The following is a 72,089-nucleotide window of genomic DNA, read 5'->3' as shown; positions in this document are numbered from 1 at the left end:
TTGGGAACATTCAAAATCCACTCTTCTAGCTTTTGAAAATATACAGTAAATTATTATTAATGATAATCATTCTACAGTGCCATAGAAACTAGGATTTATTCCTCTTATTTAGCTCTAACTTAGTATCTGCTAATCAACTTCTGGCTAGCTCCCTACCCTGTCCCACTCAACACACACACCTTTCCCAGCCTCTAGGAGCCATTATTCCACTCTCTACTTCTATAAGATCAATGTTTTTGCCTTCCATATATGAGTGAGAACAGGCAGTATTTGTCTTTCTATGCCTGGATTATTTCACTTAACATAATGTCCTCCAAGGTTCTCATTTTAACCAAACAGCATGTCTTGGTATAGAATGTGAATTTAGATTTAGCAGGTCAACTTTTATTTGAACACCATGAAGTTTGGAAAGCACCCTAGAAGCCAACAAGAAACCAAATCTTTTAAGAAGCCTGGGGCAAGTGCATATAAGTCCATTTTCCCATCTATCACCAGGGCACCAGGCAAGGCCTCACAGGCTCTGTCCTGCACACCTTCAGGGAACATGCAAGGAGGCAGCCTGTCTATAACATGACGAAGGATGGACAAATTAACTGATCTTCAAAGTCCCTTTGAACTGAAATTTAATCACTCAGACAATGGAAACTTCAGTATTTCTCTAATTTTCTTCACATTTTCTTTTCAAAATGTCATTTTTTTAAAACAGATAGTGTTTTACTAACTGTTCTGGATTAAATTTGGTTTAGAAATAGTTTTCATTTTGTTTGCTACTATATGTAATAAAATGAAATAGTAAATATTTAAAATGTTAATGAGTTTTAAAACATTATACACCCTGTGAAAATCAAAATCTAGTAACAACCATAGGTACAGTGATTTAAATTGAGATCGCTAATATATTTAAATTTATTATTAGATGTCAAATACAGTTACTTTCCACTGATTCAAATTGAATATGCGTAGGGCTTAAACATCACCATAGACACTGTTTGCTCTAGAGTGAACCTCCTTATAAGAATTACTGGTCTTGGAACCCAACCAAGGGAACTTAGTTACTGAATTGTTAACAGGAGACTCAGGGTAAAGTGATTCTCCCTGTTAAGTGGCTCTAACAGTGGTTGAATCCAGCTCTTTTGTTTTAGGCAGTAGTGTATTTATGCCAAATCACTATACTTCATATCCAAAAATGATACAGGGAAGCTTCAAAGTTGACTAATGCCGTCATGACTGACATTGAATAGATTTTCTTTTCTTTGTAATTTCCAGCTCAATAATATCTTACAGTACAATGTGCCAGGAAGTCTGCAGACTTGAAGCTAAGCCTTTCCTGCTATAAATTAAACCTGTTTCCTCCTTGGTACACACCAAATGCTTAATTATCTCTCTCCTCTTTCACAATCCCTTCACAGAGGCCAAGACTCTTTGATCTTTCTATGTTTTCCACTTCCAGAAATGGACATTATTTTAAACCTTGCACCAGTTTTATGGTTCATCTGGAGTCTACAGCAACTTAAAAATTGGGCAGAGTATTCACTGTGATGTCTGAATGCTTACTATGTGCCAGGATTAATGTTCAAAACTTCGTGTGACTCATATATTATTACCTCAGGAGTCCTCCTGCAACCTTAAGAGGTAGTTCTGTTATCCTCATTTTATAGGTGAGGAACTTGAGGCAGAGAGAGGCTAGGTAAGTTGTGCCCATGGTCATGTTGTGCAAATTCCCCAAAGCAGAACGTGTGCTCATAGCCATTGCTCTGCACTCCTTGTCCATACATTAAGCTTGCTTGTTTGGTTGCCCAATTCCTAAACGCTGATGATATATATAAACCAAAATGTCTTCAGAACATTCTTCTGGTAAGTAGTATTATTGCAAGTCTAAAAGTAGGCTTGCCAATGAAACACATTCAAGTAATCTAAGAAGTAATGCTCTAGGCCTGGCACAGCAGCTCACGCCTGTAATCCCAACAATTTGGGAGGCTGAGGCGGGAAGATCACTTGTACGTAAGAGTTTGGGACCATCTGGGAAATACAGCAACACCTCATGTCTATCAGAAAAAAAAAGAAAAGAAAAAGCCAGGCATGGTGGTGTGCACCTGTAGTCCCAGTCACTTGGCAGGCTGAGGTGGTAGGACTGCTTGAGCCCGGCAGGTCGAGGCTGCAGTGAGCCATAATTGTGCCACTGCACTCCAAACTGGGCAACAGAGCAAGCAGAGACTCTGTCAAAAAAAGAAAAGAAGTTATGCTCTAATCATGTCCCATCCAGCACAATCTCCTCCCAGACCACTCCCACCTAGTTTTGTAAGTTTAATTTTTTTTTCAAATGATGCATTTGAGATTCAGCTCCTTTTACATGTTAAAAACATGGCATATATACACCATGGAATACTATGTCTCCATAAAAAGAAGGAGATCATATCCTTTGCAGGGACATGGATGGAGCCAACAGCCATTATTCATAGCAAACTAATGCAGGAACAGAAACCAAATACAGCATATTCTTACTTGTAAGTGGGAGCTAAGTGATGTGATTACATAGAAGGGAACAACACACATTGGGACCTTGCAAAGGGTGGAGAGTGGGAGGAGGGAGAGGATCAGGAAAAGTAACTAATGGGTACTAGGCTTTACCTATATAACAAACCTGCACTTGTATCCTGAAGTTAAAAGTTTAAAAAGAAAAATGAAAAAAAAAGAGAAAACACTGAATTTTACTTTAACTACCAGATACTGTCTGTGCAGCATTTAAAAATGTACTAAAGCAGTAAAGTCAAGTGGGAGATGAAAATAATAATAATAATAAAAGTTAAAAAATTAATATACTAAAAACATGGAGATTATATAGAAAACAGTAGAAAATTTAGACTAGCATTGGTAGTTGAAAAGTAAAATAACAATCAATAAAATGAGAAGTATAAAAATAATATTTTTATAATATTTTATAATAATAATATCATTATTCTGAATCATTCATAAGATAGATGAGAAAGACTTCCTTAGGAACAATTTTCTATACATTATACTCACCTCAGCCACTGCATGGCATAAATGTGCATTTTCAGATAATTGGGGCCAACCTAATAATTTGGGGATAAAAGAAATCAAATCAAACTGCAACACTAGTTTGAAGGCAAGAATATAATTTCAATAAGTCTAAATTTAGTCTTAATCCACTAAAGAGTGTCCTTGGCAGTGAAATTGAGATACAGTACACACCAGCGACCTCTTCGTGTCACTGGTGAGCTTTCCTTGGCTCCCTTCTACCTATCTCTTCAACGGGTTCCCACTCCAGTGCTATTGTTATTCTTGCAAAGGCAAGAGCTACAGAGAACAAATTTTTTGTTTGTTTGTTTGTGTTATTTTTTTTTTCAAAAATTACAGCTAATCTTTTCCCAAGACAAACAGTGTTCAGTGTGAAAAGAAAGCTCCTGGTTAATTTATATCGCTTAGAAAACTGAAAAAGATAAAGCAATCTCCTTTAAATATCACCACCAGACTGTAATATAATCAGGAACTGGGTAATTTCAACAATAGAAGGAAGTCAAATAGGCTGACCTTTCCCAAGTTGTTTTAAAGCTGACATGTGAGTGGAAGTTACTAGTGTGGTTTTGTTGCTGCTTCTTGTTTTCCTAAGGAATTTGGAATCTGAGCAGGGAAGTCGCCTGTTCTTTAAACTATGAGTAGAACAAGAAAGAATACACCCATCCTTCTGGGGGACAAAAAAAATTTATTCTAGCTGGGATGTACCTCCCCAAAAGGACAGATAAAATCACCAACCAATAATTTAAACAAGAAGTATTATTTATCTCTTACTAACGGTCCGTACTGTCCTAAATATTGGATAGTGATGAAGTGGACAAGTGTGCAGAAGGAGTATTGAAACATATGGTGTTCATAAATGGTCTCTTCTCTCAAGAAATTTACAGTCTAACTCAAAATTGTTGTATTTTAACCATGTTTGGAAGTATTTAATGTTTTGCATTGTTGTTATTTGTCATCCTGAAAGTTACTGCTATAATGTCTACATAAATTGTGATTCCTGGGTTTTCTGACAGAACTAATACATTGTTATATGTTACATAGTCTTTTGTCTTTTCATATAAAGGCATTAACAAATTACCAAAATGTCAGCTATTGCTAAGCCATATGCTTTAATTTGGGCTTATAAAATATGATCACTAGACCCATGCCTCAAGTTTATAGGGGGCTCATCCAATTTACACTTTTCAGTCAAAAAGTAATGTCCCCAAATAAAACAGCATCAATAGGTTTCTCATAGCCAATACTAGAAGCAGAACTCCATGGTCAGGCATTCCTTAGGTTGTATTTTCACCTAGAATTACTTTATGTTTGAAATTTTCAACTTCAATAATCAAATTGTCTTCTATTCATCTGACTTCACTGACTTCTCTCCCATTACCATCCTCTGAGTCTGCATGGGTGGTGCCAAGTTTCCATGGTCTCCTGTTTCTTCTGGATTCCTATGTGGTCAATGGCTTTTAACATCTCTCATATCAGTGTCCTTTCACACTCCTTCATCCTCCTCCACACCTGTGCTGTTCATCCTCAACCCTGTGTCAGTTCATTATCTGTTTTCTCTGTACCTGAGTAGGCAGAAAAAAAATCTCATCACTGTGCTAACAACAGTAGGGCAAACTCATGTATTTTTTGACCTGGCTATTCTACTTGTTCTTACTATTTTTACTCATTTCCTATGGAAATGCTATTAGCCTTTTTCATTATCTTCAAGTCTTTCTCTTTATTCTCAGTCGTATTCAAGAGAATAACCTTGCTTCTTCTTTCACATAAAAAAAAAAATAGAGACTGGGTTCAATGGCTCATGCTTGTAATTCTAGCACTTTGGGAGGCCGAAGTAGGTGGATTACTTGAGGTTAGGAGTTCAAGACCAGCCTGGCCAACATGGTAAAACTCCATCTCTACTAAAAATACAAAAATTAGCCAGGTGTGTTGGTGCATGCCTGCAGTGTCAGTTACTCAGGAGTCAGGGGCGGGAGAATCACTTGAACTCAGGAGACGGAGGTTGCAGTGAGCTGAGATCATGCCACTGTACTTCAACCTAGGCAACAGAGCGAGACTCTGTCCCAAAAGGAAAGAAAAGAAACAGCCAGGCGCGGTGGCTCACGCCTGTAATCCCAGCACTTTGGTAGGCTGAGGTGGCTGGATCACAAGGTCAAAAGATCGAGACCATCCTGGTCAACATGGTGAAACCCCGTCTCTACTAAAAATACAAAAAATTAGCTGGGCATGGTGGCGCCTGCCTGTAATCCCAGCTACTCAGGAAGCTGAGGCAGGAGAATTGCCTGAACCTGGGAGGCGGAGGTTGTGGTGAGCCGAGATCACGCCATTGCACTCCAGCCAGGGTAACAAGAGCGGAAATCCGTCTCAAAAAAACAAAAAAAGAAAAGAAAGAAGAAAAGGGGAGGAAGGGGGAGGAAAGGGGAGGGGAGGGGAGGGGAGGGAAGGGGAGGAGAGGGGAGGGGAAGGAAGGAGAGGAGAGGGGAGGGGAGGGAAGGAGAGAAGAGAGAAGAGAAAATAAATGGAAAGAAAAGAAAACCATCAGGCTTGATCCTTCTCAGTCTGCTTAGTGTAACTTGCCAATATTTATAGATCATCATTTTACTTTTCGATACCTAGCTCAAAAGCCATCCCTTTGTTGTAGCCACCCTGGATCATTCTCTCCCAGTTCAGGTTGTCAGTCTCCTGTCAGTCACATTATGAGTATAATCACTATCAAAATGACAGATATTTTAGGAATATGTTTCAAATTTCCTGCTCATTACTGAATATTTCTTAATTTTTAGTTTAGGAACCGTAGCCTATACTACTTAAGTTATAATTTTAGATTTAAACTTTTTAAATAAGGTAATATATTCATATTATTCAAACATTAACAGGCACAAAGATAAATTAGTGAGCATTTTTCCACTCTTGTGCCTAACTACACAGTTTCGTTTGTATTCTCTAAAGATATTCATGTAATATGTGAGTAATTATGCCTCTTCCCCATACCCATTCCTTTTGCATGCATACATACATACATAGCACATTATACTATGTATATGTCATTATACTGTACTTATGTATGCCCATCACTTAACAATAGATATCAGAAACTACTCCAAATCAGTACATAAAGTGTTATCTCTTTCTATATTATAGATGCATAGTATAGATTAGAGATTGTCACAAATTCCTGACCACTTCTCTAATTAAGAGGTAGAGTCTACTTTTCTCCCCTTGTATCTGGGTTGGCTCTGTAAGTTATTTTTCTCTATGGAATGAAGTATTAGTGATGTTTTTAATTTCTGAGATCTACAGCTTTTTAGATCTTAAGAGATCTACAGCTTTATGTCCTGAGAAAACCCCCTCTTGGAAGCTAGCCACCATGCTGGAAGAAGCCCAAGCCATGAAGAGAGGCCACACGGAAGAAAGCTAATGCTAATATCCTCCAGTCAACCATCCATGTTGATTTCCCGTCTAGCAGCCAGCACCAACTAACATTCATGTGAGGCAGCCGTCTTGGATATTCCAGCTTATTTGAGTCTCCAGATGACCATGTGATGACCCTAGTGGACATCACACAGAACAGAACTTCTCAACTTAGCCTAGTCACCCATGGAATTGTGAGAGAAAGTAAACAATTGTTATTGTTTTAAGCCACTATGTTTTGGTGGTTTGTGACTACCAATAGATAACCAAAACACATAGTAATCCATCATGTGGGTGTACCCTGTTTTATTTAACCCAGTCTCTACTGATAGACTTTCAGGTTGTTTCTCCTCTTTTGCTATTACTATAAACAATGTTGCAATTAGTAATAATGTAAATGTGTCACTTTTCATGTGTGACTGTATCTGTGGGATGAGTTCCTAAAAGTAGAATTTTTGGATATAAGAGAATATCACTTGCAGTTTTGATAGATATTACAAAATTGTTATCTGGAAGATTTCAATAACCTACACTTCCACCAATAATATATGAAGTCATTATTCTCCTACACCTTGACTAATACTATATTATTAAACTTTCTGATTTTTGCTAATCTAATTGGTAGAAAATGGTGTAACTTCAATTTATATTTGTACTTTAAAATGACACTGATCATATTTTAATATATTTAAGAGCCATTTGTATTTCCTTTTTTTCTAAATGATGCATGTTCTTTGCTCAGGTTCTGCTGGGATGTTGGTTTTTTAAAAAATTGATTTATAAAAACTCTTTAGGGAATTTAATCATTTATTATGAGTGACAAACGTTTTTCTCAGTTTGTCATTTTTCCTTTGGCCTTACTTACGGTAATTTTTGCCATGCATAACTTTTTACTTTGATGTTGTCAAATTTATCAAAATTTTAACTACTCTGATAGTTAGAAATTTGGCCAGGTGTGGTGGCTCATGCCTGTAATCCAAGCACTTGGGAGGCCAAGGTGGGTGGATCACATGTTGGTCAGGAGTTCAAGACCAGCCTGACCAACATGGTGAAACCCCGTCTTGTTAAACAAAAAAAAGGAAAAAAAAAAAAAAAAAGAAATTCTGCCTTGGATTTTTCTAACACTTTCTTTTCCACATTTAAATTTTATTTTATTTTTTAACATTTAATTATTCTCTGAGATATGAGATACTTTTTTAGGTCATTTTCTGTTACATTTAATTACGTTCCAAATCTTGCCTATTGCCTGTGTGCTTCCCAAGGGCAGGAAATCTGTCTTTTTCATGGCTGTATGCTGAAAGCATAGCACAATGGATCACACATAAAACACTCTCAGTAAGTATTGATGCCATATGAAAGAAACTTTAGGCCTGCACTGGGTTCCAAAGATAAAGCCACTCTGACATCATATGGGAGGAATTTCTTGACCATGAACAAGGAAGCTACATGTTGAACAAGCATGTTTGAAACTCTAGAAACTAGGGCTCAGCAATATAGAAATATTTTTGAGTCTCTTTTTTCTCCAGTTATATTTACTGTCTACAATGTGTGACTTCTCTTTCTTCTGATGCTAATTAATTAACTTAATACCCCACATGCCAACCCCTCATTTACCACCCCCCAACACAGACCTCTATTAGAAGTCTGGAATGTTGATGGTTAGGTAGGTATTTTAACCTAGCTTAACCTCTATCACAATAATGAATTTTAATTGCTTTTCACCGTGGCTACATGATCCCCCCCAAGTCCATGGAAATCATATAACTTTGTAAAAAAGAAAAAACCTTGACATGAGCTTCTTAAAAATACAGATGTGAGATTTGATTGAGCATTCCATAACCAAAGATATAAGATATTTAAAACAAAGGATATGTTCACTGCTTGTTTTTAGTGCTGCCACTGCTCTCTCAAGGACTGTCGCAGTCTTAAACTCTGTTCCTTGGCAGATACTTCCTGCCCCTGTAAATCACCTTCAGATATACCAAATGATCAAAATCTTTACCTTCTGGCCTCTCCTCTAGCTCTAGTATTCCAAATGACTTACATTTTTAATGGTTCTTTGTAATCTTCTGATATAGAAATACATGTATGCAAGCACATGTGCACTCAAAAATAGTCCATCTTCCTTCTATGCATTCCTTTGTACTTTAGCCAGAAGAGATGTTTTAGGGTGGTGGTCCAGTGAGAAATTCATGAAACAAGGACCACTGGGCCACTGAGATGGCTATTCAGGATAAGCTGTGGCTAAGCGGAATCCAAAAGGAAGATATGGGGTATCTCTTTCTTTCCGAGTAGTAGCCACTGCCATTGAACAAATATTTAAATAATACAAACAACTGTTGCATTTAAATAATACAAAACAATATTTAAATAATACAAACAACAGCTAAATAATTTTATTCAGCTCCTCTTTAAGGAGCCAGGTACTCCCGTTCCATGTAAAAAAAAATGTATAAAAACTGCATGTATACTTAGTCTTTCCCTTGTGTTTCTCAAAACATCACAATAAAAACATTCTCTTGAAAAGTTTACTTAGTTTATTTCACTGACTTAGAAATTTTTTTTTACTGCATTTTATAGTAGATTCACACATTTCACATGGTGGTTGAACATATAAGGAAAGATATATTTTTACCATGGCTTGATGACATTTCTTCAATATGCTATCCTCACAGCAGATTATATTTATTCAGAAAATTTGAAGCTGTCAATTTGAAATTACCTCGAGTAGTTTGCTAAAATATAACAGATCCATTTATATAGACTTTTAAAAGTTGGAATTTTTATAAAGGTACGGTTTTTTTTGTTGTTGCTGTTCTTTTTTTGAGACGGAGTCTCACTCTGTCAGCAGGCTGGAATGCGGTGGCACCACCTCAGCTCACTGCAATCTCTGCCCCTTGGGTTCAAGCCATTCTCCTGCCTGAGCCCTGAGGCTCTTGAGTAGCTGGGATTACAGGCACATGACACCACATCCAGAGAATTTGTGTATTTTTAGTAGAGACAGAGTTTCACCATGTTGGCCAGGATGGTCTTGATCTCCTGACCTTGTGATCTGCCTGCCTCGACCTTCCAATGTGCTGGGATTAGAGGCATGAGCCACTGCAACTGGCCAAAGGTATGGTAATTCTATGTCAATTATACAATAGTTTCCCAATAGGGTAAGACCCTAGGGGAATAACATTGCTAGAATCTGCTGTGTCCATCTAAAATAGATTTTTTACTGCATTGATTATGTCTCAATAAAGTTTTGGGATCTTGATAAAAACTTACATGGCTAAAATATACCATTAACATGACAATATTCTATAATAAATAAACAATGGTATTTACCATATTATCTTTACCGTGTGTATTTGTATCCAAATCTCACTCAATTATACCATATCAGGGTATAGCAACTCCAGCTTGTTTGAAGAACATTACTTGATATACAGCCATGAAGACAGAAGACTTGATGAAAATTCTGATATTACTACCACCTCCTTCTCCTACTACTGCCCTTGTAAAACACAGAAACTATTTGTTCATGTGCCCAAACTGAAGTCTTCTTTCAATCAGGAATATAGAGTATCCAACATGTATTGCGGTGCTTTAAAGATGGTCAAAATTCTTTGACATAGTCTCATCAACAAGCGGTGTCAACGTCCTTTTTTCCCAAAATCTGGGTGGGCTCAGTGACTGCTTTGACCAATAAATCATAGTAGAAGTGAAGCTGTGCCAGTCTCAGACTCAGGCTGTAAGCGACTGGCAGCTTTCACTTCTTGTCTCTTGAAACTGTCTTGAAACTTCAGACCTGGGGGAAGCCAGCTGCCAAATGAGAAGTCTGACTATTCTGAGATCGCCGTGAGTATAGAGAATTCCTGCTAGGTCTCCTGTGTTTTAGCCCAGGAGACACCCAGACACCAAGACACCAAGCCTAGACACTAAGACAAATTATCAAAGGACTATCTTGGATCATTTTATCCCAGCAAACATCTAATGGAGAAGAATGAAGACCTCAGAGACATGATCCCACTCTAGCCATCCCAGCAGCTCCCAGCTATCCAAACAACTACAACTGCGGCCACAAACGTTGTGTATCTCCCTACTATGGCTGCTCTAATCCGTGACTTATAGAATTATGAACTTTGTGGATATGGTCATGATCTTGATTTTGGCGATGGTTTCACACCAACACCAAAACATATAAACACACATATGTTCACAGGTGTGTACACGTGTGTGTTTATGAAACTGTGTACTTTAAAATGTGCAGTTTATTATATGTCAATTATATATAAAGCTGTTCAAAAATTTTTTTAAAAATTGTGGTTTCGTGCCACTGAGTTTTCAAGTTGTTTGTGATAAGACGATAGATAACCTGAACATGTACTTCCTATGTTTTATTTTTATTTCCTCCTGATATTCATTAAAATAAAAATGTTAGTAAAATACAAACTTGGCATATGAAATTTTACCAGATATATTAAGTACTTTTTAAAACAATATTTAATTTGTTTTTATTAAATGTCTTACTCTAGACTATAGGACAATTAAATGAGTTGGCTTTAAAAAAATCACATTATGGATTATTATTGAAAATATTGATATTGTTTTTTACTCAAATGAATTTCCTACCAGAACAGATTCTAGGCATGTGTACATTCACTCTCAAGTTTCTAGACCTAAGCCCATTCCCTAGACCATATTAGATATTCAATTAGCATTTGCTAAAAATAGAAATAAAATATGGAATAGAATCGCAAACTTTTCTTTTGTTTTCATATGTTTATCTAGTATATCTTAGTTTAAATGTATTGCAAATGATTTCAGGGCACCAGTATCTATCTCAGCTAGACTGCTCTCAAGTTTTAGCTTAATATTCAACCAAAAATGCACATTATAGAAGGTATAGAATAAATGATAATAGAAAACATTCACTGAGTACTTTCTACTAGATTAGGTCAATTTATCTCTAGTAATAGATATTCCTATAGTTTCCAATTTTATACATGATTAAACTGAGACTCAGATAGATAAAGCAATGTACCTTATATTACAAAAAGTTTGCATGTGACGGAGCCAGGTCCCTTTGAGTCCAGCACCTGATTGCCTAATCACCACTTCATTCTCGTAACCCCATCAGGAAATAACATGACCATATGTCTAACTGACAGAAATGAGACCTACAGAAGAATAAAAACAGATGAAAAGTTAATAGTCTTTATTTTGTCCATTTTATTATTTATTATAGGTCGGATATACATGATGGTTACTACTATAACTACATGTTGTGAAAGGCTAATGGAAAAAAGCAAATTAAAGACACACAAAAAACTTTAGATAATCAAGTAAAGGAGGTCAAAAAAAGTTCACCTTTAGACAACCCTACAACCTCATTCAACCATTATTCTCTATACTCTTAGAAAGCATTCAGAAGACGTAATATTTTTCAAGGATTTCAAGCAGCAAATGGTGGAAGTGACAAAAATTGAAAATGGAAAATTTTGTTTTAAATAATTCTAATTTTAATAATAGGAAGTATGCATTCATATTTATGCCTAATTCATATATATATGAAATATATATATCTGTTTCTTGTAAATGTACTTTTGCTAACAAAACAGTAATTCAGGACAGTAAAAAGGTCAAGAGGAAGCATGCTTTACAAACAATTGGTCTTAATGATAATATTTTCAATCTAAACAATAAACAATAAAAAATCAAAACTCTGCCATTTTCTCAATACATATGTTTTTCTTTGTGTTTTAAGTCTCCAGAAGTTATGGTACAAATGCTTCACAGGAAATATTTTTCAAGCTGAGCATGGTGGTTCATGCATGTAATCCCAGCATTTTGGGAGACTGAGGTGGGCAGATCACTTGAGGTCAGGAGTTCAAGACCAACCTGGCCAACATGGTGAAACCCTGTCTCTACTAAAAACACACACACACACACACACACACACACACACACACACACACAAAATAGCCCAGTCTGGTGCCTGCATCTGTAATCCCAGCTACTTGGGAGGCTGAGGCATGAGAATCGCTTAAACCCAGTAGGTAGAGGTTGCAGTGAGCTTAGACAGCACCACTGCACTACAGCCCAGGTGATGGAGCAAGCAAGACTCTGTATACGTATATATATATATTTCATATGATAATCCTACAGCATTAATTGCTTTAATTTTCCAGAAAAAAAGATGATACTACACAACAAGAAAGCTAGAATTATTTTTTACTGATTGTAATATTAAATCCTTTTCTGTTCACTAGGCATTACTAAGCATAAAAAAAGCCTTTATGCTGTGTAAGAATGCTAAAAAACGTATAATTTCTCAAGAGATATAAATCACACTTTTCACTATAGTTTGGAAAAGAAGCTAGTATTGGTATATTTTTGTTTGTTTGAAATAAAATCATCACTAGAGTTCTAATAAATTTTGCTTCTAGACCATATGAAAATTTTAAATTAGAAGCTCTACAGCAACAAATTTTTAAATTAATATAAAAATTCTTATTTTAAATGTTTCAAAAACCTTTAAATATATGGTTACTATAATTTAATACATTCCTCTGTCTTTCACTGTCATTTAATACATTTCTCTATCTTTTCTGTATCCCTTGTATTTTCTGGCAGTAACTCATGCTTTCAAAAGATCAGGAAGTAGATGAGAAAAGAAAAATAAGACATTCATTGTATGTTGTAACGCAAATCATGAACTAGCTAGATAGTGCCTCGGAGACTGGAGGAAAATGACATTCTTAACATAATTGATTTTTCCAGTTAATAATTAATATTGTATAAGCTGACCTATATCTATAGTCTTCTTTTTTGTTACAATCTCACCAGAAGTCTTTCATTCTATTAAAATGTTACCTATTTTAGATTATCTATTGCCTCATCAAATGCTTCCGAGTTTCTCAAATACACTAAAAGAAGTAACTTTCGTTGTTGGTTTACTTAGAAAGAAATGTTATCCTGTGGTCACTTAAATCCAACACCCTTAAAAGTTCTTTTATATAAAGCTGTGAAGTAATCCTGCCATAAGACACTCTGGGCTCTGCAGTATCATTTTTCCTTAAAAATTGCCAATTTGTAGGCCAGGTGCAATGGCTCATGCCTGTCATCCCAGCACTTTGGAAGGCCAAGGTGGGTGGATCACCTGAGGTCAGAAGTTCGAGATCAGCCTGGCCAACATGGTGAAACTCTGCCTCTGCTAAGAATACAACAATTAGCGAGGCATGGTGGCACATGCCTGTAATTCCAGCTAGTTAGGAGGCTGAGGCAGGAGAATCACTTGAACCCAGGAGGCGGAGGTTTCAGTGAGTAGAGATCATGCCATTGCACTTCAGCCTGGGTGATAAGAGTGAAACGGTCTCAAAAAAAAAAAAAAAAAAAAAAAGAAAGAAAAAAAATTGCCAATTTCTTTGAACTGCATTTTATGTTAAAAGTTTTAATATTTTGCTATGTTAATTAGTATTGACTATTGACCAACATGTTCTATTTAGTGTACTGCTTCACCAAGTGCCAACACATGTGTCTCCAGTGACTGATGATGGCTGAGTCTCCTCATGTTAGTAAATTTCTAAACATTTTTCTTAGTACATGGAGTAATGTGTTATGTTGATAAATGTTTGATGGCACTTAAATGTAACTACATTGCAGTAATTAGAAGGTAAGAAAAAAGTTGACATGACTCTCATTTCTTTAAAATTGTGTACAGTGAAAGGCTCCTCAGTATGATAACCCAACTAAAATGTAGGGGTGTGACAGGACATATAAGTAAATCCACTTCTGAGTAAATATTGAGTTTCATTTACCTTTTAGCAAATTCCCAAGTAGCATCTCAATAAATTTAAACTGATTTTACTTATTGAGTTCTATTATTAACTTTAAAAGACAATCTACCTTGGGTCATTTTGAGTATCACTTATATTGCTTACATAAAAATTTAAATCTAAGTACATAATGATATTAAGTAAACAAATGCAATTGTTGGTGACTGTATTGTCTGTTTTCATGTTGCTGATAAAGACACACCCAAGACTGGGCAATTTACAAAAGAAAGGTTTAATTGGAGTTACAGTTCCATATGCTGGGGAAGCCTCATAATCATGGTGGAAGGTGAAAGGCACAACTTACATGGCAGCAGACGAGAAAAGAGCTTGTGCAAGAGAAATCCTTTTTTAAAACCATCAGATCTCGTGGGATTTATCCACTACCACGAGAACAGCAGGGGAAAGACCTTCCCCCATGATTCAATTACCTCCCACCGGTCCTTCACATAGCACATGGGAATTCAAGATGAGATCTGGGTGAGGACACAGCAAAACCTTATCAGTCACTTTGGAGAATACTAGAGAATTAATTCATTATTCTGGAAAGTAGTAAATAAAGGGAAAGAAGCAAACATTTTTTTCTGTCTTTCCATAAATAAACGTACTTTGAATAACATGATAATGAAGGAAAGTTTCTCTTTATAAATGTAACTGAAGAGGCCAGGTGCAGTGGCTCATGCCTGTAATCCCGGCACTTTGGGAGGCTGAGGCAGGTGGATCACTTGAGCCCAGAAGATTGAGACCAGCCTGTGCAACATAGCTAGACCCTGTCTTTAAAAAGACAGGAAAATTTAAAAAGTAACTGAGCATCAGCTATTGTGGGCACACTGCCTAAGGGTAACCCTGCTCTGCAAGGAGCAGTTAAAAAATAAAAAGTAACTGAGTTGATAAATGAGAAAGGAATGGTAATTACAATAACAAGGTGTGGCAATCCCGATTTAATTAATGAATCTAAGCAAAAAGCAATGGCTTTGAAAAGAACCCAGAAAAGAAACAACTAAACATTATGTGCCTCCTGGTAGAAATATACACCATTTTCTACAATTCCATTTTTTGAACCTGAATCTGATCAAGCCTTTAAATCTATTCATCAATTTACAGAAACCACAAGGGATATAAAAAAGACAAAGGAATGTACTAAAGTGCGGCATGAGATACAATCAGCAAAATTCATGCCATGGAAACTATAGAACAAACAATTTAGTTTTTTGCACAAATAAATTGCAAGGGAAAAATAAAGACATGGATAGAGACACTTTAGAGATATGCTTACCAGATGCAATTGATGGCTATGTGTTAGGGTTCCCCAGAGAAATAGAACCAAGAGGATATGTATGAATATATAAGAGGAAATTTTTGATGAGAGTCAATTCATGTGATTATGGAAGGTGAGAAGTTCCATAACACCCCATCTGCAAGCTGGAGAACCAAAAAAGCCAATGTTGTAATGCAGTCTGAGTCTGAAGGCCAGAGAAACTGGGACTACTGGTGTAGTCTTGGACTCTGAAAACTCAAGAACTTGATGCTCTGATTTCAGAGGGCAGGAGAAGATGAATGTCCCAGCTCAAAGGGGGAGAGAATTTGCCCTTCTCTCTTTTTCTTCTATTTGAACCGTTAACAGATTGGATGATGTCTGTCCATATTGATAAGGGTGGTTCTTCTCTACTCAGTTTACTGCTTCAAATGCTAGTCTCTTCTAAAATTTCTCTCACAGACCCACCCGGAAATGTTTTTACCAGCTATCTGGCTATCCCTTAACCCAGTTAAGTTGACACATAAAATTATCACAGAATATTATTTGGATTCAGATTTAAATCAATGAAATATGGGGAAAAAATAAGATTATTGGAGAAATTTGTGCATTGGCTGGATATTAATGACAACAAGAAATTTTTCATTTTTGCAGGTGTGGTAATGGTACTATGGGTTTTGTTGAATCTTTATCTTCTAAAAATACATCCTAAAATAGTTACAGGAAAAAAAGATTTATAATCTGAAATCTGCTTCAAAATTATCCAAGAGTTTGTTTTTAAAACAATTTTAAGGCACTGAAATAGGAAAAAAATTGTTTTTGGAGAGTCATGTTTTTATCTAGACTTCTTGTAATTAGATCTCTTTTCCACATCCGTAATTTCGATTGTCTCCTGTAAAATTATCTTTATCAAGTAAAGTCAACATAGAATCTCAGAATAATGATTTTTATAGCTGAAGTATCCTTCCAAACATTTCTTCAAGCAGACTTTTGTAGCATTTTGGGGTGACTGGATTTTCTGTTTGGAGGACTGAGCTGGAGGAAGGAGGGGAGAAGGAGAATACCGTTACAGAGAAAGCAAAATACTGTAGAAGTGGATTGCTGAGTATCTTGTTCCTTGAATGCATTTCAACACTGCACATTAGTAAGCATTATAAAGAATCAATGCAAACATTAATTTAGCTTTCTCAACATTATAATCTTTAAATGAAATCCTTTAGATTTAAATTTGTTTAATATAAAATGTTATTTTACTTTTTTTTCCCTTCTTGTATTTCTAAGGGCATACTATTCCATTTACCTGTGTATTTAACTTCATTTAGACTCTATCAAAGACCTGAAAAAAATGCTTATAAATAATGTATTTTGTCAGGGTGTGGTGGCTTATACCTCTAATTCTAGAATTTTGGGAGGCTGAGGTAGGTGGATTGCTTGAAGCCAGGAGTTCAAGACCAGCCTGGCCAAAATAGCGAAACGACAAAAATTAGCTGGGCGTGGTGGTGCCACCTATAATCCCAGCTATTTGGGAGGCTGAGGCACAAGAATGTTTGAACCCAGGAGGTGATAGTGAACCAAAATTGGGCCACTGAACTCCAGCCTGGACAATCAGAATGAGACACCATCTCAAAACAAAAACAAAAACAACAACAACAAAAAAACAAAAACGTGGAGTTAGAGCCCATAATTACCCCAGAATTCTATAAAGAGTTACACAATTTATTTTTGAATATTTAGATTTCAATTCCAATAAACAAGAATTTAAAAGAAAGTTTCATTCACATTTTCATCACAAACCTGTAAAGAGTTGTGAGTTTTTTTTCTTTCTTAATAATGAAACACAACTTATATACCTAAATATGGGGTTTCCCTTACATTGGTGTTGAAAGGTTTATTCATTAATTTAGTTGATGCTTTTAAGATTCAAAGTATTTTTAGAATTTAACAAAAAATGCCTATTATCCAGAAGACAGTTTTTCTAAATGATGCCAAATCCTCATCTTTTGAGAAAAGGTATGGCTTACAGTAAGTTATTATCACTCAAAGTATTAGGCAGGAGATCAAACTATCATTTATCTTAATTATGAGTCATAACTCTAAACGGTACATGCATTTCCATATATGTCTCTGAAAGAGGAATTTCAAAAAATCTTTTGGGTTGAATAAATTCCAGACCAAAAAAATTTATCTTAATTTTACCTACTTACAACTTAAAGGAAAAACATATGTAAATAAGTAACACTGAAAAGATTGCTTTTTATAATTCATTAGTGATTGGCATATTATTAGAATAAAGGTAAAATAGAAAAAAGATAATCTCATCAGTTTTAGTCAACTACACCTATCTATTGAATACTTTTAAAATATTGAAAATACATAGAAAATCCTAAAGTTATTGAAATTCATACCTAACCTTTTTAAAAGTATTTGTTTTCCATTTTCAGAAGAGCACGCTTGAGTATAGTTTAAAAAGAGTGCTGTAAATTGAATTCCCAACCGGGACTGGAACATTTACAGATTAAAAGCATTTTAAAATTCCTTTATGGCACACTCTACTTTCATAGGATGTGGAGAGGGAAAAAATGCTCAATTTGCAGTGGATGATTAAAGAGAAGTTAAAAGCTAATACACTTCTAAAATACTTTTAAAAAATTTTCAGGCTTGACTTAGGCTACATTAAACTATACTCCCCTACCAACTACCAGTCAAGGAGCTATCTAAAAACTATGGCTGCATGTCCAGTGATACATGGTGGCTGACGCCCGTAATCCTAGAACTTTGGGAGGCCTAGGCAGGAGGATTATTTAAGCCCAGAGTTCAAGACCAGACTGGGCAACATAGTAAGACCCCCATCTCTAAATAAATAATAAATATATATATATATGGCTGCAAAAAGTACCCCAAATCCTTTTCAATTGCAAAGTTATATTAAGTTTATATTTATATATTCCATTGTTTCTCAAACATATTATCAAGTTCTATCATTGAAATTTTTAATTGGCTTAGGGGCATACAACTCATCTTCAATGGATATAATTTTATATGTTAAGTATAATGCCAAGTATATCATTTAAATCTTTTAAATTGAATGCTCACCTTTAACACCTAAGATTTCAAAACTTTCTCTAAAAATACTTGCATTTTAAAACAAAATTTGTGAAAAAAAATCCTATTTTAGCAGGCTTGATTATATCAACTGGTAAAACTTTATTTTACAAGCAATAGGAATTGAATCAAATGATTATTATAACCCAGAAGTATTTTGTAACCACAGCAAATGCCATTATACATACTGCCAATACAGATTTAATAGACAATACTGAACTGTACAAGAGTTATTTATTTTTCCTTAATCTCAAAGCTATGTTTAGTAATACAAAAAAGCCATATTAACATTTTTTTTCTGTTAGAAAACATGATGTACAAAACTTTGGATGAAAAGATACGTCAAATTTCATTTAATCACTTGGAGGAAAACCCACCAACTCCATCAATACCACCCAAAGTGTTTTAGGCAGTGAAGAAAATCAAAATAATGCATCTTAATAAATTCCATCTGTTAAAAGAACAAACTCAGCAATATATAATAGTTTGCTACACAGGATTTTTGACTATTCACTTTGGGAGTTATTTTTAAAAATCCACTTTTTTACTGAGTCCTACTACATACCAGGCACTGTAGTTGGCCATCTAGGTAACTAAGAAAAAGTTGGTTAAGATAGAAAAGACCCATAAATCAGTCCTTTGGTTACCAAATTCAGTGTTTAACTTTCAAACATCCTCCAAGATCAAGAAACCCTAACTAAAAATGCACACCCTTCTAAGTGTTATTTGATTTTATTAGTAGCAAGGGTGTTTGGTAAGGTCATGAACCACTATTTTTGATCTATTATTCCAATTAAGAGTGTTTGTCAAAAGCTAATTTGTTATTTTTCTAATGAGTTTAGATTTGGCACTCAGTTGTTACATATGTGGTTCAAGGATTTATCATGAACCCTAACTGCACACTGCTCAACAAGAGCAAAAGAGATGTGCATTCAATGAAGTAATGATCTTTGATACATATCTTAAAATTCAAGTCAGTTTAGGATCCCGTGAAGAAAAAGATATCCAGTTATCGGGTGGTAAAGAGCAGAGGAGGTAAAATAGTAAAGATTATTAATATGCAGTGACGTATTATTGTCTGTCTTATCCTTTGAGTAACAAGATGCTAACACGCTTCCAAAAAAAAAAGTGCTTGAAACTATGCTAAAGGCCCATGAACTGACATCATCCATCCAACGCTATTACTTTTTTACATAAACCTGTTTTCTTAAAATATAACATATTAAGCAATAAATTGGAAATTAGCCAAGCACTAAGCAATTACAATAGCAGGTAATACACCATCAATTTTTGAAATACATTTGGCCACATTTCATGACCCATCTGCAATATGGATTCCATAGACTCTTACTCAGTTTAAAATTTGTTTCTGGACCTGAATGACAAGAAAATGGCTTCATGAAATTTTTTATAAGACATTTAAATAGTCTTAGGTTCACACCCCTTTTGTTCTAAATGATTTAATCTGACATGCTATATAACTACAATAAAAATTATGTTCAATTCTTAAATGAAAACTAAAAGCCAATAAAGGGTAACAGATTTGACATGGAATGTTGTAAGATCTCCCTGAACGTAATTTGACACTGCGGATTATGAATTTCAGAGCTTGAAAATTTCAGATTAAGAACCACAAGAAAATTTACTCTTGATGGCATGCAGGATCTTCCTAAAAATTAACCTAAGACCTAGAAGTCTCAGCATTATTAGAACATAAAGAAACACAACAAATTTGTACATTTTATTCACATTTATTTTTCGCTTTTAGTGTGCTCACAGAAAATTAGAACACCTTAAGCAGGAATTTAATAGCAATTTTTGTAAGCAAAGTTACATTCCATCTCTAAGTCAAATTGGTCAAAGCTTCTCCAGTATTTACAAAACATGATAGACAAGATGCTACACAAAACCATTGCATCTGAAGATTTTTTTTCCTTTATTCTCAAAGACGACTGGAAAAGAAAGCATTATCTGCTGTAATCAAAAACATACCACAGTATAAACAGTAACCATTCCACTTATCACAGCTTTGTTGAGTTTAAAATTTGTGTTTAAAAGGTCCAAGATGACTGCAGTTTTACAAAAATGGGCAGGGTGGAAAGTTGCAAACTTCATGTGCTTCTGGATATCAAGATTTGTTTTTATACAATAGTCACAGTTAAAAACACCCTGCTGGTAATACATAATTACACTTTATTAAGGTCATAAACCAGCAATAAACAATAAAGCCTATACAACTTGTAGTTCTACTTAATCACTGACTGGTACAGCTAACATGAGATAAGTGAAAAGTTCCTATGGTTTAAATGAACTCCTAAGACTATGATCTTTTTTTTTTAAAATCTGGGTATTGGTGTTTTTTTTTTTTCCTTTTTCCTTCTTAGTCAAGACTTGTAGTGTTGTAAACCTGCCTCACAAAATACATGGTAATAACTTTTCTTTTTTTAAAAAAAGACAGCCTTTACACCATTTCTAGTGGCACATTATTTTGGCAATGTTATGCACCACTCCGATTTCCCCATTGTGACCCCTATCACTTCATTTGATATCCCTTTTTGACCCACCCATCTCCTTCATATATGGGCATGTCCATAGATTGACAAAGAAAGTTTACATTTTTGAAGAAAGATGCAAAGTATGCAAAAACATTAATACTGATGCAAAAAAATAAAAAATAAAAGAGAAACAAGGCAGAGGAAGAAGGTGTTAGCTCTCCTCGACCTGTTGGAATGGTGGTTAACAGAATGATTTGAGATGGGATCTGTGGCGAGGGGAGAAAAAAACCAAAATTTGGTGCTTAAAAAAAAGTAAAATAAAAAAAGACATCTTTAAAATCAATCCCTGGTTGTAGACAAGTTCTCCAAAACCAGTACCTGGCACCACTCCAACAAACAAACGGGGGAGAAAAGTTCTTCGATTATCTCACAAAAGCTTGCTCTTTTACTCTGCCGCCTCCGCTGGGGGGGCTTCTGGACTGCACTCGGGCTGGGCCTCCTGTGAGGGGGCTGCGCATGCTGACGAGGCGGCTGCGCCCACGGGTTCTTCCGCGGGGGCGGCCTCCTGCTCCGGGGGCGCGCCGGGCCCGGCGGCGGAGGGGGCCTCACAGGCGGCGGCGCTGGCCCCGGCCTCCTCGGCCTTCTTCTCCTCCGCCTTGCTGGGCTCCTCCGCAGCTCTGGTCTCCTCGCTGGCGGGCGGCTTCTCTGGCGCGACGGCGGCCTCTTCGGGCTTGGCCTCCTGCGGGTCGCCACCCGCTGCCCCCTCCTCGCCCGCGGCCGCCTCCTCGCCCGGCGCCGCTGCCTGCTCCCCGGAGGCCGCGCCCGCCTCGGCGGCGGCCGCTGTGGCGCCCCCGGCGGCCTCGTCCTTGACGCCTTCGGCAGCGGGCGCCTCAGCCTCACCGCCGTCTCCAGCCTCCTTCTTGTTTTTCTTGAAGGAGAAGCCGCTCAGCTTGAAAGACTTTTTGAAGGAAAAGCGCTTCTTTTTTTTTTTCGGGGTCTCGTTGCTGGGCGAGGGCGTGGCCCCGTCCTCGGCCTTGGGCGAAGACGTGGAGGAGGCGGCCGACGCTGCCTCCCCCTCTGCGGCCGAGGGCGAGCCCGGCTCGGCAGCCTCGCCCTCCGCTGGGGCCTCCTTCTCTACCGGGCTGGCCCCGGCCTCAGGGGCAGCGGCGGCCGGCTCATCTTTCTCCGCCGCGACAGGCGACGCCGCCCCGCTCCCCGCGGCCGCGGGCTCCTCCTTGTCGGCGGCCGGGGCGCTACCGTTGGCCTGGAGCTCCTCCTTGGCGCCCGACTCGGCGGCCGCGGGCGAAGCGTCGCCGTTTACCTTCACGTGGCCATTCTCCTAAGGGGCAGAGAAAGCGGGAGCGTCACTTAAGTGGCGGAGGCTGCCGCCATTCCCGCCCCGAGCCCTGGACCGGGGGTGCCCGCAAGCCCCTAAGGCCCCTGTGGCCACCGAGACCCCACCCCCGCTGTTACGGGGAGGTGCGGGTGGAGGCCCCGACGAGAGCCCCACGAACGAGGAAATAGGCACCGCTGTCCGGAGACCCCGAAAAACACGACTGTAGCCCCCAAATACGGCAGTGGTCCCAGGCATTCAGCAAGTGCACCCTAAAGACGAAGTCTGAAACGTACCAAGCAAAGGCTAACCTGCCAGCCCTCGCCTTATGGGGGGCTTAGGGGAAAAAAGGTGCCAAAGAATACTGGACACAGCAAACGCCCTTTGGAAGAAGTCACAGAGCCAGAGCTGGTGGTCCGCGCTTACGTTACACATCCCTCTTTCGCTCTAAATACATAAAGGCCTCTTCAAAAATACCAGAAATTCCCAGGGGGACCACAGCACTCGAGCCAGAAGCGCCCGCGCTGGGCGCTCGGAGGCCCTGCGCCCGCCCACGGCCTTGGGACCGGCAGGGGGCGCTGTGCCTCCACCGCGCCGCTCTGGGTGCAGGCGGGCGGGGAGGGGCGGAGTCGCCGGGCCACCCCGCCCTGCCCAGGCAGGCCCTGCCCGCAGGCCGAGGCGCCCCCGAGCCCGGAACGCGCAGCCCAGCAGTCCGCAAACAAAGCTCAGGTGGCTTCCTGGCCTCCCGGTCGGGCTGAAACCGACCAGCCAGGGGGAAACCCATTATTTCTGAGGTCTCGCCTCTACTTCCACGCCCACCTTCTCCTGGGCTCTACTAAGCTCGTGATTCTGCGAAGCCTGGGCTCGCCTTGGCGGTTCATTTTGCATTTTTAACGGGTTTAAAGCCTTGGCAGACCTCGCTTTCCCCAGTAGTTTAGAGCAGACGAAGCGACACGATCTCTTCTCTAGGAAAAGAGGCGTGGTGGGTGCCCAGTGTTTGCGAAGCAGCCACCCATGGCCGACCTCTCGCGTCCACCCAACTGTAGCGATCTGCCTGGGTCTGGGCAGCGCTGGGCGGCCCCCGCGGGTGGTCGAGGCGCCACGCACACGAACAATCCCGACCGAAACGCACGAACCGCCTCTTTTTGACCATCTGGAAAGGTTCTTAAAGGACCCACCGAGTGTTCCCACCCTACAGATTCCATTTTAAAATAAAATAGGTGTGTGATTCCACAGACAGCTACGAATAAAGATTCAGGACAGTGGGAAAGCCCCATCTAAAAGTACCGAAGCCCTCTGTTCAGCCCCAGCCAGTCACCTTTCCAAGAACTCAGGGCAAGCCGCTGCGGCATACAATAAGACAGCACTTCCCTCCTCGCCTTTCTCCACCACCATCCCTGTTGCGCCCCCCCTCCGGACTCCCCCCCCCCACACAATCACACCACCAGTTCAGAAATCTCGAAGACGACCCAGCCTCGACAACAAACGAGAGCTACTCAAACACCATTGTGCCCCCAAACACAAATGCAACCTGGCTGGGGTGGTGGGGAGGGCACCTAGCTAGTCACGTTCTGCCAATTTCCAAACCACGCCATTTTAGACGATTTATCACTCCTTTCCTCCCGTCTACTCAAGAATTCTCCAGGATTCTAAGGAACCACTCCTTTAGTGTGGGGGAGACCCCTGCTATGAAAAATCCAAAATTTAGGCTATCCATTTCTATTCAACTTTCAGACTAGAATCCGGCTATACTCCTGTCCACGAATGCGCCTTGGGAGCCACCAGGAGGGAAGGAGAAGCATAGAGACTAGAGAAAGACACCAAAGAAATGACAGAACCACAGGTAGAATTTACCTGCCCGTTCGCTTTGGAAGGCGACGAGGCCACAGCCGCCTCCCCGGGCCTCTCCGCGGCGGCTTCTCCCTTCGCTGCGGTCTTGGAGAACTGGGCACCCATGCTTGCTTCTTCAACAAAGAAACTCAACAGATCCAAGAGGGGAAACAAAGAGCCTCCGGTTGGTGTAACGACGGGGCGAGCAGCAGCACCAGCAGCGGCGGCGGCAACAGCGGCAGCGGCACACACACCGGAGGGAGGGGGGTGGGGGTGGTGGAGAGGACAGAACAGACCGATTAAATACACTCCGGTTAAAAAATTTTTAGTCGAAGAGATCAAAAAGCAGCAGCACAGGAGGGAGGGAAACAGGGTGGAAAAGTCGAGCACAAAAAAAGGAGCCCAAGTGTAGTTCGAAAAAAAAAGAAGTAATAAAAAAAATCCCAGATTTGTAGCCGCACTGTAGACAAGAGGAAAATGGAGAAATCTCCCTGGTTGCTAATAAGATGCGGGGTCCAACGCCCAAGTGCACAGATGAATGGGCTCGCGGGCGCTGACGCGGCCCCCGCGCCCGTCGGCCAATCCGCGCGCCGCACACAAAGCAGGGGGCGGGGCCTGCGCGCCGGGCGAACAATGGAGCCGCGCTTTGCAAACGGTTTGAAAATCAGCCTCAGACCGAGAATTAATGTCCTCCAAATAAATAAATTAATTTAAAAATACATGCCACTTGCCTCCCTCTGCTTGAAAATAATAATGCATTTCTTGATTGGCTTGCTTTGTTTGGAATTAATTAACCGCGGGAGGGGGGGTACTTGTGCAACGGGGTGGAGAAAGCGTTAACTTGACTCTCATTGACTCTCGTCGGTCTGTATCTGTGTGTCTCTCTCTTTTCACTCGCTCCCCTCCCCCATCTTTCCCGATTGTTTATGTGTATGTGTGTGTATGTGAGTGTAAAAGACAATGGTTGCGATTTGTGTGTTTGCAGCATATTTTTTTCTTTTTTCATATTAGTTTCACAGATAATGCGCAGGGTTTGTTTTTTCAACTGCTGCAATGGTTAAATCGTCCCAAATTGAAAGGTATTTAAATACGAAGATCGAATTTCATCAAGCAAGATTGCAAGTTAGAATTAGGTCTGTAGGCCAGATGTGGAAAATGCAAAAGCGGCAAACAGCGAAGCCACACTCCCTTCCCTCTACCACACTGGCATGAAATAAAATATTTTGAGATTGGCCTTGGGCGCTCACCAAATTCCCCCTTCTCTGGCTATTCCCAATTAGTGATTTTTTTTCCCCCGCAATTCAAAGTGAGAGCCATTTACAGAAGATCGAAGCTCTTCGCGTTTTATCACTGTTCGAAATGACATAATTTTCCTCTATGGTGAAATGAGACACAGCCTCAAGTAGACGAATCCATATTTACAGTTGGGATGTTATTCGCGTCATTATGAATCGTTTTGAGCCTACTGCCAGAATCGGATGGACTCTTTTTGAACGTGTGAGTGTGTGAGTGAGCACGCAGGCGAATGTGCTCCTGGAAGGAAGGGAGGCAGCAACGATGACATTCTAAACCGGATTACAGTTCTAAGGAGAAATGTTCTTCATGTTGAGAGATAGCAAGATCCCTGAGCGCTCCAAGTCTAACTTGGGTTAGAGGAAAAGCTTCTATAATGGTACACAGGATACCTCCATCTGTCACTGCACTCCTTGCCACCGAAGTACCAGACGCTATTTGTGCGTGAGAGACAAGGCACTGACTTAAAAGTATGGGAGGTGAGGGGGACCAAGGAAACAGCTTAATAAGCATTCCACTAACACCCACATTTTTCTTCCCAAAGTTTTCACTCGTGGCAAAATCAAACCACCTTTTCTCTTTTACATTTGGTGATCCTGCAAGGAATAATCTTTCGCTTGTGAAGGTGAGAAGCAGTCGAGGGAATAGTTCATTTCTCCTGGTGCTGGCTCTGAATTCTCAGTTTTATTTTCTGCTCATTGCAGGGAAATAGGTCACACTGTGAGTGACAAAGACGGTTGGTTCAAGCCAGTAACTCTTTGTTCAAGTGTTGCTTTGAAAATCACCAAGCCGAACATCGGTACGTGAAGCTTCGTCTTCTCACTGCCCAGTTCCTTGAGATGCATTATTCGACCACGGTCGTATTCCCCAGAGCTGATGTAAAGACGTTTCCGTAGAAGTGCATCTTGCCAACAAACGTGCTATTAGCCTTAAGGGAGCCCGCTGGCCTGGCCCAAGACCCCAGCAGCCAGGATGGACGCGAATCCCTTGTATTAGCAGTTCCAACTTGAAAAGCCAACTGGGCTGATCCGATACCACCATCCAGACGATTCCCAAAAGCCTGTTTAAGGCTCTTGATTTTCCCCCACCCCCAACGCGAATCATACTCCTTCCTCTGCATCCCCCTTCTATTTTAAATTGGGGTGACTGCTAGCTCGCTTTCGGGTTTTCTCCCAGACGCGTCCTTAGCCCTCCATTTGGGGGCTGCTTTTATTGCTCCTTTGTTACCAGGCTGCCTTGTAGCTTCCCCCCTTTTCTTTCTCGTACGCCTATTTGCCTAGTATCGGCTGATCTCCCTGGCAACGGCCGGGGAAGATTCGGAGCCTGGGGCCAGGGGAGGGGGAAGAGGCGGAGCCGGCGCTGGGGGGGTGGCGGTGAGGGAGACCGGGGCTGTGAGTGGCGGAGGGGAGAGGGGCCGAGTGAGAGACTAGGAGACAGACTGCGAAGCAGATGGCCGCGCGAGGGGGCGGGGTACGGGCGGGGCGAGGGGACAGCCCCAGCGTCAGGGGCGCTAGGGAGCCAATCAATTCCCGCAGCAGCTCCAGGGCAAAAAAAAAAAAAAAAAAAAAAAAAGTGTAAACACGTAGATTTCCTCCCCAAAAGCGGTCTCGGCCTCTAGTTTACGGTAGAAAAGATGACTTCTTTTTGATACGCAAGCGCATTTCTAGGGTAGCTGGAAAGCTGACGGTCCCCAGCAAGTGGTAGGCAGGGGCTCCTTTGAGGGTGCTGCGGGCGGCGGCTGAGGGCTGGGCCACCCTTTCCCCAACCTCCCCCGGCCACTAGCGTCGTCCGAGCAAGGGATTTCTTCAGCTTCTGGGGAAGGGGGTGCAGGCGGAGGATGGGTGAGGAAGAAAGGGCTGGGAAATGGGAAACGGTTGTTGTTCTTCTTGCAAAACTACGTAATGACAGGCAAAGAAGGCCAAGAACGTGGAACTGGTAGAGAAGCAGCACGGCGCAAGTGTGGCTTCACAGGAGTTTGGTGTGCTCACACGCAGAGTTAAAGATTTCAAATAAAGCGCCGAAAGTGTTTCTATAAATATGACTGAAGAACCCAAGAGGTCACAGTGAAAATGTAAAACCGGTGTCTGTAACCAACTCCCCAGGAAGAGACGGCCATTTATTCTTTATGTGTACCTTCCTTTCACCCTGCCCTAACATATTTGCAAGATAATAATCTGTGTATACGTTTCTTTAGAAAAAAGAGCAATTTATTTAAGAGACCTGTTATTTTTCTGCAAAATGTTAGCGTTGGAAAGAATTTTAGAGTTCATTCCACAAAATCTTGAGGGCCCAGTTTGCCAAACACAATAATCTAGAACTTGTTTTCGTATCACGGAACAAGACAAACTCAGTCTCTGACCTCGGGAGCTTCCATTTTAAGGATCACCTAGTGAAGTTGAACCGGAGCACCTGGCTTCCCCCTCTCAATAGATGAAGAAGTAGGCACAGGAGAATTGCCAAATTTCTCAGATGGTAGATCCAGGAATAGAGCTCAGTCCCCTTGATGATTCTGAGTCCTGGCTTTTTCCACCCCTGCTGGTGCTGCCATCTTCCCTTAATGGCACAGATTCACTCAGGAGGTCAGTCATTCATTCCTAAAGTATTTATTAAGGTCCTCCTAAGTGCGAGGAAGAAGACTTTAGACATCAGCTCACACCAGGGACAAATATGGACATGGTCTTTCCTCTCATACAGCTTACATTTGTATTATTATTTCTTAAAACTTCTTAACATGTGAAGAAAGAAAGCAAAAGCAAGATTAACTGTGTGCTTAAAAAACAATACAGAAGATGACGGCCACTTTGTAGATTCCAAATTAAAAATGCCTTTATCATCTGGAAGCATTCATGCATTCACAACATACGCGATCCCACTGTGCTGGCGGTGTTCTGCTCCATCCTTCATCTTAGATTTTATGCTACCTGAAATTTAATTCCACAGAAATTGATTAGCTTGCAGTGTGGTGGGGAGCAAAACAGACACAGCCCTTCAATTCACTGGGCAAGTATTTATTGAACTCCTATCATGTAGTAGGCATTTGGGATATATCAATGAACAAAACAGACAAGAAATCTTTATAAAGCATACATTCTTGGGTAGGGAGAAGAGCACAAGTTAAAAAACATAAATCAGCAAACTATATGAAATGTTAAAAGTCTATGAGTTTTGTGGGAGGGGCAGAGTGGTGGGGAAAACCAAAGTAAGATAAGGGAGATGGGAGTTCAGGGGAGAGTTGAGTTTAATTCCATATAGGCCAGGCAAGGCCTCACTGAAAAGATAAACGTTGAGCAGATTTGAAGAGATGAGGGAATTAATAATGCAGAAGGCCCACTCAGATGCTTCTAGTGGGGAGAAGCCAGCATTTAACAAGATCACAAATTAAAGTACAACTTTAAATGGTCATGATCACATGTACTCTGAAAGAAAATAGGGAGTACATGTGACCATTTAAAGTTCCATTTTGTGCCATAAGATAGTATAATTTGGTTAGGAGGGTTAAAGAATACCTTTTTGAAATAAGTGACATTTAAGTGGACACCTAAGAGATGAGTAGGCATTAGCCAGGTAAAGAGGTGAAGAGCTGTGTTCAGATGGAAGAACTAGCAAAGCCCAAGAGGAGGAAGAGTTCAGCATGGATTTGGGAGGAAGGTAGAGAGATCAGTTAGAACATATTTTCAGGGGCCTATAAAACATCCTAGTAGAAGAGTAAAGTTCACAGATATGAGTCTGGAGTTCGAACTATGGCTTTGAATGTAAATATAGATTTGTGATCATTCCACATGAAAATATTTTCAGAAGCCAAGTCACAGGAAAATGCAAAAGATAAGAGATTACAGAATGATTCCCTGAGTAATTTCTGCTGAAAAGGAGCCAAGATGGCAAAGAAGACAGAGAAGAAACTCTCAAAGAACAGACAGAAAGCCAGGAGAATGTGATGTTGGGAAAATCAACAAAGACAGTGTTTCAAGGAGGAGTGGTGAGTGCTGTCAAATGCTGTTGAGTGGTCAAATGAAATACTGAAGAGTTTCCATTGCATGTGGCAGAACAGAAATTACTGGTTACAGGCTCCAGAGCAGTTTTTGTAGTATGTTGAGAGTGAAAGCTGGATTTAGTGTGTTGAGGACAAAATGGAAGATGATGGCATAGGACCTAACCTCTTTATGAAGCTGGACTTGGTAAAGGTTTAGGGAGACAAGGCAGTAACTAGAGAGGGCTAGTACAGGTTGAGCATCCCTGATGAGAAAATCTGAAATCCAAAATGTACCGAAATCTGAAACTTTTTGAATGCCAATATGACACCATAAGTGGAAAATTCCACACCTGTCCTCGTGTGAGGGGTCACGGTAAAAGCACACATGTACGACACCCAGTTTATTCAGTGTCTCCAGAAAGAAAAACATCTTCCCAGTCCCTGCCTGCTGAGATATATGTTTTCTTTGCATGGTCAGATTCCTCCATGCAAGCACACCACAAAAGGTAATAAAATAGTTTAATGTACACAAATTTTGTTTCATGCACAAAATTATTAAAAATATTGTACAAAATTATATTCAGGCTATGTGCATAAGGTATATTTGAAATATAAATAGATTTAGTGTTTAGACTTGGGTTCCCATCCCCAAGATATCTCATTATCTACCTGAAAACATTCCAAGATTCAAAAATATCTGAAATCTGAAACACTTCTGGTCCCAAGCATTTCAGATAAGGAATGTTCAACCTAGCTAATGTTTTTTGGCTTGTGTTATGCTGTCCTGGATGGAAGGCATCAGAGCACGTTTGACCGATCTGGAAACTAATACAGTGGAAATGAAAATGAAGATAAAGGAGGAAAAGAAGTAAAAAGGGGAAAATGATTTCTGAGAAGGCATGAAGGGATGGGGATATAGGTCACATGCTGAGAAACTGGGTTTTCAAAGATATTCTGCTTTTAAAAAAAATTCTGTAATAAGAAAAGAGGATGGCTATAGATTTGCTGGTGGGAAGATGAGAAAGATTCCCTCTGATGGTTTCTATTCAGCTAAGAGGAAAGTTTGATTACCTTATAGAAGTTGTGGAATAATAACTAGGAGGTATAGGATTGAGACTTTGAGTCATGGTAAGACTTTAGAGCAGTAATAAGGGCCCATTTGAGGTTGATAAATCTCAAGGATGCTTAATCAATATATCAAATATATCTTTCTGATATACATTTTTACCTGAATACTAGTATCCATTATAATCCTCTTTAAGATTACCAGCCATTCACTCTCTCAGCCTATGCCCAATTTGTCTTATATCTATACATATTTTTATTCACACAAAAATAAAATATAGATTAAAATGGCAGTGATATTAGAAGCACAATGTCTGTTAATCTTATATGATTTCATGCAGTTATGTATAAAGAGAAGGAGGAGGAAGGGAAGAGAACTTACTGTGTACCAGACACCACACTGTGTGAGTCTGTGAGGCTTGTGTTTCACCCTTACAAAAGAATTGAACTTGTATCATTTTCCCATCTTACAGATTTGGAAATTGACATTCATCAAGATATGGAAAATAAAGTTCAATAGTGTGTTAGTCATTGTTCATTCAAGGCTATCTGGCTTCTAGGAATCGAATAAGCATTCAAATGCTTGTAATAAGCACAGAACTTACATGTAGTTAAAGTTTTTTTTTTAAATTAAAAAATAGAGACGGGTCTCACTATGTTGCCCAGACTGGTTTCAAACTCCTGGGATCAAGTGATCCGCCCATCTTAGCCTCCCAAAATGCTTGGATTACAGGCATGAGCCCCTGTGCCCCGCCTGCAGTAGGAGCTTTATTAGTTTTAAAAATTAATACTAAAACTGCAACCTTCTTTACTTTTAGACTTTGCTTTAGTATTCTTTATTAACTATCCAGTAGTACTCAAATAGAAAGATTCTTTCATAATTAGGAAACATCAGAGTCACTGTTTATCTGTCTGAAGAATCAAGAACTAACACACCTACAGCAGGAGTGAAGTTTCTGGCATGTTAGATCTCCACATGGTGGGAATAAGTGATCACTACAAAACCACTGTAAACAAGAATATATTTTTTGGCCACTGCTGTTCAGGCACACCAACTGAATTAACAAGTTTTTTTTTTTTTTTTTTTTTTTTTTGAGACTGGGTCTCACTCTTGCTGTCCAGGCTGATCTAACTCCTGGGCTAAAACAATCCTCCCACCCTCACCCCAGCCTTCCAAGTAGCTGGAACTACAGGCACATATCATCATGCCTGGCTAATTTTTGTATTTTTTGTAGAAACAGGATCTCCCTATGTTGCCCAGACTGGTCTCGAACTCCTGGGCTCAAGCAATTCTTCTACCTCAGCTTCCCAAAGTGCTGGGATAACAGGTGTAAGCCATTATGTCTGGCCAAAATTTTTTAATATTTGAAAGGATCAAAGAGTAGAACATAGTATTAGAGACAAATAAATAAAAAGCAGGAAAAGTTTTAAAGAAAAAGTTTTCTCTAGAAATTTTGAATCAAAGCTAGCGTTTCTCAAAATTTGCAATGTTTATCCTTCAGGGACAGGCTGAAAACTTTCTCTATCAGCTTTTGAAAGAACAGAATGAAGGTGGGGGATTGGGGAGGGCACAGGCATTATTCCCTTTCCAACTTTGTTCTGAGACATAAGAGGCAAGTAAATAAAGAAAAGCAATCAAAGTTAAAAGGATCAGGCAATCAGGTTCCTGGTATTACAGAGTTACCTAGTCAATTTTCTCATTGTTCTTAACTGGTGGACCAGAAGTGTGGGTAAAATATTCACATAGAAAAAAGCTGAATCTTCAGCATGATAAGTAAAGGAGCCATACAAAGGGTAATTTTTCACTGCTTTTTTAGTCATAAATACTTTTTGATATTAGAAAGGAGATTAAAACAGTGACTGAAATGCGCTATTTGAGCTAATCTATGGTTTTAGAAATGAAAGCATAAAATCAAACACCTTTATTCCAAATGATAATGCAGTTTTTAAAAAAGATGTATTAACTCTTAGAAATAACTTGTTGCAATCAATAAATATAAAGATTTTATAACGTTACTGCTAAACTAGACTTTAGTAAGTCCCCCACCAGTTTGCTGGATATTTCAGTGCCTTCAACACTGTATTAGGTTTTGTGATGAGATGACTAGAAAGGACACAGACATTTATTTCCTCAGCGGATATTTATTAAGTACTTACTTTATACCAGGCACTGATGTACCATGACTTGCTTCCATTGTGTATTTGAATCATATAGAATAGAAATCATTATTCCCATTTTCTTTGTAAATCAGATCTCTGGGCATAACATAACATGCTCAAGTTTATGTTGCTCTTAAGTGGTCCGGACTGGGTTCTCAATCCAGCTCTTGATGATTCCAAAGCTGTGACACTATTTCCTTTACTACACCACGCTGCCTTAGATAAAGCTAAGAATTTTATGGGATGTTTCCAGTTTTTGTGAAGGTAACAAAAATGCCCAAGATACACAAAAAATTGTTCAAAATATATTAAATATTAAACTTTATTCATGTGCTGTAAGAGAAGAATTTAGGGCTACATCTACATCTGCAAAATGGGAATTAGCATTCAGAGAAATACGCACACACACACGCGCGCGCACACACACACACACACAATCTGACAGGTCAGATTCTTGAATCTGGAAACATCCTTAGTAACTTTATCCAGACTATCATCATCATCACAAAACATATTTTTGCATAACCAAATGAAAACATAAATGGTTAAGCCGTGCCAAAATCTTACCTCTACCTTTCCTGGGGGCAAAAGTGTGAGTGTTGCTTAGAGCAGAGTGAAGCTTTTTGGGTAGGTAAAATAGTGCACAGAGAAAGGGAGGGGATGTTACAGTTGGGAAGACAATCCAGATGTGAGATGCGGCTGAGAGGTGAGATCAGAGATAATAAGGTAGAGCCCTTCACAGTGTCACTGTGAGGAGACTGTAAAGATTCCTGGGATGGAGGGGATTCACGGCAGAGAATGTAGGGGGTGATGAAAATGTGACATTCTTTCATTAAGGTTATGGTTGGAATTTGATTTACATTTTGATTATAGCTGTAAATACTTGACAGTTTTAAAATTTTAATCACTGTTACATATATTATTTTATTTAATACCCACGGTAAATTCAGAGATCAATTAGGTGAGTTCCCTGTTATAAGGGTGTTAAATAATTTGCTTAAAATCCCAACTATAGCTACCCAGACCAGCCAGTATCTTGTGAGCTGCTGAGACAGACGGGGACTTTGTCGCTGCCCTAACCTGCTGTCTCTGTATCTTCTACATATCTTCCACTCCTCTTCCTCTCAAATGTGTGTGCGTGTGTGTGTGTGTGTGTGTGTGTGTGTATTTTTAGGTGGGATTTTGCTATGTTGCCCAGCTGGAGTGCAGTGGCTATTCACAGGCCTAATCATAGCTCACTGCAGCCTCAAACTCCGGGCTCAAGCTACTCATCTTCCCAAGTAGCTGGGTGGACAGGCATGTACTGTCACACCTGGCTCCACTCCAATATTGAGGAAAAGATACCTAAGGGAAGTTTCTAATTGACTTTGGATTTTATTCTCATTGCTTTAAATACTGCTTTCATGCCAATGACACAACAATCAGAATTTCCTATCCTAATGGCTAACTGAAATTCCAGCTCTGTATTTTAAGCTGTCTCCTTACTAATCTAGTAATTGCTGCTTGTGTATTTCTCACCACTTTCTCAAAACCAGGGGATTGTTTTCCCATTTAAACCAGCTCATCTTTTGAGTGATCTGGTGTACCATGTCCTCTACTTTTCACTCAAGATATTCTATAATGAGTTCCAAAATGTCTCCAGGAAAACTGATGATTTCCTTCTCTTCCTTTCCTTCCCTTCCTTCTCTTCCTTTCTTCCCTGATGATTTCATCAGCTTTCTTGGAGACATTTTATGTTTATTTCTCTCCCTCATTTTTCAGGCTAAGGCCTCCTTAGGTTTCAGTATGGTTAAATGCTCCACTACCAATTAGAATTAAAAACTAAAACAAAGAATAAAGTAAAACAAACCCTGAATGTTTTGCCCATTTGATCAGTTTATAAACCTCTTTTCACCTCCATCATCTTTCATATCTCAGGCACATATTACCCTAGGCTGCTTTTTCCTCTAAAATTCCTATTGATTAGACTTTACTAAATATAACAATAATTGAGTACCAAGTAGAAGACTGGAATTCTCACTGTATAATTTGTTATCAGCTCAGAACACCCATGGCTTATCCTTGTCAAGTTGTGTTGATTGATTTTCCTTTCAAACAAACATCTCTGGAATTTTCTCCTTTCCCAGGACTAAAACTCAAGCCAAAGTTCTTGATATTTTTTGCCTGAATTATCTCCTAGGTCATTGTTCCCCTCTCCAGGGCATTCTGTGCCACAAACATCTCTCCTGTCACACCTCTGATCAGAAATTGGCTTCTAGTTGCCTGGGATCTAACTCTCCCTGCCTGACTTCTAAGGCTGTTTATAATCTGTCACCATAATCTCTAAACAGAGGACCAGTTTGGATCACTGAATGATGATTTATTAAACTCTTCCTTATGATTGTTTTAATTTGCCTCCCGATAAAGAACCAGTAGTTAAAAGTTTTTAATATAGACCCAATAGATATACTTTGTAGAGAAAAGATTGAAGCACTCCAAGATATTTTATAATTTAAAATAATATAGGAAGACAGTTTTTCACAAGCATCTCTTCTTCTCTCCTTTCTTCCATAAAAAATACGCATATATCAAGGAGGTTGTGAACTGATTTCCCTTTTTACTGAGAAGAGAGCCTTATCTTTGAACTTCTCAGGGTCATTTCACAGTCTTTTATGTTTGTCTGACTCAACCATAGCAACAGTTGCATCAGTAGGGGCAAAATGTCCTCCTAAGAAGCAAAAGAGAGAAAATGACAATTAATAAATAATAGACATTTCCTTCTGATTATGTTGACCAGACCAGTTTCCCTTCTTGATCAGAATATTTTTTCATGTCCTTAACATTTTATTTTCTAACACTAACTCTTAATTTCCTTATCTCCTGCTTTTTCCTACTATGGCTTTTTTTTTTTTTTTTTTTTTTTTTTTTTTTTTTTTTTTTTGGCAGAGTCTCCTCTCTGTCACCCAGGCTGGAGTGCAGCTGCACAATCTTGGCTCACTGCAACCTCTACCTGCCGGGTTCAAGCAATTCTCCTGTTTCAGCCTCCTGAGTAGCTGGGATTACAGGCACGTGCCACCACACCTGGCTAATTTTTGTATTTTTACTAGAGACAGGGTTTTACCATGTTGGCCAGGCTTGTCTCAAACTCCTGACCTCAGATGATCCTCCTGTCTCAGCCTCCCAAAGTGCTAGGATTACAGCCATGAGCCACTGTGCCCAGCCTCTACTGAATACTTAAACTACAGAGTGGCCATTAATTGAATAAAATGTGTAGCAATTTTCCCATCTAGTTTTATATTCTTTTCACCAAATGGTCAAAAAATTATTTTTTTTACAACTTTTCATTTCCAAAATCCGTATTATAATTGTGGTGTTTTGAGACTAAGTCCAAGAACAAGCAGGATAAAGAATTATTATATTCTAGGCATCATCGCTACTTTTTGAAAATAATTTGATTTTCACTCTAACTTCTTTTTACTAATACAATCAAAAGATTCATTCAATTTAGTGGGGGAGAACTGTAAAAAATATTATTGGACACCAAACAGGCAAATATCTAGTTATATTGTTTGGTCCATATCTTTTTATTTAATGCTTTGTTAAAAACTTATTCAATTCTCAATGTGTCCTTCAGGACTATTTTATGAAACATTAAAATGCAGCTTATGTCATTTTATACATATATACATATATATAATTATTCATCATAGTGTGTGTAAATATATATGTGCATGAACATAGCAAGAATATGAAGTTGAGAATGTTGATTCTCATTGTCATTGTATCAGAACTCATGGGAACAAGGAACTATCCTTTGTAATTATCACTTTATGTGAACACCTATCAGATCCATGTCAATCTTCAAATTGATTTTGGGGGGTATTTCTCTTAGGGACTGGCCCCAGAAGCCATATAAGAAACTGTTTCAATGCTTTATGATTGTATTTTATGATCATTTTTATTACTGGAAACTGCGTTACCCACTTTGATCACTCTTTAATAATACTAACATCTCCCAGATGCATTAAACATTTCCGTGTTTAACCAGCTTTCAAAATGTAATTTTATTCACTGTGCTTTTAGCTGTCACTAATAAGATAGTAGTTGTCGTTGGGAAATTTGCTACCCTGGGGTGAAGGAGCTATAGCGTAGTAGGACTACTCTATTTGAGGACATGGGTTCAATTTCAGGTTCAAACATTGGTGGCTATGTTGTGAACTGATGCAGCTGACTTAGGTTCTCTAAGGCCAAGTTTCTTTGTAAAATGTGGATAAAAGATTCTACCTTAAAGAAAGAGTTCTTAAGATTTAATAGAGATATCTAAAGATAAGGTTTGGTAATGGTGTTGTTTTAGGTGTCCTTTTTTAAAAAGTTTATTTATTTATTTATGAGACAGATACTTGCTCTGTCACCCAGGCTGGAGTGCAGTGGGGAGATCTTGCTGCAACCTTTGCTTCCCAGATTCAAGTGATTCTCTTGCCTCAGCCTCACAGTAGCTGGGATTACAGGTGTGCACCATCACACCTGGCTAATTTCATATTATTTTTTAGTAGAGACAGGTTTTCACCATGTTGGCCAGGCTGGTCTCAAACTCTGGGCCTCAAGTGATCTGCCAGCTTTGGCCTCCCAATGTGCTGGGATTACAGGCATGAGCCACCGCTTTAAGTGTTCTTTGTAAGGGGTTTTCTGTTGTGATTTGGATGAAAATAGGCAGAAGCTGTAATGAAGATTTTGAGATTTAGTAACCCCAAGCCCCATCATTTAGCAGGTCCTCAATAAAAGCTGATTTTCCTTTCTATCTTATCATCTTGAAATAAGGTGGGTTTGTTGAAACCCTCTGACTAGATTTGGAAGTGAAAGGAAGATAAGAAAAACATGTAACAGCAAAGCTGCAATAAAGTACTCATTTGTAACGTAAGCATTTGCAATGAACCCATTTTTTGACTTTGCCCTTGGGAAGAATGCTCAAAGGAATCCTGAGACGCTGACTAGGTATTACTGAAGGCTCTAGACTGTGTGTAGGAGAATTGGTGATTCTAAATTGTCCTTTCCTTCCAATAAGCCAACCTTTCTCTTGAGGGAGGTGGGATTATAGTTCTTAATTAATGTCAATTTTAATTAACATTTAGACTTTTATGTGATTAAGTAATGCTTTATCCCCAAATTTTGCATTTATTATAGACTCTTTTCTTAGTCTATGCTTTTCCTCAAATATTTTACGAGCCAGAACTGTTTAAGGTAATTGGACATTTCATTTGCACTTCGCTAGGAGAGCCAGCCTTGCTGTTTATCAGGTGGTAAGCAGCACTTTGAAAAAATTTACATTAGTTAAAAAAAAATCTCACCCAGCCTGGTGTGGTGGCTCATGCCTATAATCCCAGTACTTTGGGAGGTCAAGGCGGGTGGATCACTTAAGCTCATGAATTTAAGACTAGCCTGACCAACATGGCAAAGATCTGTCACTACTAAAAATGCAAAAATTAGCCAGGCATGGAGGTGCATGCCTGGAATCCCAGCTACTTGGGGGCTGTGGTACGAGAATGCTTGCAGAGGTTGCAGTGAGCCAAAATTGCGTCACTGCACTCCAGCCTGGGCAACGGAGTCAGATTCTGTTTCAAAACAACAACAACAACAACAACAACAACAACAACAATAACAACAGAACAAAAAAAAACCCTCATCCTTTTCACAGAAAATCTAGATAGATAAACAAGCTTTCTTCAGGTTCTCTTCTTCCCTCTCTCTTTTTTCCTAAGTGCTAATTACCAATCTTGTTAGCAGCAGTTTATTAATAATTTATTTAATCTCAATTTCTGTGGGCAATATTTTGTTAATACCTATGCAAATTTTATTTTTGCAGGCTTGCTTTTCTCTCAATTTTGAAAAAAAATTGTTGGAAAGAGATAATTTATAGCAATTATAATTCTCATAATGATTATTATCCTCATCAGTATTAAAAGATATGAAACATAAATATACTGGGAGGCAGTGCTTTGTTAGAAGCAGCAGTTAAAATAATTTTGGAATCAAATAAACAGCTTTGAATCTAGGCTTGACTATTTTCCAGCTTTGTGACTTGGGGCTAAGTACCTAATCTTCTTTCTCATCTGAGAAATGGGAGTAATAGGAGCGTTACCTTCCAGAATGCTTTTGAGATTTTTCCTAAGGACCTGCATATAGGAAGTTCTCATTAAATGATAGCAAATCTGACTCCAGACCATAGAGGGGAAAGGGTGGGGATAGGAGTATCAAATCGATTTGCGGAAGATCATCTGTTCGTATATTGGTAAAAAAAATGTCTTACAGCAACTTCATAATATCTAAAACATTTTTGGATACACTGTTTTGCTTAATCTTTATAATAAATGGGAGGTAAAAAATAGAATCATTTGAATGATGAAGTAGATACCAAGGCCTGGAAAGGTGAAGTGATTTTTCTCTAGATTATACTATAATTAAGATGCAGAAAGTGATTCTAGATGCCTGGTAACTGTGTTTAAAAGACCCTCAAGAATCTTAGAATTTCATAGATCAGCCTTCAAATTTGAATGAAGGTCTCATTATGCGGTCACCAGTATCAAGTAGTTCAAGGTTGATGTCCAGCCCAGTGCATGACTGCACCAAGTCATTTTGACATGGCATCTTTTCACAGTGGTAGGTCCTCTGGAGCCATTGAGTCCTCTGGGAACTATTATGAACTTTTAGATCACGCTTACATTAAAAGCCAGCTTTAAGGCCGGGCGCGGTGGCTCAAGCCTGTAATCCCAGCACTTTGGGAGGCCGAGGCGGGTGGATCACGAGGTCAACAGATCGAGACCATCCTGGTCAACATGGTGAAACCCCGTCTCTACTAAAAATTACAAAAAATTAGCTGGGCATGGTGGCGCGTGCCTGTAATCCCAGCTACTCAGGAGGCTGAGGCAGGAGAATTGCCTGAACCCAGGGGGCGGAGGTTGAGGTGAGCCGAGACTGCGCCATTGCACTCCAGCCTGGGTAACAAGAGCGAAACTCCGTCTCAAAAAAAAAAAAAAAAAAAAAAAAGCCAGCTTTAAAAGTTGACTTTGTGTATATTTAAGAGGTACAGAAGAAAACTCCAATAACATTTTTAGTACCTTTGTATTAGCTGATCTTTAATAAAAGCTATAGTTATTTACCTAAATACAAAAATTAAGGAAGCAAAATGAACATGTAACAAGAAAAAGCTCTGGACTTTGTAATTCTGTTGTTTTTTATATTACCAAGTAGTTCTGCATAAGGCAGGAACAACATTAATACTACAGTTTGTTAACTCCTAATTTTTTCCATTAAAAATTTTGATGAGAAAATGATACGTTCATGTAACTTTTTCAAATAGGACAGGCGTATATAAAGTAACTAATGTAAATTCCCTTTTATTATTCCTTTTTAAGAATTCTACCTCCTGTTAACAAGTTGTGGTATGTCTTTTCAGGCTTTTTACTATTCCCATGCTTGCTCATGCACAGATAAATACATGAGTTTTTACAAATGGGATGAATAACATTACTCTATACCATCTATCTAGATTGCTTTCTGACTTCTTTTTTGAACTTTATATCTTCAAGAATTTCCCTAGGAGTATATATAAAACAACCCAATTCTTTTAAATAGCCATATAGTGTTTCATTGTTCATATGGAAATATTAAAACTTAGTCATTTCTTTCATTGATGAATGGTTAGGTTGTTTAAAATTTTTCTCTATTATTATTTAAAATATTTCTCTATTATACATGTGGACAAATATACAAATGAATATTAATGATAGATTAATATTCATTTGTATATTTGTCCACATATATAAGTCTTTTTGTAGGATGGACTGTTGGAAGTAATATTGTTCCATCAAAGGGCATAATCTTTAACATATTGATGAATGTTGCCAAACTGACCCACAGAAATGCTATGGTTGTTTATAATTAGATGCATAGTGACAAAAATGCCCTTTTTCTTATGCCCTTATCAAAACTACATGCTATCAATTATTCAATTTTCTCTAATCTGATAAGAGATCACTAAAAAATGATTAATCTTTGTATTCATTGATCACTTTTTTCTTTTTATTTTATTCTTTTTTATGATTTTACCTTATTATATTGAATTGTCTTTTCATTATTGAATTGAAGGAACTCTTCAGTTTTTACCTATTATTGCAGTTAATCTCTTTATGTTATATGTTACACCTATCTCCTTTCAATCTGTTTCGTCTTTTATTAAACATGATTTGTGTGATTTTTTTTCTGGGCTGAAAAGTTTAAAGCATCATGTAGTTATATCTGTCAGTTGATTTCTTGTTTTCCTTGTGGCTTCTAAGTTTTCAATTTTTTTCCCTCCTCAAGTTCAGGTCAGATGGGTAATGTTCCGACATTGTGGCACATTTCACACATACATGTAAACATCCAATCATCATCGTTTCTTATGAGTTACAGAAGGCTCAGTCTTCTAAGTTTTCTATCTTGTTTAGGAATAATATTTCCTGGGTTGGGCAAGGTGGCTCAAGCCTGTAGTCCCAGAACTTTGGGGGGCCAAGGCAGGAAGATCACTTGAGGCCAGGAGTTCAAGACCAGCTTGGCCAACATGGTAGCTGTAATCCCAGCTTCTCGGAAAATGGAGGTGGGAGGATTGCTTGAAGGCAGAGGTTGCAGTGAGCAGAGATTGCACCTGGACAACAGAACAAGACTCTGTCTCAAAAAAAAAAAAAAAGGTCCATACATTTTTCCCATATTTAAAAAAATTTTTAATGTTATGATTATTAATTCAATTGGAATTTATGACGGGGTGTGGTGGCTCACACCTGTAATCCCAAAACTTTGGAAGGCAGAGGTTCATGGATCATCTGAGGTCAGTAGTTTGAGACCAGCCTTGGCAACATGGTGACACTACATCTCTAATAAAAGGATAAAAATTAGCTGGGCATGATGGCACATACCTGTAGTCCCAGGTACTCGAGGGGCTAAGACAGGAGAACTGCTTGAACCCAGGAGGCGGAGGTTGCCGTGAGCCAAGATTTCACTACTGTACTCTAGCCTGGGTAATAGAGCAAGACTCGATCTCAAAAAAAAAAAAAAAAAAAAAAAATTGGAACTTATTTTGAAGTATAGTGTGAGGTAGGAATCTCATCTGATTATTTTTCCCTTATGTTCTACCACAATTGATTTGAAATTCTTTCATTAGTATGCACTATAGTTCCCATAAAAACATGGGTCTATTGCTGGATTCTCTCTTCTGTTTACTGAACTATCTTTTTAGTCCTATGCCAATACATTTTTGTTTAATTACTATAATTTTGTAATGTATTTTGATACAAAATATATTTTGTAATGTATTTTCCTGGCATGGAAAATCATCTTTTTTTTTTTTTTTGCTTTAAAAGTCACCATTCTTCCTTATTTACTCCTGCAGATAAAATTAGAATCAGCCTTTTAATTCTAAAAATATTTTTTCTCCGAATATTTGATGGGGTTATACTGAATTGATAAATCAGCATAAAATTAATATCTTTATAATGTATTTTTTAAAAAAGTTCTGGCAAGTTTTATTAAAGGAAAATTTTGCATAGTTTGCCTTCCACAAGTCTGTTCTGGCATGCTTCTAATGATATCAGAATCACCTGGATCAATTCGTGCCAATGTGCATACTCTGTAGTATTTTCCGCATGCTGTGCCCAGTTCAATATTATTGCCACTGTAGTGATGGACACCAGTTTTGGTCAACATTGCATAGCACCCTATTTTGGATTTCCTTAAAGCTGGGCAGTTGTGAGTAAGGATGACCAATTTTGCTTTGCCTTGTCTGATCACCTTCGGAATCTGCTTGTACCCCAGCATGTACGTTCCACCTTTCATAATGAGTTGGAGCCTAGAATCAATTGACTCCAGTGACATTTTTGTGCCCTTTGATTGGAATGGTCCCAACCAAGAGCAGCTGCCAAGATGGCCAGGGAGTGAGAAAAGTGTTATCTGTATAACATTATATATACAATAAAGATATATATATATAGTCTTGGTATTCAGGTCTCCTTTTCTTTTTTTCCCCCCTTTCAATTCATTTAATTTCAAAAATCTGTCAAAAACAGCCAATAAAAAAATACTGAATTACATTCTGTTGGGTTTTTTAAAGGCTCTAGACTATAAAAACATCTTCTGTGTCTCCCACCCTGACCACCCTGCTACTTTTCCATATACCACAGGCCACCCATAGACACAAAGCCGGGGGGCAAGCAGACATGGTATACTTGGAGCCAGTAGACAGGAGGGCAATGAGTCCTGATGAAGCACTTATGGACAAAATGTAGTTCACTGTGGGGTTGAAGTTCTTCAATATGAAGAAGGAAGCAACAATGACCAAGACCAGGAACAGAGTGTTGTTGTAGAAGATGGAAAATGTTGTAGCTTCATAATCAGAAACTTCATTCTTCTTCCACAGGATTCTTTCATCTTTCTCCTTCCAAGACATCTTTCTATTATCAGCTGCAGAAAGTTTTCAAGTCACTTCTTTGAAAACAGCATCCTCCCTCTTCTGTGCTACTTTGTGCTTGAGAACAGATTTCACATTCTTGTATGCAGAGGCTACCAAATGTGTGCTTACTAGGGTCATCACATTATACAGAACAGCAGACTGAATAAGATTCATATGCCATATTCTCCAGTATAACCAGATGGGGATGGCAGGCATGATGAACAGGTTCCCGAAGAACAGCAGGGAGGACTTGGCCGAGAGGTTGCGGCTGAAACCTGCAGGAGCAGGTCCTCCTCTGACTGCTGTTTGGAACTGCCTTTGGGAGCCATGGCGGAGCGGGAGACTAGGATAGGGAAGGTAGAGCCGGTCCTCAGGTCTCCTTTTCATCTTTACATATAGGTTTAAAGTTGTCTTCATTATGTGTTATGCAAATTATTTCTAGATAATCTATAATTTTATCTTTTTCCTTTTGTTTTTAAATGAGTTACCTACATATGTGCCACAAGCAGGAGGAGATGGCAGAAATAGTAAGTGATTTGCCTAAGTGCAACTAGTTAATAACGGAATTTAGATTCTTTTACTATTGTCCTATTCTTGTTGCTCTCTTTTTCTCTCTCTTTTATTTTTTATATTTTATTTTGAGATAGGGTCTCACTCTGTCGCCCAGGCTGGAGTGCAAGGGGACCATCTACGCTCATTGTAACCTCCGTCCCCTTGGTTCAAGCAATTCTCCTGTCTCAGCCTCCTGAGTAGCTGGGATTACAGGCACATGCCACCATGCCTGACTAATTTATGTATTTTTAGTAGAGACAGGGTTTCACCATGTTGGCCAGGCTGGTCTTGACCTACTGACTTCAAGTGATCTGCCTGTCTCAGCCTCCCAAAGTGCTGGGATTATAGGCATGAGTCACTGAGCTTGTCCTCTTTCTCTTTTTTCCTTGAGATAGGGTCTCACCCTGTCACCTAGGCTGGAGGTTAGTGGTGTGATCTTAGCTCACTGCAACCTCCACCTCCCAGGTTCAAGCGATCCTCCTGCTTCAGCCTCCCTAGTAGCTGGGATTACAGGCACTAACCACCACATCCAGCTGTTTTTTGTATTTTTAGTAGAGACAGGGTTTCACCATGTTGGCCAGGCTGGTCTTGACCTACTGACTTCAAGTGATCTGCCTGTCTCAGCCTCCCAAAGTGCTGGGATTATAGGCATGAGTCACTGAGCTTGTCCTCTTTCTCTTTTTTCCTTGAGATAGGGTCTCACCCTGTCACCTAGGCTGGAGGTTAGTGGTGTGATCTTAGCTCACTGCAACCTCCACCTCCCAGGTTCAAGCGATCCTCCTGCTTCAGCCTCCCTAGTAGCTGGGATTACAGGCACTAACCACCACATCCAGCTGTTTTTTGTATTTTTAGTAGAGACAGGGTTTCACCATGTTGGCCAGGCTGGTCTTGAACTCCTGACCTCAAATAATCCACCTGCCTCGGCCTCCCAAAGTATTGGAATTACAGGCTTGAGCAACTGTGCCCAGCCTTTCTCTCTCTCTCTCTCTCTCTCTCTCTCTCTTTTAAAGTAGCTTCAGGTTGAATAATGAATCTGAGTCAAGAAAATATAGCCTAATCCCATAAATCTTAGAATGATAAGAAATTGGAATAAATGTGTAAGGTTCCTTTCTCAAATTCCATTCATGTTCAAAATAAATAATATTTCTGTTGATGGAATTTAATAAGTCTATTTTTAACCTAATGTTTCTTTAAAGGCTTAACACAATGGACTTCCCAGCCTCCAGAACTATGAAAAAATCATTAACAAAATAAAATAAAAGCTTCACAGAAGTGAAACATAAGCAAAATTTCTTTAATAGCAATCTCAAATTTCATCTATAAAATAAACCTCTAAAAGATCATCTTATTCATAAATTTTATATCTCATTAAAGATTGAAAATCCACAATCTCATTATAATCAAACTTTGCATTTGTCTTTTATTTAGCACAGTTGTAAAACAGAATTGTTTAATCACTGTCAGCACTTGAAAACGTAATGGTAATTTCAGCAACCATGGTACATGGTACATTGTGAGTCTATCATCAAGTATTTTAATGCCAGTGTAAATCAGTGATTTCAAGAAACAAATTTTGAAATAAATAAAACCAGAATGTCTTAACAAAATTTAGACTAAAGGTGCAAAATGTATAGATGCAGGCTTAATGGTGCACCCCAACATCCATTTCTGCAGGTGGCTTCTCAGGAAGCTTAATGCATTCTGTCTCTTTCATAGGCAAAGGTCTCCAGCCACTTTCTAAAGTTAGTAGGTGTGCAGACTAATTCCATTTCACAAGAAGAACCCTGAAAGATTTCACAAACTCTGCATCTTTCCCCCCATTCTTAAGCACAGTGCCTCACACACTATGCTAGTTATGCCTGTGGGATCAGATCAAATATAACAGTGAGAAATTGAAATTCATAGTCCACTTAAATGATCATTCAGTCAAAAACAGATTTGGTAAATTATAAAAAACATGGCTTGTACTAAATACAAAAACTTGAGAAAAGGAACTGACTGAGAGATTTAAAGATGAGTGGAGCCAGGTTGCATGGTATGGGGGCCAGTTGAACACGTAAAGAACACAAAATAAAATAAAGACAGTTTTTTTCTTGATTCACTTTGTATCTGAATTTTCTGCACTTGTGGGGAAAGTCATCAAGTGCTTGGAAAGATCTAGGTGTCTTGGTTGATGCAGTTTAGAAGCTGAGAATTCTGACACTCTTGTTTTCATGGTAGGCTCCTAACTTGATAATGGGCGAATTGGATATGAACCTCATTGACATCCATTGGTATGCAGACGCCAGCTGTGGAGTTTCCCCTCAAGTGGAGAGTAGGACTTGAGTTGGTCTTACATGTTAGTAAAATCTTTATGCTACTGTTTACAGGGGTCTCACAGAATATCTTTGCCTTTCACTTTTAGCATTTGTGGCTCTCTTCTGGTGAAGAGTCCTGGGAAGACATGTGCTGATGGTGATCCAATATATTAAATACCAGTACTATTCTTTATTTTGTTTTCCTCCATCCAGGTCCTCTTAACAGAAAATTTATTATTTTTTAAAATAAAATGTTTTCATTTTAACAATGAAAATATTTACATCATTACACATAAACTTCAACATCTTTACTATTTGTTTGTTGTTCTCATTGCTGCCCAGGTGAAACCCGCAAGTTCCATCAGGCAGGCCTCTTGTCTTCTTTCTCGCATGAGGCAACCACACCTGGAATGAGAGCCACTGGGATCTGGTGCTCAGCCACTGGGCATGGAAGTAGCTGTGTTAGGAAGATGGTGCTTCTGCTTTTCACCAAGTCATTGAGGCTTCTTTGGCTGACTCAAATCTGCTCTACTGAAAAACCTTTGGAAAGGAGCTTTGCATACTGTAACTTGTCTGGTTGGCAATCTTGTTTCTTTCTTAGCCAAGAAGAAGCAAGGGGCTCATCAAACCAAATTTCAACTTTCAGCTTCACTTGAAAAATCATGGTGGTTGATGTAGGGATTAGCAAAGTCTTTGAAGTTCTTTGGCATGCAAGGCAAATTATAATTTGGTTCATAAGGGAAATGCTTTTCCTTTTGTGCTGTTTGGTATCCTGGGCACAGAGCTCCTTCCCAGATTTCTATAACCAGCATCCTGGGTATTTTTATATTAAAATTATACCTTATGTTTTATCCTTCTCTTACTGGATATGTTTCATCCTTTTTATGTGAATAATTAGGCCAAGAGAATACAAATCTAGTCTTGAGTCAAATAAATGTATATTAAGTGGTTATTGAGAAAGGAGCATTTCATTTTCTTCATTTGTGTTTTTATTTCTAGTAGAGCACCAGCAATAAAGACTCTTACAATCAAATATGATGGTAATTCAGGGCCGGGAGAGGTGGCTCACGCCTTTAATCCCAACACTTTGGGAGGCCAAGGTGGGCAGATCATTTGAGGTCAGGAGTTCAAGATATGACAAGACTCCATCTCTACTAAAAATACAAAAATTAGCTGGGTGTGGTGGTGCGCACCTGTAATCCCAGTTACTCTGGGGGCTGTGGCATGAGAATTGCTTGAACATGGAGGTGGAGGTTGCAGTGAGCCGAGATGGTGCCATGCCACTGCACTCCAGTGTGAGAGACAGAGGGAGACTTTGTCTCTCAAAGAAAAAAAAATACACACACACACACACACACACACACACATATGTGCATGCTTTGGAGAATTTCTATTTTATGTATAAATATATATTTTTTATTTTATTTATCATATGTGTAACAAATTCAACAAAAATCTAAATCTTCTTTAAATCTTACCAATTAATAGAAATAAATGTTTAATTAATCAATCAGCATGTATATTTGAGTCCCTCTGAGTTTAAAGATATTTAAAGTACTGCTGTTAGACTATAGTGATAACAGTGCTTCCTGGAACCTGGAAAGAGGTGGCATTCTTATTGCATCAGTTTTGGGTTTAGTTATCTTGGATCATTCTTTACTGAGAGTCAGCTAATTCCTCCTCAGTCCCCTCTTTATCACTGGCCTCGAATACACTGACTATCTGTTGCACTTATGGAAAATAGATCAGTGGGGTACTCCTGAACTTCTTTTTTAAGTTGAAGTGCTATTGGTGAAATTCATGCAATACAACATAATAAAGTGTGATCAACGCTAAAATAGGTGTTCTATATTTTTTATTTCTATAAGGTTAAGAAAAACCATAAGGCTTTTTGTTGTTTTGTTTTGTTTTAGAGACAGATTCTTGCTCTATCACCCAAGCTGGAGTCCAGGGGCATGATCACAGCTCACTACGGCCTTGATCCACCTGGGCTCAAGCAATCCTCCCACCTCAGCCTCCTGAGTAGCTGGATTTACAGGACTATGCCATTAAGCCTGGCTAGTATATATACATTATAGACAAGGTTTCACTATATTCCCCAGTGATCCTCCCATCTTGGCCTCCCAAAGTGCTGGGATTACAGGAGTAAGCCACCACCCCTGACTTAGAAAAACTGTAACTTAAATGAGAGCATGTGTGGTAAGGATTGTCCTTTCCTATAATTCCCCTATAGTCTCTTAATGCTTTTATAACTTACCAGGCCCAGCATTGCCCTCATTTGGTTGGCCTAGGGTAACTTACTCTGTGTGAGTTTTCTTCCAGAATGCAATTCTCTATACCAGGGGTCAGCAACATTTTTGGGTAAAGTGTCAGATATTTTAGACTTGGAAATGAATTAGTTTTCTAGGCTGATGTAACAAAATACTACAAACTAGGTAGCTTCAAATAACAGAAATGTATACTGTCTCAGTTCTGGAGGCTCTGAGAGAGAATATATTTCATGTCTTTTTTTTTTTGAAACAGAGTCTCACACTGTCACCCAGGCTGGAGTACAGTGGCATGATTATGGCTCATTGCAAGGCCCGACTTCCTGAGCCCAAGTGATCCTCAGGCCTTAGCCTCTTAAGTAGTTAGTACTGTATGTGTGTACCACCATGCCTGGTTAATTTTTGTTTTATTTTTTGTAGAGACAGGGTCTTGCTAAGTTACCCAGGCTGGCCATGTCTCTTTCCTGCTTCTGCTGGTTGCTGGCAATCCTTGGCTAGTAGATGCCTCACTCCAATTTCAGCCTCATTATAGCATGGCTTTCTTCCCACTGTATACCTGTCCTCTCCTTTTATAAGGACACCAGTGACTGGATTTAGGACCCACTCTAATCCAGTACGGTTTCATCTTAATTACATCTGCAAATGCCCTATTTCCCAATAAGGTCACATTCTGAGGTTCTGGGTGGACTTGGGTGACATTATGACTACTATTCCTGCAGGAAGTCATGCAGTCTCTGTTGTAACTACTAAACTCTAATGTAGCAGCAAGGCAGCCATGGGCAACACATAAATGAGTAGGCTGTGTTCCCATTAACATTTTATTTATGAACATTGAAATTTGAATTTTTAGATAATTTTTACATGTCTTTAGATATTAGTTTTTCATTTGATCTTTATGTAACAATTTAAAAGATAATTCTTAGTTTGTGGGTTTTACCAAAATAGGGATGGGGTGCAGGGGGAATTTCAACCCAAAGCCTGTAGTTTGTTAGCAAGTATGATATAGCAAAGTATGGTGGGGAGGTATAGGTAACTTTAGGGTCATTTTTCTTCTTTCTGCTCATAAACAAAAGAACCACATTCTGAGAAAACCTGTTCGTAATTTGCATCAAGAAACTTTTGATGGTTTCATGTTTTAACAGAGAGGAAACCAGACTGATCAGTAATGATGCCTGTTTGGCAGTATCATTCCTGGTGTGCTTGCCAAAACTTGGTGAGGATTTTGCTGTCAAGATTAAGAAGTGATGCAGGCTTAAATGAAGAACGTGACCTAGAGTCCTTGTGTTGAAGGATTAGGACATTTTCCTCATGGAATCATAGCATTCTCTGTGTCAAAGGTTTGAGTATACTTTTGAGGTGATTTTAGGTTAAAGGCATTTTATGACTCAATACTACATGGCATTCTGGTAAGATGTCAGTCCCTAGGTACTCATTCAAGGCTAGATGTTAGATAATATTCTGCATATCTGAATAGATTTCATCTTCTAATGCTAAGAGTTGCTATGTTATATCAAGGCAAAATAAATCTAAACTTTTTGATTTATCATGCATATGCTTCTACTGATATTTATGTAATGTAAAATGTGAAATTATCATTAAAGATTGTGATTTTTTTTCTAATTACAAAACAAAAAATTTCTCATTGTAAAAATTTAAATAATGTCAAAAACAAATAATATTAAAATATGAATATTTCCCATAATCTCAATTCTCAGAGATAATTTCTGAGATTTTGGTATGTATTTTTTCTTTTTTTTTGAGATGGAGTCTCCTTCTGTCACCCAGGCTGGTGTGCAGTGGTGCAATCTCTACTCAATGCAGCTTATGCCTCCCAGGTTCCAGCGATTCTCTTGCCTCAGCCTCCTGGGTAGCTGGGATTACAGGCATGAAACACCATGCCCAGCTAATCTTTGAATTTTTGGTAGAGACAGGATTTCACCATATTGGCCAGGCTGGTCTTGAACTCCTGACTTCAGGTGATCTGCCTGCCTCGACCTCCCAGAGTGCTGGGATTACAGGTGTGAGCCATTGTGTATGTATTTTTTCAAACATCCCCCCTACCAAGTAATTATAAAAGCAAGTGCAAAAGTACACACTGAACAGAGACATTTTTCATGTTTTAAAGAGATTTTATGACAAAAATATATGAGCAAAGAATTATTAGGTATTATACCTAATTATGCATTAGACTCATAGCATGCTAATAACAAAATATGAAATAGTTGTACCTCCTAATGTTAAGTGATATGTCTTTGTTTTGTCATCAACCAAGCAGAGCCTGACCTAGTAGAAACAATAACATTCATATACATATATAAGAAAGTCCTGTTATTTAGAAACTCACTAAGCTGTGGGTTCAACAATGAGTCTTTTCTCCTTACTAGAGAGACTTGAAACAGGTATCTACCTTCTTCAGTAATAACATCAATAATTTAATAGGGTTTACCATCCACAGCATCTTATTAGTAGAGGCTTTATCTGCCTGAGAATTGAGAAAATTCTGGGAGCCTGTTTCATTTAGGGAGGAGTTCACTGTCAAGATCTCAAGTGAATATCATAATGACTGCTGTGGTTTATGCCCTTAGCAGCCCAGAACAGAATAGCTGAATTACTACCCTCTTGAGACAACATGGAAATCTTGTATATGAAAGTGGATAATCCTCCACTTGTAAACAAAAGTGGCTAGATAATCTCAACACTTGGGTTATGCCTATAAGATGTCAACAAACTTTAGTGTTTTGAGAGGTAATATGGGCTTTGGAAACACACAGACCTGGGCATGAATCTTACCTCTGTTTCTATCACCCATAGGGTCTTAAACAAGTTACTTAAACTGCATTTTGGTTTTCTGATCTGCAAAATGGAAATAAATAGTAACACTTTGCAGGAGTGTTAAGGATCAGTGTTGATATGTGTGTAAAGCACTGAACCAGTATCTCATATTTAGGAGGAGCTCAAAAATATCATTTTTTATTGTTATTACTTGAGAGGGTTTTTTTTTGTCTTTTTTTGTTTCCTTTTTGTGGAGAACAGGGTCTCACTATATTGCCCAGGCAGGTCTCGAACCGCTGGGCTCAAGCTCTTCTGCCTCTGCCTCCCTAAGAGCTGGGATTACAGGCATGAGCCATTGTGTCTGGTTACAGAGAGATCTTTAGATGACCCAATCTGACTCTCCTATAAAATGAAAGAAAATTGGGTTCAGAAGGCTTACTGCTCTTAGGTTATCCAGGTAGTTGGTGGTAGACCAGGAAGGACAATTTTGACACTCTGTTTCTTACTCCAATCTTCCTTCCATCATTCACTCTTGCTTTTTTTATTTTTCTTTTCTTCCTCTTCCTCTTCCTCCTCTTCCTCCTCCTCCTCCTCCTCTACTTCCTCTTCTTCCTTCTCCTTCTCCTTCTCCTTCTCTTCTCCTTCTCCTTCTCCTTCTCCTTCTCCTTCTCCTTCTCCTTCTCCTTCTCCTTCTCCTTCTCCTTCTCCTTCTCCTTCTCCTTCTCCTTCTTCTTCTTCTTCTTCTTCTTCTTCTTCTTTTCTTTTTTTTGAGATGAAATGTCTCTCTTGTTGCCCAGGCTGAAGTGCAATGGCACAATCTTGGCTCACCACAACCTTCACCTCCAGCGATTCTCCTGCCTCAGCTTCCTGAGTAGCTGGGATTAAAGGCATGCATCATCACACCTGGCTAATTTTTTGCCTTTTTAGTAGAGATGGGGTTTCTTCATGTTGGTCAGGCTGATCACGAACTCCCACCTCAGGTGATCCGCCTACTTCAGCCTCCTAAAGTGCTGGGATTACAGGTGTGAGCCACCGCGTCCAGCCCATCATTCATTCTTTCTTTTAAAATTTTTATTTAATAGTCCCAGACACTAATAAATTCATTCATGTCTGTAATTTGTTTACCCATGCTTATCACACACCAAGCTCTCATTCAATAAAAAGTGAAGATCTATACATTGCTTTTAAAGAAAAATGTCTATATAAATAATGCCCTCATTAAAGACTCTGAATTCTCTTTTTTCTGTCTGTCTTCCATTTCTGGTGTTTGCTAAGACCAGTTGTTTCCACATTATACTTATAGGTTTACTGAATTTCATAACACTAGCTCAATTTCACAAATTTGTCTGGACTCTAAATATTAGCAACTGCTGTGTTCATTGTTACTGAAAGAAATGCTTTTATATTTCACATAATGTCAGTATACTATATATGCATATATGCATCCATGTGTACATATATGTATGTGTATATGAGACCTTATATGTTTTATTTTACACTGCACAAGCACGATTCCCTAACAGAACATGTAGATTTTTCTAGCACCCTTGCATTAAGTTGACACATAGGTTCCCAAAGACTTCTTTAACAGGAGATCAATAGTCCTTAAGCTTGTACTTTTTACACAATAATTGGAGAATAATGGTACTTTCTTATCTTGTTTTCACTGAGATCTTCTCATATATGGACTGATGAGATGTGCAATCTTGGGTGCAGCCAGCAGCTAATGTTCCTTGGCATAATAGCTCACCTTGCCAGAATGACCCAAAGAAGCTCTGACTGAATTCCCCTGAGCCATATGGGCTGTTGGTTGACCTTGGACTGGCTGCTTACATTTTCTTAGCTTCATTAACTTCCCTTACACACTTGGGAAAGGTTAGAATGAGGTAGTCCAGGTAAAAACGATTTGTAAACTACTAAAAGCTACAGTAACATGAGCTGTTAATATAAACATGCTCTAACAATGTACCAATAGGAGAAACCAACATAGTTATTTAAAATTTTTAATCATTAGGTTCATAAAAATTCAAGGATTTTGGAATCACTCTCTGTACCTTTTCTGTATCTTTAGGTTTAGCAATACTCAAGAAATATCCCAAGTCTGGGAAAAATCACAAATACTATTGACTGCACAAAGCCTAGTGGTGAAAAATCACAAATACTATTGACTGCACAAAGAATTCAGTCTAGTGGTGAAATTCTTATGTCCCCACCTTTGGTCCCCACTTCACCGCAAAAGAGAATGGAGAGGGTATGTGGAATCACTATGGGAGTCTATTCAAGAGGAAGTAATATTCCTACTTGTCCATTCTCTGCTGCTTCTCCACACTGCACAGTACTTAGACTCCTCCTCATCCTTGGTTTGGATTCTTTTAGTGATTGTAATTATATTCATGACCTTGGCTTTTGGGCTAAGGTAACCTTTATGGCCTATTTGTGGGCTATTTTCAAAGAAATTTCCTAGTGTTTTACAGGGACTTTATTTACTTTCATAAGACCTCATCCATGTATTCATTATAAAGAACCATTTTGGTTTGCTTTCCTACTCTTTCCTGCTCTGCCACCTCTACAGGAAATTACATTGCAGGCAGAGGTATCACGCAGAGAAAAGATGCCTCCTTATTCAGTGGAAGCAATTTCTGTCTTATGTATTACTTCAACTGTCATAACATTCTCAGGCATGAACTTCACTCTCTTGATTAATATTTATAACTGCCTCTTTAGACACCTGTAATGTCAGTGTCTGTTGGGGTGAGAAGCTCAGTGCATGGCAGGCAGGATAGTTGATACAGTCTGTTAATACTTAAAGAGACCAGGGTTGTCTAAAGGTCCCATTGTCAAAGGAAGCCCGGGGATGAATTTTGGCTACAAACCAGGAAGGGGCATTTCTATCCAGCCTTGAACTAGTCCTAATTGGAAGTGGCATGACCCATTGGACTCAGGGCAGGAGTATCTACTTGCTGCTGGCTTGTTCTGTGAGTTGGGTTAATTCCCTGATGTCTGATATCTTTATTTCCCCAACTGTAACATGGACTAACTGAGTGATTGCCTACCTGGGCTTGTTATAAATAGGACAAATGGCATGTCTGTGCAGCTGCTTTCATTCTCCTGTTCTCCGAATGGTTAAAACCAGAGTATTTAATTTCCCTTGCAAAGAAAGGTTTTCAGGAGCAGCTTAGAGTTACAGGCATTGAAAAGGGAGAATCAGTGCCCATCACTCTATTGGCCCTCAGACACCGCCCACCTCTAGAACAACACAACAATATCACACACCTCTGTTAGATCACAATACAGGATCTGAGAAGACTTGAAAAGCAAAAGAAATATTAAAACTGGGATGTCTATTTGAATTGAAAATGGGTCATGGGGCATCCTAAGCTCCAGTCCTGAACATTTAACAAAGTGCTTTGTGTCTGCATCCTCTGCACCCAAACATTCAATTGTATTTTCAACTTGAAAATGCTTAATATGGAATGCATTATTATAAGGTTTTTTAATCGTTGCCATTAAATGGCAACGATTAGTGAATGATTTTTGATAAATCACATTGTTCTTTGTGTTCAATTTTATCATTAATTTATTTATTGTGTTTTATCCAATCAATTTATATTCCTGGGGAATCTAATATGTCTAAGACATAGAGTGTTATCCAAACATGAGGGTGCACATACTGCCTTTTCCACATTTTTTTTCCTCTGGTACTCATTTGCAGGCAGTCTTTCTTTCCTTGGCTTCAATACTTTTGAACTTTCTTATAATACTTATGTGCTGATACTTATAATGTTATTTGTGTACATGTTTTATTTCCCATACCATAAGTTTTATTATCTTAAAATCTTTTAACTGTCGACATCATCCCCTTGTACGTTACAGACAATAAATATATGATGGAAGACATATACAAAAATAACAATAATATAAGACAATATACAATGTCATATAGGCATAAGGGTGGTAGACATTTATGAATTGATCAGGGAAAAGCACTTGGAAGTAGGGTGGTTGATATGGTTTGGCTCTGTGTCTCCACCCAAATCTCACCTCAAATTATAATCCCTATAATCCCCACATGTTGAGGAATGGACGAGGTGGGAGGTGATTTGATCACTGGGGCATTTTCCCCCATGCTGTTCTCATGATAGTGAGTGAATTCTCACAAGATCTGATGGTTTTATAAGGCAGTTTTTCCTGCTCTTGCTCACTCTCTCACCTTGCCATGTAAGACATGTCTCTTCTGCTTCCTTCATGACTGTAAGTTTCCTGAAGCCTCCCTAGCCATGGGAAACTGCGAGTCGATTAAAGCTTTTTCCTTTATAAATTCCCTAATCTTGAGTATTTCTTTATAGCAGCAAGAGAATGGACTAATCCAATGGTCATGAGAGAGGTCAGGTGAAGTCATTCCAGGTGGAGAAAAAGCATTAGCAACTGGTGCCCATAAGAAAGGATATATCTTTGGGAAACCAGGAGTGATGATAATGGACAGTAAATAGTCATTAGAGGATGGGTCGTTGCAAACACCAAGTTAAGATGACTAGGCTTTTCTGGAAGCAAAGATTAGATACAAAATATTTTTGAGCAGTTGAGTGTCAAGATCAAAGAGACATTTTCAAAAGATTTCTCAGGTAATGGCATGCGAGTTGGTGAGACAGTTTGAAGGCAGAAAAAAATTAGAAGAATTAATTAGTCACTGGTGAAAGAGCGTGTCAACATCTTGGCAGCACAGGTATAAAGGCATAAGGCAGAGAAACTGGAGCGGGAGAGTGGAATCCTTAGATCATAAGGAAATGATCAATAGGACGTTGCAATTGAGTTTGAGGATAAGGGAAGGGGTAAATAAAAACTCATTTCTAGGTCTTGTGTTTAAATTACTTTAAAAATAGAGACACCTAGTTGGGCAGGGTGGCTCACACCTGTAATCCCATCACTTTGGGAGGTGGAGGTGCGCGCATCACAAGGTCAGGAGTTTGAGACCAATCTGCCAATATGGTGAAACCCCATCTCTACTAAAAATACAAAAAAATTAGCTGGGTGTGGTGGCACATGTCTGTAATCCCAGCTACTCAGGAGGCTGAAGTAGGAGAATTATTTGTACCTGAAAGGGAGAGGTTGCAGTGAGCCAAGATTGGGCCATTGCACTCCAGCCCGGGCAACAGAGTGAGACACTGTCTCAAAAAAAAAAAAAAAAAAAAAATTAGTGACACCATTGATTGATAAAGGTTGGAAAATCAATTTTGGAGGAAAAATAATGCATTCAGTTTTAGGCATTTTCAGGTTGAAAATGCAATGGAATGTTTGGATGCAGCGGAGGCAGGTGCTAACCAGCTTGTTAAATGTTCAAGACTGAAGCTTAGAAGGGAGATGGATCAGAGGTTAGAAAGTAAATACAAGGCCTGCACAGTAGCTCACACTTTCAATACCAGCATTTTGAGGGGCCAAGGCAGGAGGATCACTTGAGGCCAGAAGTTTGACACCAGCCTGGGCAACATAGTAAAGGGCTATCTCTACAAAAATAAAATAAAATAAATTAGCCAGGTAGGTGGTGTTAACCAGTAGCTCTAGTTACTCAGGAAGCTGCGGCAGGGGAACGGCTTGAGCCCAAGAGTTTGAGGCTGATGACAGGGTGAGACTTTCTCTCTAAATAAATAAAAAGGAAAGTAAATCTTTTCATTATTGTAGATGAAATGGTGAAAAAGAGTTGTCTGTTACTTCCTTTCTTGTAATTTCTCTGATGTAAGCTCCTTGAAGGTAGGACCAAGTCCTATTTGTTTTTGTTATCTGCCTTTGCATGTGAAGTACCTGGTACTTAATTGGCATTTTATGAGTCATTTTTCTTGAAAGCTACCTAGACCTATATGCAACCCTATGTTACTTGTGCTAATGAGGTACAAAGAGAATACTTATATGTAAAATTTAGAGACAAGTAAAATTTTTAGGTAGTAGCCTCAATCTTCCCTTTCTCCTAGAAAATAATTTATTACTGTAAGTTACCAAATTAAAATTTTTACATATATATATTTTTCATCTGATGATATGTTGCAAGGCTTTAAGCCTGTTACAGACAGGAAGCCTCAGTTAATTGATATTTTGTACTTGCCGATTTCTCAGGTCCCTTAAAATTTTAAGAAATCTAAGTTTAAGTCGGGTGAGAAGGAACTAGATAAAGCTACGAATCCTTGACATATTAAGAATGCACATTACTCCAAAACCTCTATTTATTTTTTTCTCCATGTTTTGCTATAAATTAGCCCAGCACTGAGAAATGATGGCTGAGGCTTATAAAAGAGTACCTTCTGGTCCAACTTCTGTAGCTTAATCTGCTTCTTCTGTCCCAGCATGGGAGAGTTCAAGCAATGCATGTTTCCAAGTGTGGAGGGAAAAAGTCCGGGCCCCCTCCCCGCCAGCCCAGCAGTTCTCAGAGGAGCTGGAATGATGCCCGGTTGCTCCTGGGAATTGTGCGGTCGCCAGTGCAGCTGCGCTCCTCATTACATGGTGGCCAAGAAGAGTCTGTTTCAATGCGCTGATTTTTTTCACTCATAGACATTGAGGCACCAGGATGTTGTAGGGGATTGCGGAGGCACTCTACCCTACAAAATCGACTTTCCCAAAGTTGCCCCTCCTTCTCCTCACTCGCCACAGTTTACACAGGAACACAGCAGAAAGATTGCATGGTTAAGTCTTTTCTCCCTTCAAAGGAGAGACAGTGACCCCTGCCTAGTTGCAGAAAAAAAGAGGAGAGTGGAGAGACAGAAAATGGGCCTTCTTTAGTCTCCCTTCAGTGGGAGAAGGAGGTACGCCACAGTGGGAGAGAGGCAGTCAGAAGTCTGACAGAAGTCTGCTACTGGGACTCTATCACCCTGGATCTTCTTTTCCTCTTTGCAAAATGTGGGGGTCTAACTAGATCTCTAAAGTCTCTTTCCTGGCTAAGTGTGGTGGCTCATGCTTGTAACCCTAACACTTTGGGAGGCGGAGGTGGGCAGATCACCTGAGGCCAGGAGTTTGAGTCCAGCCCGACCAACATGGCAAAACCCCACCTCTACTAAAATACAAAAATTAGTTGGGTGTGCTAGTGCACGCCTGTAGTCCCAGCTACTCAGGATGCTGAGGCACAATGATTGCTTGAACCCAGGAGGTGGAGGTTGTAGTGAACTGAGATTGCACCACTGCACTCCAGTGTGGGCCACAGAGTGAGACTCTGTCTCAAACAAAACAAACAAACAAAAAGCATCTTTCCCATTCTAATAATCTATTTTTTTAATTTCATGAGATGAAAAATAATACACATCACACTCCAAGTTATTCTTAACATAATTCCACTAGAGTACTGGAAAACATCTAACTTACATATAAACACTTCTCCATGCCTTTTGCAATGCTTTGAAGGAGAATACAGAAAAGGTAAATCTTAGAGAATACAATTAATTCTGACATTTCCGTGAAATTCGGAAAACTACAACCTTGAGCTAGAGTTTGTAGGTTGGCCAGGACCTGAGTTTTGAGGAAGTATCTTCTAGGCTGAACTGATTTATGCTGGCCTTGAACATGCAAGGACTCCGAGCCTGAAAGGACTGCAATATGGTTTGGAGGCAAACTGTCTTTTGATTAAACTGTTCCATCTAGCCCTGCTCTTGGTTATTGAGGGTGTCCTGTTAGTTACCACTGTGAGTGAGAAGTAGAGTCCACATAGATACTTGGCAAGGATTGGCATCTATGTGTTCATGGGTGTTGTTTGTGCTGAAATCCCATAATACCTCCAGGCAGTTTAATTCTGTGGTAGAACCAACTTGAATAATTAAACAAAGCTAAGATTTGACAACACTGCACTTGTGGTACAACACAGCTGTGATTCCATGAGCTCAGCAGGGAGAAGGAGTTGGGGGAATCTGTCATAGCAAAAGCATGCTTTGTAACAAATAACAATTTAGCAGACATCCAGAATGCTATGGAACAGAGGCTATAAAGAGTATGGTCTGTCAGGAGAGAATGGGTCATGGTGTCTGTTCTTTTGGGGTGGTGTTAAACGGGTGGTTGATCACATCTGCTTGAATCACGGTGTCTTATAAAATGAAACTTCTTGCCAGAGATGGATCACTCCGTGATGCTCTCCTCCTATTAATACTTTTGCCAACTGATTAATAAATTTTCAGTAGGTAAACATTTTGGGGGAGAAAATATCATTTTTTGGCACAACTAAAAATTTGATACCTTTTTTTTTGTGTGTCTGGTATAACCCTAGAGATTGAGGAAGACTAAAGACTCTTTGTTTATTAGATACAATAGAAGTTTATATATTTGAAAGGATTTCTTTTCTGCTGCCTTTTCTTACTGGGTAAAGCTTAAAAAAATAAAAATATTTTTGGGAAGTAACCAATTGTCTGATGCTACACTTTGGGATCTCTATTGCAAAAGGGTTCTTCTTTATTTTATCCTGAATGTGATGGCTTTTGATGTTTTCAAGAGGTTCAGGGGATGCTTTTCAATGGCTGTTTCCTCACCAATCACACTTAGTCCTACGGAAGCCATTTGTATAGCTAATACGATTCACTCAGCATGTGAGAACTGGAGCATTATTAAGCATTAGAATAATTTTCGTTTTGTTTTGTGATTAATGTAACTGCAATTGCAGAAGTTTTCTCAAAAGATCAATTTACCTCAGAATTCTATTCTTTTCTCATTTTTTAACACGGGCAATTAGTTAGCTTAAAATCATAATAAACTTCTAGAATGATATATTTCAGATTTTATAGAAGATGTGTAAAAACAAATATTAAACATCGGTTTATAAAAAAAAAAAAAACTCTTTAAGGCTGGGTGTGGTGGCTCATGCCTGTAATCCTAGTACTTTGGAAGGCCAAAGTGCTTCATGAGGTCAGGAGTTCGAGACCAGCCTGACCAACATGGTGAAACCACGCCTCTACTAAAAATATAAAAATTAGCCAGGCGTGGTGGTATGAGTGCCTGTAATCCCAGCAACTCAGGAGGCTGAGGCTGGAAAATCAGTTGAACCCAGGAGGCAGAAGCTGCAGTGAGCCAAGACTGTGACACTGCACTCCTGCCTGGTCAACACAATGAGACACTGTCTCAACAAACAAACAAACAAAACCTTTTAAAAATATTTCTTTTAATCTGACCTGCCTTGGCATTTTTTTTTTCTGCTTCTGTTTTCATTAATTTTTCCCATCTTGTCTCCTGATTCTTCCTCGTCTTCTTTTTATTAAATATAGAGACAGGGTCTTGTCATCTTGCCCAGGCTGGTCTCGAACTCCTGAGCTCAAGCAATCCTCCCAAAGTGCTGGGGTTACAGGTGTGAGCCACCACACCCAGCCTGATTCTTTTCTTGGAGACTTTTCCCCCTTGTCTAGTGAAAGAGGTCCACTGAGAATCCCCCTGATTTCCTGTTGTAGTTTCTTCACTGTCGAGGGTCTTCATATTTTTTTTTTTTTTTTTTTTGAGACATTGTCTCGCCCTGTGGCCCAGGCTGGAGTGCAGTGTGGTATGATTTTGGTTTACAGCAACCTCTGCTTTTTGGGTTCAAGCGATTCTTCTGCCTTAGCCTCCGGAGTTGCTGGGACTACAGATGTGCACTGCCACACCCATCTAATTTTTGTATTTGTAGCAGAAACAGGGTTTCACCATGTTGGCCAGGCTGGTCTCAAACTCCTGACCTCAGGTGATCCACCCTCCTTGGCTTCCCAAAGTGCTTTGGATTACAGGCATGAGCCACCATGCCTGACCCTTCATTCTCTTCTAATGACCATTGCACAACCCAAATGTCTGTCCAGTTCTCCAGTTCCTTCCTTTATCAGACTTCTCGTGCCCCTGCTGCACAGTAGCTGGCTGAGAGGTCAGCCTACACAGAGCCCAAGTCATTTTCTTTATAAAGTACTTCTCTTCACTCAGTTCCTACTGTTAATCTCCCTTCTCAAAACCCTACTCTGTATTCTAATTCAGTCACTTAGAGAACCCTGGCATTTCCCCGATGGCTCACCCTCCCATTCTCAGGTATCTCCTACCTCTATATCAAGCTTGTCCAACCCATGGCCTGCAGGCTGCATGTGGCCCAGAATGGCTTTGAATGTGGCCGAACACAAATTTGTAAACTTTCCTAAAACATTATGGGATATTTTTTTGGCTTTTTCTTGGTTTCTTTCTTTCTTTTTTCCTTTTTTCAACTTATCAACTATCATTAGTTTTAGTGCATTTTATGTGTGGCCCAAGAGAATTATTCTTCTGGTGTGGCCCAGGGAAGCCAAAAGGTTGGAAACCCCTGCATATTTTTACTTTATTTTCCTGTCTGAAGTTTCTGAATTTTGGTCACCATAAAATGTTTCAGTGCAAAAATTTCTTTGCTTTCTGGTGTGTTTTTAACTCACCTTGCTTCAAGTTCTTTCATCAGGTTTCTTTCATCTTTAGCCTTACCTATAATTTATCCCTGGTAATTTTTAGGGTGAAGCTTTCAGCCTCCTATTATTTGTACCCTTTCTATAAAGGCTTGTCCATTGTCAGTCACATTCTTCCCACAGGCTTATTTCCAAATGTGCTTAACATCTTTTTCTCTGTTCTGGAATACATTCCTATCTCTTCTTTGCCAAACCTACTCTTGTATGGGGTAGTGGTTTAGTGTATGACCACTGGCACCAGAGTACCTGGTTTCAAGTTCTAGCTCTGCCACTCACTAACCAATTTATGGTTGTGTGGGACACTTAAACTCTTCAAGTCTCAATTTCTTCATTTGTTAAATGGGGATGTTAATGAGAGGCCTGATCATCATTGATAGACCTTAGTAAGGCTATTGTTAGGATTAAATGAACCAATACAGATGGTCCCCAACTTACATAGTTTGACTTCAATGATGTTTCAACTTTATGATAGTATGAAAGCCATACATATTCAGTAGAAACCATGCCTTGAGTATTCATACAACCGCTTCATTTTTCCCTTTCAATCCAGTATTCAATAAATTATATGAGATATTGAAAACTTTGTTGTAAATTAGGCTTTGTGTCAGAAGATTTTGCCCAGCTTAGGCTAATGTAAGTCAACTGAGCACAATTAAGGTGGTTAGGCTAAGCTATGACATTTGATAAGTTAGGTGTATTAAATGAATTTTCAACTTGTAATATTTTTAGCTTATGAAGGGTTTATTGGGATGTAACTCCATCATGAGTTGATGAGAAGCTGTACACATAAAGTGATTAGAATGGGTTCTGACACAGAGTGATCACTATTTGAGTGTGAGCTCTTAATCATTTACTCACATCCAGTGTTTACAGTCCAAAGCCATTTCTCTCTCTGCAGCTCCTTTTCATTCCCCTAAGGACCTACCACAAGAGTCTGCACACAATAGTTGCCCAATAAATATTTGTTGAAATCATCTAGACAGTGTTGGGAGAGAACTGAATTCCATGGATCTTGGATGTGATTCATTTGCCTTAGCACAGTCCGAGGCACTGTCATATGTCATATTAGATTATACTGTATCCCAGGCCCCTAGAAGAGAGCTTAACGTATGGTAAGTGCCCCAAAATTGTCAAATGAATGAATGAATGAACGAATGATCAAACTGCTCAAAGCTTAACTTATAAACCTCTTGGGCCACAATGAAATAAAAAATATAATTTATTTTTTAAAACAAAAATAAATTTTTAATTTAATAAAACTATGTAGCTATATACAAAATACATTTAAAACATAGAGTATATCTACTGTGTGTTTATTGTACAACTATATACATATAATTTATATATGCTTTTGAAAGTTAACAAAACCAAAATATAAACAATCGTGTCGTCAAAAATACTTCTTTGGTGTATAAGTGTTTTCAGATTTTTTTCTGTGCAGTATGTGTATAAATTAAAAAATAAAACTTGGAACATATCATACCTAATATTTAATAAACTCTACCATTTTGTTTACTTAAAGTTGTAGTGTGAATTAAATGTCTACTTTATAATAAACACCAAAAGTAGGTTTAAAAGACCATCTATTTTTTGTTATTTTCTTTGTTCTACATATCTACATTCTGGTCTCATGTTCTTATCCCTATGATGTCTGGTTTGCAATATTACAATTTAGAACGAAGTTTCTAAAGGAAGAAGGACCAGCTTATACTGTAACATGTTAGCATTTCAGAAAATATGCCAAGTAACTTTGCTTTATACTTTATTACTTTGTTTTTTTTTTAGATTGATTTTTAAAAAATATTTTATTTTATATCAACTCACAAGTGAAATTCCCCAATTGTTTTTGGAACAAACACTGCAATTAAGGATTTTATAATGGAGTATACATGTGATGCACACTTAGGTTAAATGTTTTCAAGGAGGTAGAAACACTGTTTTTAAATTCAGGGACTCTACAGTCCACCGATACTATAAGACCTCACCACTGGATCTCTTCCATAGTAGGTGTTGAGAGAGTAAGGACACTGCTGTTTTTCCAGATTCCGTTTTCATTTAGAAACAACACTCAATTTTTAAGGTTAGAATAGTGGCGAAACAGGTTGACAAAAAGGGAACAACAATTGACAAAAAAAAAAAAAGAAAATAATTTAACCAAGTAGATTATTTTTACAGAAGTAATAGAAAATGTACTGAATCAAAGTAAATCTGATTAGATCCTTAAGTGGCAACTCCTTCACGGAGCATGCACCTTCCCCCAGTGTTGCCCTGTCTGGGGCAAACCCACGTCTGTACTATGAACCAGGAAGTCTTAGGCTGTCAATAAACTATCTTTGCTTTTACAAATATTTACAAACCACCATCTTCTTCTCATTGCTATAGAAATAAAAAAACAAGGGGAAAAACAGACAGGAACATGAATTTCAATTTGAGACTTATATAAAGAACTATTTTATTTTCAAAAAAACAGGATTTTTGTCTCACGATTTTCTAGCACAGCATAGCAAGTAAATGTTAAACCAGCGCTCAAGATACACAAAATGAATTTCATGTGGAACCTATAAGCGAAACTTACCTAAATATTCAATCTATTTTATAACTTTTGCTGAGCCTGGAGATGAGGATAGGAGGGGAATAAGTAATAATATAGTTATCTTATTAAGGATTATTAAAGTGCTTAATTACATCTACAGAGAAAAATAATATTTAATGAAATGACAAAGGTAACTAATGCTGCATAAAGTTTCTACACAGTCACTATACTAAACAATACCGTAAACCAAATATTACAACATATATGCCAGAGTGTCCATATAAGCATTTTGAATAATCATATGTGGCATATTTTCTTAGTTCAATGGTTAATGTTGTGCTCAAACCAGAGATACTTCATTATTCCAAAGGTTCTCTAAAAGGATTTTCCAGCTGAAGTGAATCTGTCACTGTCAGTGCTCTAGTAATGTCGCTATAGCTACTAGTAGAAAAGTACATTTTCGTGACACTAACTTTTATTTGCTTAGAGTTTGTCTTCCAAATGAGTAATGTCTAAAGAGAATCACAATCTGGGAAGACAGTGAAGCTTCAGCTGGTCAGTTTCATTTCTCCCTTCCTTTAAATCTGTCTTTGGCTTATGCAATACCATCAGAATGGAGTGATTTTTGAAGTATTTACTTTGTAAAGATACTAATTTTCTAAACAAACTTTTCATATAGCAGAGGGTGGATGAAAATGAAGCCTTATCTATATTTCTTTTTCTTTCTGCCCTCCAATCTCCCTTTTAGTGAAACTTGTAAAGCAAATTGTTTCATTGGCCTTGAATATTTTGATCATATCCTTTGAAGAAAGGCAGGAATACAGAATATATTTTTTTAAGATACTATATTACAAAAGAAACACAGTGCCTGATAGTCAGTGTTCCAGATAATAATACTTTTCGGGCTTCCAATCTGGGAATGCACAAATAACTAGAATATTACAGCTAGGAGAAAAGAATATTAATGATAACATCAAATCCCTTTGATTTAATATGACTAGAAGAGATTTAAGAAATTCCTTATTTCTGCTCCAAACTCAAAACACTATCCATTTTTTCTTTTCTTACTGTTATTATTATTATTTGACATGACAGGGTCTGGCTCTGTCACTCAGGCTGGAGTGCAGTGGCACGATCTCAGCTCACTACAACTTCTGACTCCCAGGCTCAAGCAATTTCCCTGCCTCAGTCTCGTGAGTAGCTGGGACTTACAGGCAGGAGCCACCACACCTGGCTGACTTTTTCTTAATAAAATATGTTATAAAAATGTAATGTAAAAATTTGGAAATAAAATAATTACCAATATTTCTGTGCATTCTGTCCAGCTTAAAATACAGGACATTGCCCTAATCAATATAATGTAGAGTTTTTATGTTTTTTTTTTAACTTGATATAGATGGGAATCACAATGTATGCATAGTTCTATGACTTGCTTCTTTGGATCAATATTGTATTCATGACCTTGTCTCATGTTGATACATGTGGCTGCCCATAGCTTATTTATTTTCATATCTGTATGACATTCCATTGTGAAAGTGTTTCACAATTTATCTATTTTCTTGTGACTGAACGTTACTTCCAAATTTTGCAGCATAAACACTGCTGCCATGAACATATGATGACTAGTGGACATGTGCAAGAGATTCTCTACATTATACGTCTAGAAAGGGAATTGCTGATCATGTATAATATACATCTTTCATTTGCTAAGTATTACCAAATTGTTTCCCAAAGTGCTTGTACAAGTTTATACAGATATAATATTTATATATAAATATTAAAATATGCCAGTATACAAATAGGCATACCCTATTTTATAAATCCAAAATCTTCCTTTTTCTTGCTTTACCCTCTGATTTTGGTGGTACACGTTCTCCAGTAGCTTCTTTAGAAGGCATGGAATGTGAAGTTTTTGAGACCTAAGTGTCTGCAATTTGTCATGCTAGATCTGATTTATAATTTGGCTACATTTAAACATTTTTGTTAGAGGCCAGGTGTGGTGGCTTATGCCTGTAATTTCAGCACTTTGAAAGGCTGAGGCAGGAGGACTACTGGAGGCCAGGAGTTCAAGATCAGCCTAGGCAACATTTCGAGACCTCATTTCTACAAAAAGCAAAAGATAAAAAATAATTAGCCAGGCATGGTGGCACACCTTTAGACCTAGCTACTCAGGAGACTCAAGTGTGAAGATCATCTGATCCTGGGGGTCTGAGAGTCCAGTGAGCTGTGATGGAGTCACTGTACTCCAGCCTGAGCAACAGAGTGAGATTCTGTCTCCAAAAAAAAAGAAAAAAAACCCCAAAATATTTATGTTAGAAATATTTTTCCTTCAAAAAATTTAAGACTTTTTTAAAAAAGTTACTTCCTAAAAGTGTAACTATTTGAAATCTAATGTCATTTGTATATAACCTGTTTTTCTTTCTGGAAACAATGAAGGCCTTGGTGTGCCCTTGTGTTTTGCAATTAAATCTGGAAACTCATGTTCATTCGTTCTGGAAACTTTTTATATTATTTCTTTAACAATGTCATCCTTGCCATTTTCTCTGAGCTTTCTCTTTAGAATTCCTATTATTCAGATTTCTTGGATTGATTCTCTTTTCACTATTATGAATAGCCTGTTTAACATTTTGTTCCATTTCCTTGGAGATTTTCTCAACTTTATCTTCCAATTTTTCTCTTGCTTTTGTTTTGTTTTGTTTTTATCATTTATTTGTTTGTTTGTTTGAGAGAGAGTCTCACTGTGCCAGCCAGGCTGGAGTGGAGTGGCATGACCTCTGCTCATTGCAACCTCCACTTCCTGGGTTCAAACCATTTTCTTGTGTGCCTCAGCATCCTAAGTGGCTGGGATTATAGGCGCGTGCCACCACATTTTTGTAGTTTTAGTAAAGATGAGGTTTTGCCGCATTGGCCAGGCTGGTCTCGAACTCCTGATCTCAAGTGATCCACCTGCCTCGGCCTCCCAAAGTGCTGGGATTACAGGTGTGAGCCACTGTGCCTGGTCTTCTTTTACGTTTTTACATATCCAAAGTTCTTTAAGTTTTCGGAATGTTTTCTTCTATTCCTTCCTATCTTTTTCTTTGTTTCTTTCTCATTCTCCTCCCCTTTCTTTTTTTCCTCCCTGTAGTTTAGTTTTTTTTGTAATCTTTAAAAAAAATTTTAATTCTGCCTCCCACATTTTCCCCTATGTGCTTATTTTGATCTTATTTGAAGTTTAAACCAAATGTCTATGGATCCCTTGGCTATTCACTCATATGATGAGTGAGGCACTAAAAAGCTGATTGACATCTTTAAGAACATGGGTTTTTAGCCAGGCTTGGTGGCAGGCGCCTGTAATCCCAGCTTCTCGGGAGGCTGAGGCAGGAGAATCGGCTTAACCCAGGAGACAGAGTTTGCAGTGAGCTGAGACTTGCCACTGTATTCCTGCCTGGGCATCAGACCAAGATTCCATCTCAAAAAGAACATAAGAACATGGGTTTCAACATTATGATTTTTTAAAAGATTCTAGAATGTCCTCTACAACAAGTTTATTTAAGAACATTTTCTTCTATTATTGCCTTGCTAAGAAAGATTTCAAAACCAAAAAGAACAGGAATGAATTTTATATTTCAACAAATGCCCTCCTGGCATCTATTGAAATCATCATATACTTTTTAATCTTTACTTTGTTAATATAGTTTCCTAATGGTAGAGGTTTTCCAACAGTTGCATTTCAGGATGGTTTTAATACCCTTTTCCAAAGAGACATTGAAAATTTGTTTTAGGAAAGGGGGAAATTTGGGGTGGAAAGCTAACCGTGCTGTTTCTGCTACCTGTGTCTAGATACTGTACTCTCTTTGCTCTGGGCCATCCAGAGGTTACGATTTTCCTTTGCAAAACAAGAATTTGACCTAGAATGGCTAAGACATATTTTAATAACTCAGTTAAGTTTGTTGCTACTCTTCCATTTGTGTTTCAATGGAATTTTTGCTTCATAAACGCTCCATAAGAAATTAAACTTCCTTATTAGCGCTACATCTAACACATTGATTGCATTTGATACATCTTAAGGATAAGAAATGGAATTTGCAAAATGTTTTTTCAATGAACGCCTCATCTGTGGTTCAGCTACTTTCCTTACCACAGCATACTTTTCCTCCTACTCTTTATCCTTACATGGCAGTCAAGAGACAAGACTTTTTTTTCTCCTGCAACTTTGCTCTTCCATGTACTTCCCCTAAGAAGAGGGAAGAGGTAGAGATCTGCTCTAATCATTAGTGTTAACTGTGGACCCAGAGTCTGAGTTGCCGTGTATGCCAAAGAATGTTTGGCTAAGACTCTTCCTTAACCACTAAGCTAAGAAACTTTGCACAGAGGCCTCAGAATGATTAGCAGGGTGACAAGATGAGAGGCAGCTAAAGGTTTAGTAATGGAAGAAATCTTGACCTGGGAATCAAGCCATGAGGTTTCAGGCTGCTTCTGTCCCTCTTGAGCCTTTCTGAGTGTTAGTTTTCTCATATATAAAACAAGGAGGCTGGACTTTGCTAGATTATCGCCATGGTCCTTTTGGGCTATAACATTCTTTTGCATTTAAAATAATACCAGCTGGGCACAGTGGCTCACACCTGTAATACCAGCACTTTCAGAGGCTGAGGTGGGTGGATCACCTGAGGTTGGGAGTTCAAGACCAGCTTGGCCAACATGTTGAAACCTCATCTCTACTAAAAATACAAAATTAGCTGGGCATGGTGGTACATGGCTGTAATCTCAGCTATCCTGGAGGCTGAGGCAGGAGAATTGCTTGAACCTGGGAGGTGAAGGTTGCAGTGAGCCGTGATTGCACCATTGCACTCCAGCCTGGGCAACAAGAGTGATACTCCATCTCAAAAAATAAAATAAAGTAAAGTAAAATAAAATAAAATATAAAATAAAATCAACTCAGGTGCAGTGTGGTGGCTCACGCCTGTAATCCTACACTTTGGGAGGCTGAGGTGGGCGGATCACTTGAGGCTAGGGATTCTAAGATCAGCCTGGACACTATAATGAAACCCCATCTCTATTAAAAGTACAAAAAATTAGCTGGTGTTGTGGCACAGGCCTGTAATCCCAGCTACTGGAGTGGCTGAAGCAGGAGAATTGCTTGGGCCTGGGAGGCAGAGGTTGCAGTGAGCCTAGATCACACCACTGCACTCCAGCCTGGGCAACAAAAAGAGACCCTGTTAAAAAAAGTAAATAAATAATAAGATAATATCAATTCTAGAAAATCTTCAATAAATGTGCAGATTCCATTTAAGCATGAACTTCACTGTTTAAATTGAAAGAGATCTTATAGTGTTTCAGAACTGAATCTTTTTCCTTTCTGTTATGAATACTGTTTTATTTTTTAAATATATGATATAGAAAGTTTCCTGGAAATCCCTAAAATATCCCTATGGTAGGCAAAATAATGGCCCCCACAAAGATGTCCAGGTCTTAATCCATGAAACCTGTTACTGTGTTATCTCATGTGGCCAAAGCGGTTTGCAGATGTGGTTAAATTAAGGATATTGAGAAGGAAAGGCTATCCTGGATTATGTGGGTGGACCTTATTTAATCACAAGGCAAAGCGGTGATTACTTTTGTACCAACCTAATAGAAGAGGTCAGAATGATGTGATGTGAGATGGACTCAACCTGCCATTGACATCTTTGAAAGTGGAGGAAGGGAGCCATTAGCTAAGGAATGGGTGTCTCCTACAGACTGGAGAAGGCAAGGAAAATGAACCCTCCCTAGGCCTCCAGGAGGAACGCAGCCCTCCTGTTGTGAGACACAGTTTAGATTTCTGACCTCCAGAACTATAAGATAAATTTGTGTGTTTTTTCAATCCACTAAATTTGCGATAATTTGTTAAAGCAGCAGTAGGAAATTAACAATCCCTCACCTCTGGCCTTTATTATATTGGGCAAACATATTTTAGTTTTTATTTTTATTTCTCTGCATGTTGTTCACATAGTAGAAAACACTTCTGTTCTGCCTTAATAATCAAGAATTATGCCATATTGAATTTTTATATTATAGCTAAAGGAATAATTAGAAAATTGATTAATTATACTTCTGTGTACCATTATGTTAGCAAGTGTAATTATTTCCTAGGACTATGTTTTATGCTTTGAATTCACAGAATATTGGATCTGGAAAGAACAATTAATATGATCTAATGGAATCTAACCCTATCCTTTTGTAAGAGAAATTGTGACCCATTGAGAGTAAACCAGTGAGCATCCCCATATGCATCCAGCTAGTTGCTTATAACACTAGGATAAAATTTGAGGACATCTGGCTCCCAGGCAGTCATTTGCCCCACAGCCTTTTCACAAAAGCATGAGGATGTGAAAATATATAATGAACCTGGTCTCCTAGTGAAAAATATGAAGGAACATGACATTCAAATATGCCTTGTATAATCCAACTCATTTCACTTGAGAAGCCGTGTAATGCAGTGATTACAATCTAGGAACCCAAAGCTAGATGCAAATCCCATGTTTACTACTTCCCAGCAAAATGACTCTAGTCACGTTACTTAGCCTCACCATGCCTCTATTTCCTCACCTGTAAAATGGAGATGATAACAGCATTGAACTCATTGGGTTGTGGAGAGGTTTAAATACATCAATAGGCCAGGTGCCTTCGCTTATCCCTGTAATCCCAGCACTCTGGGAGGCTGAGATGGTGGGTTACTTGAGGCCAGGAGTTCAGGACCAGTCTGGGCAACATGGCGAAAACCCATCTGTACTAAAAATACAAAAATTAGCTGGGTGTGGTGGTGGGTGCCTGTAGTCCCAGCTACTTCAGGGGCTGAGGTGGAAGGATTGCTTGAGCCCAGGAGGCAGAGATTGCAGTGAGCTGAGATCACACCACTGCACTCCAGCCTGGGCAGCAGAGCAAGACTGTCTCAAAATGAATAAACACATATATATGTACAGTAATATTAGGTTGGTACAAAAGTAATTGTGGTTTTTCTCATTTTTCATGGCAAAACTACAATTACTTTTGCACCAACCTAGTAGATTGAAGGCTCATAGAAAAGGCCTTGGACCAAATTTAGTAATAATTATAAGCAATTATCATTATTAGTGGGAGACTATATAATAAAGACAAATTATTTCAGTTAAACCAAGTAACACTTTTATTATTATTAATATTTGTCCCTACTGTGCCTATTAGCCAACTCCTATAGTGAAGTCATGAAGAGTTAATCCTAATACAGGGTCCAAATATTCTGGTAAATTGCCTGTAAATTGAAAATCATGTACTTTTCTATGCCAGCAGACATTTTGTGGGCAATTAGCACATGACAGTCATGAGTGTTCTTGCTAAAGTCACATTAATACCCAAGAACTGTACAGTGACTGGTTCTATACTGTCATTTCTGTAAGCTGCATTGTTTCAAGAACAAAGTGGCTGATGTACTGTTTCGTTTCTTTCATAATGCTGAGCATGGGTATCTGATAGACTTGCTTAGGCTGGCAAATTTTTGAGTAGAAGTGCTAGATTTGTATGCATCTTTGAGAATTGGGCAGTTCAAAGCTAAAGTGAGTTAGGAACAAAATAGGAAGTGAAAAAGTAGAACGGAAAGACATAGGTAGATAGAGGAAGAGAAAAGGGGAAGGAGGAAAGGTCCCACAATAGGATTTTAAAGATAAATGAAAATATTTAAGCCAAGAAGAGAGTTTCAGAGGCAGTTTAGGCAAGGAGGAGACAATGCAGGCAGAAGTGTTTTATATGAAGTGTCTCTGATGCCTAAACCAAACTTTATCATGCAGGAGAGTCACCTGGATTGTTAAACAATTTCTTGCATCCTGGCCCTAGAGATACTGATCCAGTTGGTCTCAGCAGAGCCCAGTTATTTGCATTTTTAACAAGCTCATCAGTGGTGCCAATGCTGCTGGTCTGAGGACATTTTGAGAATCTTTGGGCTAAACTATGTTTACACAAAGTAAATATGATGTTAACAGTTTTATTTTGTTATGGAGCTCTATTTTATACACAGCAAATTGCACAGATCTTAATGCTTTGGTTTCCTGACATAAGCA

The 72,089-nt window shown here is 38.7% G+C and overlaps 1 protein-coding gene and 2 pseudogenes across 1 annotated transcript; all 3 read right to left on the bottom strand.

Moving 5' to 3' along the window:
- Window positions 1-18,706: 18,706 nt before the first annotated feature.
- MARCKS (myristoylated alanine rich protein kinase C substrate) lies at window positions 18,707-24,537 on the bottom strand. Its single transcript, XM_002747046.7, has 2 exons — window positions 24,307-24,537; window positions 18,707-22,458 (listed from the first exon to the last, which is right to left on the bottom strand). Exons 1-2 carry the CDS (start codon window positions 24,406-24,408, stop codon window positions 21,565-21,567), a joined length of 996 nt encoding a protein of 331 aa, XP_002747092.1. The 5' UTR covers window positions 24,409-24,537; the 3' UTR covers window positions 18,707-21,564.
- A 16,571-nt stretch (window positions 24,538-41,108) lies between these two features.
- LOC118153405 (small nucleolar RNA U13) lies at window positions 41,109-41,200 on the bottom strand (annotated as a pseudogene).
- A 1,604-nt stretch (window positions 41,201-42,804) lies between these two features.
- LOC100405099 (ribosomal protein L30 pseudogene) lies at window positions 42,805-43,552 on the bottom strand (annotated as a pseudogene).
- Between the last annotated feature and the right edge of the window lie 28,537 nt (window positions 43,553-72,089).

Source organism: Callithrix jacchus, chromosome 4 (genome assembly GCF_049354715.1).
Source record: "Callithrix jacchus isolate 240 chromosome 4, calJac240_pri, whole genome shotgun sequence".
NCBI lineage: Eukaryota > Metazoa > Chordata > Mammalia > Primates > Cebidae > Callithrix > Callithrix jacchus.
Note: the sequence above shows the minus strand (reverse complement) of the source record. Positions and strands in the feature narration are given on the sequence as shown.

What these genes read in the sequence shown, in the direction of transcription:
- MARCKS (XM_002747046.7), bottom strand. Translation starts at nt 24,408, where the DNA reads ATGGGTGCCCAGTTCTCCAAGACCGCAGCGAAGGGAGAAGCCGCCGCG. An exon ending in CTTCCAAAGCGAACGGGCAG is followed by an intron (nt 22,459 to 24,306) that starts GTAAATTCTACC and finishes TCTGCCCCTTAG; the next exon opens with GAGAATGGCCACGTGAAGGT.